Genomic DNA, 60,209 nt, shown 5'->3' on the forward strand with positions numbered 1-60,209 from the left:
TTTATTCAAGCCCATTTTTATTCTAAAAGATCTCTTCAGTTCCAAAAAAAAAAAAGGACTGCATGCGTCCTCTGCAAAAAACCCAGTGTTAGGGGCCAAAATTGTTAAGAACATTTAATTAAGCCTGATACAAAGCACATATTTTCCATTCAGGGAAAGAAAATGTCAGCAGACAGTCGTCAGCTTCTTTTATAATGCTTCTCATCACCGGATTCTCCAAAACTCGATTGACTCAGCCATGACTAATTCTTTAGGAAGCCTGGCGTAATTATGTTTTATTTCATGCATTTTCTGCCCTTTCAGTAGAATATATAAAGACATTGTCTGAAAGGGTCAATGAGAAAGACTGTTGTCACAGTCAGTGACCTCAACTTGGCCTTTTATTGTAGCCTATTAGCAGATTTTGCATGCCACTAACCATGCTTTGTGGATATTTATGAATGTTGGGGGTTTAAAAAAAAACAACTGAAGGACATGGAAGAGATACGAGCCCACATCCTCACTGCTCTGACAACATTAAACTTTAGCCTCTCCGGTCTGAGTTTAGCCTGTGGCGAAGAGGCTTGATTGAGGCCTTTGATGGGCATTAATACACCGTGGAGAGAAGGCTTTGTTCGAGAGTGGAAACAAACATAAAACTGAAGGCGGAACAGGAAAGAGAGAGGCCCACAAGCTCATCTTATTTAATTTCACATAAAAGAGTCATTCCATCTCCATGGGGTCTGTTTACGCACCTCTGAGAATGAAAACACAGACTTTCTCGATACACTGGGGATCACAACACACTGTGTGTAAGCGCAAGCAAAGTAGCTCAGATGGCGTCATTGTGAACAGGCTGCATCTTCCCCTAATCTAACAAACTCCCTATTCACATCTAGGAACATTACAATCGTCCTTGAAAGTTATCAGAGTTTTATTTGGTAAACTAAAGTAAAGTAGTGCATAAATGCAAAAGGAAAGAAAATACTAGTTTTGAAAAAAATCTGAAAAATCAGTTTCCAATTTTATGGATTATATTCAGCCTCCCTGAGTCAACACTTTGGAGAGCCACCTTTCCGTGCAATTACTGCTGTAAGTCTTTCAGGATGTTTCTCTACCAGCTTTGCATTGGAGCAAAAATTTCTTAAATTGCCACGGATTCCTAGAAACTAGATTTAGGTCTAACATATGAAAATACTTTGATCTGAATCACTCCATTGTAGCTGTAGGTGGATATGTTGGTTTGTTGCTTGCTGGGATATAAACCATTCTCCCAGTTTTAAGGTTTTTGAAATCTTTTTTCCATGAATGAGCAACGTTCAACTCAGCCTATCTTTCTTCCAACTCTGATCAGTTTTTCGGTCTCTGCTAAAAAACGACAGCACGATGCTACCACTTTCAATTTCTTTAAATCAAGATTTGTGGGCAAATGTAGCAGAGTTTCATCAACATAACAAATGAAATTTACAAATTGCAAAATGCAAATGAAATATTTTACCAAGTGGAAGAATATAGAAATAGTAAAGAGAACTGAGCCAAGCACTGGATCCTGTGGCGCTCCATAAGTAAACATAAAGACTGATCATTTACACTTACCGTGATTGATTAAGACTTCCTGATCTGATGCATTTTTCTTAAATAAAGGTCTCACTATGTTTAAACCAGTATTAATTTATTATTTGATATTTCTATTATATATAAAAATGTCCCTGGAGGTCATACCAATACTCATTGCTGTATTCTATAATTACTAACGATGAAGCTAGGCAGAATGAAGCTTTACTGAGCAGACCCTGGCTCACTCAGACACATCTGAATCCAAACCAGAGTCAGAAACCCGAAGCAGCATCCCGAGACGTTTGACCATTAAGGCTTTAGGAGGATGTGGCATAATGTTTACACTGATTCTTTGTGAAAAAACCAGACTTAAATGCAACCAAGTGGCAGATGTTTCTTCACATTGTGGCCGGGATGTATGAATCATAATATAACTTCTGAGACTTCAGCAGACAGACTAGTATGACCTCCTGCACAACTGCTGTATTTAGATGAGCTTAAGTTTTTTCCGCTGCACTTTTCTCCATGTAATGCAGCCGTCCTGTTAAAAACCTTGTCCAGTCTGTGACAGTGTTTGTCGGTGCACAGTCATATCTCTCAAAAGTGAGGCATCGGCATGCACAATGCTCCTGAAGCGCTTTGGCTGCAGAAGCAGGAATGTTGTCTTAGACACTGATTAATGCACCGAATCACTCAGCAAGACTGTTGGAGCGATGTTGAAGTTGAACCTGATGAGCGCAAGACTGGTTGTGATGATCAGTAGGGTAAATCACAGTTAACCATGAATGCTTTTATTTTTTCTAATATTTGTATGTTTCTGAATAACTATCTTGAAAGTCATTAATAACTATTTCAAAACTACTAACTACTTTAAAGAAATAAAGCAAAACATAAATAGAAATTTCAGAGAGATGTTACAAATGATGGTACTTAATAAAATTGGGAAACAGCACACTGTGTCATTCTTAACATTGCAGTAACTTGAAAAAGGGAGCTAAATAAAGCTGAAGATTAGCTCAAGGTTTGGTGAGGGAATATCTTTGTTTCCCATTTACGGCTTTGTGTTCTTTTTCATATTTCTGTGGTGATCTTTGTGGGAATTAAACAAGGCGAGGGCTTGTTAAAATCTTCAGAAATACGAAGGCAATTATTTTTCCCAGTCAGCACAGCCTCATATTACTTGTTTTGTTTTTACAGCCTGATGTGTGAAAACGTGTACAGTGACATTATAAACATCAGGCAATTTAAAACAATAAATTTTTTTTATACAAACTAAACACTTTCTATATCGAGTCTTTGCTTTGCTGAATGTTTCTTCCTGCTAAAAGGAAACTGCTTCTCTCCACTATTCCCAACTGCTTAGGGAACAGCAGCTAATCATCTTCCTTTAATATAACCTTTTCCATTTGGTGTTAAATTAGCAACTTAACTTTACAACCTTGCACTGTAATCAGAATTGAAATCATATGTACCTTGATTTTCATCTGATCATGTGATTTGTTTGTAGCAGAGGGAACTGTGTTGGTTTACAGGTTGGTTAGTTTTTGTCCTCAGTTAAGATACCTCATGGACGTCTCCCTAGTGAGGTGTTCTGGACACGTCCCACTGGGAGGAGGCATAAATGAAGACCCAGGACACGCTGGAGGAACTATGCAAATGCCTCGTGATTCCTTTGGAGGAGCTGGCCCCAGTAGCTGGGGAGAGGGACGTGTGTGTCTCTTTGTTTAGCTGCTGTCTCTGCGGCCCCTTCCCCGGATAAGCAGAAGATGGATGATGGATGAGTGGATTGATTTAAACTGAATTGGATACTAGATATGATTTACAAAACTGGTTTGTTTTGTAAATTACTTTAAGGTGACTTATAGTTAAAAAGACATCCTTTTTCATTGTGATGTCTTCTAACGTATATTCTACCTCACCGTGACCCACATGGCCACTTGAACGGTTTCTCTGAAGATAACCTGATCCTCCCTAGACTCTTATGCGCTTCTTTAAATTGGTTTCACATGAGCAACGCACTGTTCTGCATCAAAAGATTTTCTGATTAGATTAGACAATAAAAGTTTAAAACTTAGATTCATTTAAAATAAATGCCTCAGGAGATTGAGACAGAGAACATAGCTTGGGTAGGTATGCGTGTGTGTGTGTGTGTGCGTGTGTGTGCGTGTGTGTGTGTGTGTGTGTGTGTGTGTGTGTGTGTGTGTGTGTGTGTGTGTGTGTGCGTGCGTGTGTGTGTGTGTGTGTTTCCTGTGGTGGTGCTTTACACATCTGGCACCTTACATTAGATTCAAAGATAACAGTTGCGAGCATTGTAAATATGCTTCTACTTTTAAGGAATTCATTAAAATTTCAGCGACGTCTCATTCAACATGTAGTTTAGACTCATACTCTCATACTGGCTCTGCCAGAGTTATTTTCAATGCTTGAACGGGTCAGAGACATGTGGTGAGATTATAACGTAGAGTTGTGCGTCATCTACATAGTTATGGTAGATAATTTTATTACTTGTTATAACCTGAGCTAGCAGGAGCATGTAGATTTTGCATAGGAGGATTCCCAGGATCTAAACTTGGGGTACTCCACAAATGACTCAGTACTAATGAGAAGTTACCTAAAGACACAAAGAAGTGCCTGTTCATTGGGTAAGATTCGAACCAGTCCGGTACTTTACCAGAATCCGAAAGCAAGAAAATCCTCCCTTGGTTTTCTTGTATGTTACCTCATCATATGTTCCAGGTGGGCATAGTAACTGTAACAGTACATATATATGCAAATATAACATTCAGTTTGTCTGTCACGAAATGAACGCTGAAGTCATAAGAGTTGTGCTTATATTTGCCGATAATTTATAAGTTCAGCTAAATTCCAACTACTGTCTTTGGTGGTGAAACTGCAAATCTACTTTCCACAAAAAAAAAATAAAATAGTGTTTTTCCAAATTTTTTAAGCAATACTTCTTGGCAATACATCTTATACTGTTGAAAATGCTGTTTATTTATCTTTAAATGATGCCACTTTGGTAAGAAAGATGCATTTGTGGGTTGAGCAAAAGCGTATAATGGACTTGGCTCATGAAAAACTTGCAACATCCTCCCTACCAAATTCAAAAAAGTTTATTTTGCTTTTGATTCTGCTGCTCAAACCACAAATGCATTTTACTTTAGATTTGGAAACATTTATAAACAGCCATTCTGTAAAAGATTTATTGCCAAGAAGCATTGTTACAAGAAAGAAATATCTAACCAAATATGATTATTCTTACTTTTTGTGGTAAATTTCCATGTAACCAAGTCTCAAAGACGCAGAGAACTGGATTGCAGATTAGGGTGAGAAGCTTAGTCATTTAGGAAGGTCTCAGAAACAGAGTTTCTCCATTTTAAAGGAGTTTGTTGATCCAGTTTGGGTTTCTGATTGGGATATGTTTCAATAAAGTACCTTTGAGGGCAAGATGTTTTGTCCTGAAGGAGATTGGTTTTTTGACACTAAATAGATTTCTCTTGACCTGTTTGGGGAATGCTCAGTCTCTCCTGGAAGAGTTGGAGAAGAGAGTTGCAAGAAGGGAGATACAAGGGATCTTTGTTCAGGGTGACGCTTATTTAATCAGGATCAAAGTTAGAGGAAGAAGATTGATTTATTTTTTTTTTCCAGTTTTTCTTGAGCATTCTCCATCTGTTTATTGAGATGTCAGATGTTTTAATATACATCTACAATATACTAGGGAACTGATATGTCCTAAATCAGAGCAGCAAGATTAATATTCACCGTAATGTTTTGTTACGTACCTCTACTTTAAAAGCACCCTGACTTTGGGCTTTTGAGAGGATGTCCAGCCCCTCGAGTCCCACAACGTACAGACAGCCCACAGATGAAAGTATATTAAGGTCTGGAAAAATGTCTGCCATATGTGACTACCTCTATGGTCTGCTGTTGATCTTGGGAATCCTCCCTCACTGATATGATCAGTTGGAGAGAATTAACCCGCCTCATCAAATTCAGAGCACACCCAGCTTCAACGCAAAGGACTCTCCACAGAAAGATGTGTCTCATCAAGTATTTTTGTCAAGAAGTGTTAAAAATAGAGTTGGCAATTTCTTTCAACTAAATAGCCTCTGGAAGAGATTATTATGTCCTCTGAAAAGTTTTTTTTGTTTTAACTTGGTTGTCTTTAAATCGTGCGGTGTTATTCCTAGCATCCATCTGTGCTGCCCCCTTTGTGGGTGGCTTCATGTTTTATGAAAGATGTAGGTAAAAATCCTTCAGGTGGCTTAATACATTAAAGCAAGGAATAAGCAACAAGGTTATCAAAGTATAACCTGAAATGGGTTATACTGAAATTGGCTGAGGTTTGTCAATTGCAGTCTAAAATAAGTAAAACTAGTATTTGAAAAATTACAAATATAGCTCACGGCTTTTCGAAAACAATTATTGAGTCTTTAGGAGGAAACTAAAGACAAAATAATCCAAATTTTATGACAGAATTATCAAACATTCAAGAAATGCTTTTTGAAGCTGGACATTGCTGTGCTCTTCTGTTATTGTTTTTTTCCTTTTGTCAAACTTGATTGTTTCAGACCATTTAGCAAAATTATTAAATAATATTAAATCTACACAAAATTTATAGATGGTTTCTTTCATTTTTGAAAATGCTATTCAAACCAATCCTCACCCCTTTTTAATCTTGCTTTTTAAATCATCAATTAACTGTTTTTAATCCAAGTTTCATGGGAAGGTGAGTTCAATTTTACATCTAAGCTGTGATTACTGGTGGAGAAGGAGAATCAAGAAACAACTTCTTACGTAGGACCTGTCTGATGAGAATTATCATGTCATGAACTACAGACATTTCAGAAGAGGTGAGAAAGAAAGTAATTTATCTTTCTAATGACTTTCCAGAGTGATAGGTGAAATTTCCATTGATTTTAATGACCCAAAACACACCAGTAAATCCACCACAGAATAAAAACATAATAAAAATTTTGGTTGGAATTAAATCCAACTGTGATGCAGTGGCTGGACCTTAAACAGGCTCAAAAGCCATCCAATATGTTTCATTTGAAACAATTTAATGGAGCCAAAATTCTTCCACAGTGATGTAAAAGACTTTGTGGTAGCTGTGACGGTCAGTAGTTTAGGGGACAATTACATTTCATGCCAGGGCCAGGTTGACTTAGAATTAAATAACACGGCATTTGTTTTTATTCAGATTACTATCATCCTATGTGCATATACTTTTCAAATTCGAAACATTTAAATGTGGTTCATCCGTAAAAGAGTCCGGTAAAAGGAGTAATACTTTTAACCGCCCTTTACTTTTTTTTTTTCCCCCAATAAAATCTTCAGATACATTTGAATTAAAAACAACTCCCTCATGCTCATGAGTCAACATGTAAGAATGCTCCAGACACAGAAAAGAAAAGATGCAACCATACATTAGTTATCTTGACTGTGGAGCGGTCATCATCTGGTATTTAAATGGCTGATGCTTGACATATTTGGTAACCTCTCTTGCCTAGTTTGTGCCCTACCTCTAATTTATTCCCAAAGAGAAAATGTACTGGCTCTGATGGGCAGAAAGTTGAAAGCGAGGTCTTCTTTTGGCCTTAAAACCACAGCCACAAATATGTCCACATACTGTAGCTACACAGAGGATAATGACAGCTGGATGTGGTAATTGCTCTGATGACAGCAACTTATCCTCTGCGGATTCTTTCAGCGTACTTTTATTTATCTAAAAGGGTTGATAAAGGCAGCAAGGCCCTTCAATCATTGGTGCAGTTTTGAAAGAACTTGGAGACACAGAGGCGGTCACTTGAGATGCTCTTATTTTTTTTCTCAATCTAGAACCACTGTGAGGAAAGCTGTCAAAAACAGTCCATCAATGTTATTTGTGTGGCAATTTTTAAGCGTAATGGAACCCAACGTGCTGTAAAAAAATAAAATAAAATAAAAACAATCCCAGGCAGGAAAAAGATGATACTATATATTCATAGGTCAAACAGTGATCATGACAAAAGGCATAATTCACAAGCTAACTTATTATGCAATAAGTGAGACTTTAAATTCAACTCAAAACTTTAAAGAAACCCCTCTGAGGGAGTACAAGATCAAGTTGAAAAGAAGCAAAGTTAATATGAAGACACTTCAGAAACTCATTCTGGGCCCTCATTCAGCTGCACCACTTCTAAAGACATGCTGTGCAAATAGGTTGCAGGCCGTAATCTGGAGCGTATTCTGAATAAATTACACAAATGTCCAGTAATTTGTTGTCTCCCTCCTATACCATCCCTTTGTTAATGGCCAGATGCTGCAGTGCTGGTTGATGTGGCCTGTTCTCTGTCTTTTTGATATCTATTTTTCTATTGTAAAATTTGATTTTCATTCTCTTTATGCTGTGTTTCATTGTTCCAGACACATTTTAAAAAGTAATAAAAAATAATAATTCCACTCTGAATTAAGATCTCCAGAAAGTTAATGTTCAAGTTCAGCCCAGTCATTTCTATTCAAATTTATAAAAGTGCTAAGAACTGAATTATTGTTGAATTAAGTACACTCATGTTCTTCATCAAAGAGATGGCCACAGTGTCAGCCAGTGACTGCTGTTTTCATGAAATTAAACACATGAAGTGACAGATATTTGCAAAGTAGTTAACTGTAGTTTGTCATCTGAATATTTACCACTTAGCCAATGAATTGTGGCATAAAACCAAAATAACAAATGCCGTATTGTAACAGAAAAATAAACGTAAATGAAAAATAGTCACATTTACTTAAATAGCACATTTCAGCAATAAGGCAATTCTAGGTGCTTTACATGATAAAAGCAAGACACAACAACCAAAATCTGAAACAAACAACAAACATAAAAAAATTTTCAAACAACATCATCAAGAATAATTGTCTTCAAATACATTGGTGGTGACAGTGGCAGGAGTCTGGCTCACCACTGGAGTTTGGGCTGCAGGTTTGATTCCCGATCCGCCTGCCGTCTGTGTCCCCACCAGTTGGGTCTGCATGGTGGAGAGCCCAGATAAACGCTACTCTAGGTAAAAGCACATGGCAATCTGGCTGGAGTTCATCAAAAGACACAGGGGAAATGAAAATATTTCATCTTGAGGAGACAAAAATTGGTCTCTTTGGGATGAATTCAAGTAGTCAGGTTTAGAAAAAACAGAGATAGCTCATCCCATAGTCAATAATATTCCTATGGTGAAGCACAGTAGCTACTCTTTTCATTTTTACTTTGTTTTGTCTATTTGTATATAAAACAACATATATAAATTTTCTTTTGTTTTTTTTTACCTTTAAAGATCTTAAAGCATACCCAAAAAAAATGAGGAGTGTAAGAATTGGGCAAATAATATTGTTGTTCACTTTGTTTTAAATCTAGAGTTTTGTGAAAGAAGTATTTTTTTAGAGAACATATGTGCATTTTGTTTCACTAGGTCACACTTGATGGTGTGTAATCAGAAAGAAAGAGAGAGGTAAACCAGTGTTTGTGAGTAGCTCCTGAAACAGCAAAGAAAATAGCCATGTTCTCCTCCCACTGCTGTCGCAAAGCCACATCCTCTGAAACAATGTCACTAGGATGGAGACTGGCTGTGATCTGCCACCTCGACCTTTTGACCCTGACAGTATTTTGATTAGAGAAGACAGGATTCTGTTCATTCTTAGCGTTTAATCTCAGACCCTCAGTCAGAGTCGGACCGGGTGTGTTGTCAGAGGGTTGGAGCAGACTCTCCAGTGTTTATTTTAGTGGGTAGATAGAAGTCTCGCAGCAAGGTGCTTGCTGTCATCGCCGTGACCTGTGAACTCAGAGGGCTGGACGTCACTTTGACTCCAGAGACCAGGGCTGCAGCAGCATGTGGGATGCCCAGTGAAGAGGTCAAAGGGCAAGGCAGCTTCTCAGGAGGCATGCAGATGTCAAGAAGCGGTCTGACTGAGTGTTCTTTGACAAAAACGATCTGAGCATGTAGACACAACCAGATATCAGAGTACATCCTCATTGCTTCTATTACTGAATGGTGCTGGATGGTGCTGTACATACAATTGCATGGTTAATTGATCCTCAGCAAGTCAGATCACAGACATCATAACAGGTGTCCTGGGAGTTTGCTTGTATAAGTCATGCAGGCATGTGTTAACAGGAGGACAGACTTTAGCAATGACTTTAGGGAATCGGTTGTTGTTGCTCATCAATCTGGGAAGGATTGCAAACTCCATCTGGCTAAAGTAAGAAGGATTAGGTGCCAGTATTACCACAAGTGTTTATATCTCAAGAAATCCACCTCCAGATCAAACATGCAATGCCATAAGTAGCTGCCATGAGCTCAACAAGTTGTCTCAGATGCTACCAGCCTTGGTTAGCACGCAAAACAAGGCCGTATAGTTAGAAACAGAGGTGGGGACTCAAGTCACATGACTTGGACTCGAGTCAGACTCGAGTCGTTAAAATCACAACTTGAGACTTGACTTGAAAAAATGCTCAAAGACTCGGACTTGACTTTGACTTTCATGCCATTGACTTGAGACTTGACTCGACTTGAAGCTGTTTACTTGAAAAGACTTGATATTTTTTACTCAAAGTCTTAAAATTTAAAACACATTACTTATAATGTGTTTTAATGCTAATGGCTGTTGTGCACAGAATCAGAGTACACCGTCTTCTCCCCAACTGGTTTGGACCTGGAAGCATCTGTAATTGACCTTCAATCGATGAAAACATGTATTCAGTTCACGCCAATCAGTATTCCAGATTTCTGACGGGAAATGCAGTGTGCTGCAAAACAAAAGACAAAATAGTTTTTAGCCAAACCCAAAAGTGTGTTTATTTGATGGAAACAGTTAGGGATATCCTTGTCTGTCTAAATTTCCTCTGCTGATTCGACTGGAGTGAAGCTAAGACACACGTTAAGATGTTAAGTCAAATATTTCTGCTCAAAAAAACAGTCTAACTCCGCATATATTCTGTTTGCAACAGAAATATCCAAGTTTTTTCATAAGAAGAAAGTGTTATGAAAAAAAATGAACTCAGATGTAACAAAGGAAGTACCCTGGACATTTGTGTTCTTTGCAGAAGTTATCTGTCAAAATAAGCTTTGCTACTTATTTTGAGTATACAGGATAAGGATGGTACTCGCATGTTGCTGCAATTTAATATCTGCGAGCTTTTGCAGACAGTGAACTCCATTTGCACCTCTGCTTCGTACATTACCTACATCACACTCCATGTGCCATATATCAGATGTACACTTCTAATCCAGCGATCTGTTTAGACTGCAAGTTTCAACCGTATCTTCTTAATATCTCTGCTCTGTGTGCCGTCAGCTTTTCTTCTCTTCCACCCTTCTGCCCCTGCAGGAAAAGATACTATAATCTACTCTGAGAAAACATTCAGCATAAGAATGTCAAAGCTTTAAAGTTCACTGGAACTCTTTTACCAAGTAGAAAGCTGTCATCTAAATGTGTATTGCATGATTTAGTCTGTCACCTGTATTGACAGGTTCTCCGTTTACTAATAAAATTCAACAAATAAGGGTCAAAATAAATTTTGAAACATGAACACCATAGAATGAAATAAAAATGCAATAAGAGAAGTAAATTAACTAAGCACACACACATTTTTATGTTTACTGTTTATTTTGTTAGTTTTTTTTATTTTGAACATGATAGAAGTATAAAATCACACACACGAAGAAGGAATGCAAAAGACCCATATGTTTGTGCTACAATAATTTTAACATGCTCGAAAAGATTATGCTACCTTAGATTGTATTATCTTGCTGATGCTGTATATTTTGAGGTTTTAGCATTTTAAAATTCACTGGACAAAACAAGAAACATAAAAAAAACACCTCAAGAGATGTTTTAAGCACCACAGCATTGTATAAAGCTGACTTACTGCAGCTGAGAAAATAAGTAATGAACAAGGCAACCTTTTCATCAGCAAATGTGTCTCTAATTACTCTGCTGACATGAAATTTACACCATCTTTCATGATAACCCAAGTTCTCCACTACGACAAAAAATATGTTACAAATCAGTCAGTAAATTAGATGCAATAAAATGGGGGAATAAGTATTTAAAGCAGAAGAGAAGGTGGAGCAAAGACTGTCAGTATTTTGAAAGTGCTCTCACTCCCAAAATCACAACTGTGCAACGCAAGAGACTTGTTTCTCCATACAGGAGACACTTTGAAGCCATCATCATCGAAACACCTTTTCCACTAAATACTTAATAGATTTCAGCATGTGTGTTCAATACCTACTCTCTGTTCTATTCAACTCCGTTAGTGGCCAGATGGGGTGGCTAATGTTGCCTCTGACATCTGATGTGAATTTCAGTACGTAAATATGTTTACTCAAAACAAAACAAAACAAAAAAAAAAGAAATGATATTTTAAATAAGCATTTGTCATACTGTAGCTAAACCATTTGATTCTCTGACCATTTTCTCCATAAGCTAATCCCTATGAACCAAAACGCATGTGGTTTTTTAAAAAGGTGAAACCAATTATAAAACATTTAACAATATATCAGAGGGTGTGTGCATATATTTGAGTGTGTATGTATAACTGAGTCCCAGATTAAAGAAAAACCCAGCTTCTCCACTCAGTTTTTGTTTATGAATCTTAAAGCATAAAAATGAATGTGATATTCACGTCCACAACAAGTGCATGCAAACTTCTGACATTCATTTTTTTTGGCATAACAGAGTGGAGTTTCATGTAAAATAAGTAAATAAATAAATCTCTTACTGTTCCGACAGTCAATTTTGGTGTTATTCAACAGAGACAACTCTGTGCTTTAAGATTTAATACCAGTAAAATCATTTGAGAAGGACATGAAGGATAGGGTTTTAATAAAGGTACTCAGTTCTTATCAGTAAGGGTTTGAAGTTGGTATCTGAAAATACTTATGAAGAGCATGTTTCGTCATAAAAACGTCAGTTCAAAAACTTTGCTTCTGCTGACAGCTGCCTCAGGAAATCCTTCATTTGGTTCCCGTATGTGTATCCTCACCATCTGTCCTGTCAAATAAAATAAAAAAAAACTACTTTAGCAGTGCTTAGAACCTTACTTAGGTTTGTTTTAATGATGATTTAAATTAAACTGCACATAAAAAAAAAGTTACACACAACCAATGGGACCAAAGTTGTGCACCGATATCAAACAACGCAGTTCAACAAAAAGAGACATCTTGGACACTGGCCGAGTCGACTGTCATAAGAGAGCAGAGAGTTAAGTAATCACAAGATAATTCATCATTTAAAGATCCTAATAACTTACAAACATAGGAGATAACCAATTACTAAACTTTAGAAGCCGACTAGGATTAAAGACTTTGGTTCATGCTTTTGGGTTTTGACGTCAGCCTAAAATCAACTGAATCCATCTTTTTGATATAAAAGGATATATGACGATGATGGATCATTATCCATTGTTTAGCTTTGAAAAGGTTAACTAGAGCTGTCCAGCTCTAAAAGCAGACTGACCTTTTTAGCAAAGGTCATTACCAAGAGGGAACAGAGAGCTCAGTCACTGGTTTAATATCCTGGAATGTCCTTTCAAAGAAGAATCTTAATACGAGTCATGTTTTTCTCTTAATTTGGGAAGACATTCTCTTCAACTTTTCAATTACTCGAGGAAGTTTGAAGAGCTATGCCGAAATTAATAGTCATTAATTATGGTTGGTAATTACTGTCATTATTAAACAAATGAAACATGTGTTCCAATGTACTTTAATTTGTCAGATTAAAGACTCGTTTTGAAATTAAGACCTCTAAGCAAGTAATAAATATGCTTTTTTACTAAGTCCATATTTCTGTATAAAAATAGATATCTTGTTCTGATGTAATATTCTAGACTCAAATGCAGCGCTTTCTTAATTTACAAAAAAAGGTTTTAAAACATCAGTCTATATGATTTGTTTAATGTATTGAACTGAGTTATGCTGAAATAAATAGACCGTTCAGTAATATTCTTATTTATTTAATGTATCTGTATACATAAGCTTAATTTATTTGAAAAGAAATTGATGCATCAACATGCTAAGCTCTCCTAAATTCATAGACAGAAACCTCAGCACACTTTATCCATTCAATTCATGGTAAAAAAAAAAAAAAAAAAGTAAGAATATTTTTTTCCTTTTTTACAAATTGAAATTTTCAACAAAAACAGATTTTGAGTCAATAACATCATCTACTTATACCTTGTTCTCAAGAAACTATTCAGCTCATTATTTCTTTGCCAGCCTCCATCCAATCTCAACAAATTGTTTTTATCAAAGCTTCACCTGGCAATAGTTCAAGCATGTGGCCAAGATAAAAAACTACTTTCTTCTTCATCTTGGTTTGTTGTATTTCTGAGTAACGAATCATATTTCATATATATATATATATATATATATATATATATATATATATGTATATTCTCTTGATAAAACTCCAAAAATCTTTAATATACATAAATTACATTAAACCAAAAATAACAGGTGGCAGTCTCTGATACTGCATGAGCAAATAAATAAATAAATATGTTTGTGAATAAATATGTCATGTCTGCTGTCCAGTGTTGGAGGTATTTCAGGTTGTGGGAGTTGCCATGCTGCCAACAAAGCTCTGTTCATCCAGCTTCAGGGTGACCAAGTGATTCCAATTAAAGCTGCATGTGTTGTTTACCGAGGCTGGGGTCGCACAAGTCAAGCACAAAGGAGACTGCTCTCAGAAGCAAAGAGGAGAACATTGAATCACTGTGACCCGCGTCTGTTCAGGGAGAAAAGGGATCTTTTGTCTTCCTTGTATTTTTTATTCTATTTTTTTTAAACAGGTGATTGAAGCATTCTGTCCACATCCTGAGTCCGGTCACGTCTAATGTTTTTTGTCCTTAAGTTCACGTCTCTATTCATATTCAGTAAAAAAGAATATTCTTTCTGAAGAGGCCCGTTTGTTTTTCACAAAATAAAAACAAACTTTCAAGCACGTATTAAACATACTTTTTATTTATTCTCTTCAAATTTGTCTTAAATTTTGTGTTTAATGCATTTCACTCTGTGAGCCGAGTTACAAAAATAAATTGCAATATCGTAATTTACTTGATATCAATGCATCAGCACAGCTACGGTTTCTGGTAACGGTTCGCGTTGCTTTCAAAACACTTCAAAGAAATCCGAACAGTAAACTTAGTTGAGTGGATAAATTCATCCGACCAAACCGAGGGCATGCAAAATAAAGCAAGACAAATCAATTTGTTATAAAGTATAAAATGACATCCGCTGACTGACAGAGAGGCCGACCAGCGTTAGAGGGGAGAGGAAGGAAAAGATGAATGAGGAAGCTGAAGAGCCTGAGGACAAAAACATGCACAGCATCAAAGAATGGAGCTCACAGAGACTCTGAGGGAAACTTGTGATGAAGCCTTTCTTATCTTTCATAAAAGATCCACCACGTTGGATCACTTTTTGCTTCTCGGATAAAATAAAATTATGACGATGACAATCTATTACGATTCATTTGTCATTAACAACAACAACCGGAAGCAAAAAAAAACCAAACAAACAAAAAACATCCAATGCTAATGTGGTGTACTGGAACATTTGAACTTTTTGTTCTTTTTTTACAGTGTATAATTAATTTAATAAAATAAAGTGGAATCTGTCTCTAGATGGAAGGAGATGTTATATTGAATACAAATAAGTAGATTCAAAAATCTCAAAGCAGGAGACTAACTGGCATATTTACAGAAATGTTGTCAATACACACTGACCCATTGCTTGTGAAGCATTTTGTGAATTTATTTGTGAAGAGTGCAATAAAAATGCATTTTATTGAGTGTATTTTAATGAAAGGAAAGTTTTGTATATTTAGTTATTTTTTTCTGACCTATTTCCAGGTTTTGATATTCATTTTATAACTTTTTGAATCACCTACGATCATGAAATGAGTAGGAAACTACTTGCTGAAAATTAGATACAAATTATTTTTTCTTGTTTCACAATGAAAATTTACTTGAGCTGTTAAAAGAGTGTTTTAGTATTAATGGCACTCTCAAAGCTGATCTTACATATTCCAGAGTAAAATGGTTTTCAAACGTGTGCGACTGGGCCCTCAGGGCTGAAGTAAAGATGGAAACCCGGGTTTGAACCCAAACCAGGCCAGGATGGTCAGTTTACTACAATGCAAAAAACCCTGAGACGAAGCAGAAACGTTGGCCAATTCTTCTTACAACATGTTGTTACCTCAGTTATCATCACTGAAGAGCTATTTTCACGACTTTCTTCAGAGTTTCAATTTAATTAGATCTACACTTTTACTTGGAGATTCACACGGCTGATGAAACTACTTTGGTCTGAATCATTTCAACTTAGATCAGATTAATTGCATTCGAGTAATTTTGCTGCCACCCCAGACATTTGAAGCCGATGGTGTGGAAATGGCGTGTTTGGACCGATGAGCAATATATGTTTTTACAGGATTTTGTTTCATTTGTTTGTGACCCTCTTTGTTTATTATTGTTCTCTAAAAAGCCATCGAGGCCTCTATGGAGCAGCGATGTTTTTCCTCTAAAGTATAATATACATGAGGATACAACATGAGGTTTGTCTTGCTTGTAAACCAAAATACGCCTTCAGCTGCACCACGTTCTATAGCCTATTCCACCTAAGTTAAAGCAGGTTGGACAGAAAAAAATACATGAGTTATTTAAAATTCTTCACTTTGGCTGGGTCCGACTTCATTTGGCACAGAAAAGCAGACTTCAGCGGTGCAAGGACACATGTTTGTGACTTTAAAACTTCAGGGCTGCCGAGAACAAGGGCTCCCTGAACAAAATGTCCTTTTCATTTCACGCTTTACATCGCTCGGCTCCTCCGCCTCTGATTCAATTTCAGCTAATCGTTCAATTAAAATCACATGTATGAGATTGAAAATGGCCTTTTCAAAAGCCTGAACACAAAGGCAATTATTGCTTTTACTTACTTTCCTGGAAAAAAGAAGTAGATTGTTTTGCATCTAATGTGGAGGATTTTTATTTTATTTTTTTAAGAAAGCTGATTTGCAGTTAGTAATCTGTGTAAATTATGCGTCAACTAAACTTATGTGAAGTTTTTTTTTTTTTTTTCGTTTGAGGGAGCTTGTGCCAAAACAGTAAAGGTGAACAATTGGAAATAGTATTTGGCATGTTGACTTGAAACAAAATTTTCCAAGGGCTCAAAATGGACAGCTTTTACATTTAAATCACCCTTCACCTGGAATGATAGTAAGGAGAACATATTAGGGTACATTTAGAAGTTAAAGTAGCTGACTCTCATCTGTCATTTGAAAAAATGTTACTTTATGCCTTGTTCCATAATTTTAAGTCAGTGTTTCTAATATAAAGGAGTAAAAATATGAAGTACACCAGAACGTAGAAGATGAATGTAAGAGTTTATGTTTCTAAACATCACTACAATGTCTCTATCGTCCTAGAGAAAAGAACAGGGGTGCGGGGGGGGGAGCATCTGAGCTTTGTTTCTCATGTATTTGCATAATGCACTGTGATGGGTAAATGCTTGTCTCAATCCTCGGCTCTTTTGTATCTGCAGATTACAAAAGGGCCTGTTTCCAGCACTGTGCAGGCTACCAAGAAGAGACTATCAAAGGGAAGAAACGGGCTTTCAAGTCAGGACCCTTCGATTGTGTTACAGATTGGTTCCAGGTGAGGCAGCTTTGGGAAGTTCAGCCGGAGGAAAATTGCCCCTCAACAGAGAGTCAGGGAGGCTTCACGGTTGGCATGGCGCTCCGGAATTCCACTACAGCTCACGTTTGGTGGGATTTCTGAAAGATGGATGCTGGGCCTCAAAAATCTTGTTGTGGTTGATTGCAGTTACATTAAAAGCTAAGCTCAGAGAAAAAGAAAAGAGAGAGAGAGGATTCAGAGTGTCTGGCTGTTTAAAAAAAAGAGCTTGCAGAATAACTGGATAGGCCTGTAGATAATAATTGGAGCACAATGTTCAAAACATCCCTTTGATTCACTCACAAGATAAGCCCTGGATTTATGTTTCAAAACAGACATTTTCCAGTTCCACTCTGGTGTTAACGTGATTTCTAAAATGAGTGGCTCATGTTCTTCTTTTTTCGCACATGCTATCTCAGGCAGGAAGCTATCTCAAGGATTCCTGTCAGACAAATGTAGCTTTTCAGCAAACAAAGCCTCAAGAACATATTGTGGCAAAAAAACATTATTTGATACCCCTGAAACATTGCTTTGATTACGTGCCTTTCTAAAAACCAAGCTAGCTTGTGACTTAAATTGAGACATATCTTTGTAGATTTGACAGGCAGTCTGCTTTGCTTAACCCCTTTTTATTGGAACATAATAATCTAATGTAAGGAGATCAGCCACATGGCTCAAACTAGACTTCACAAACTCTTAAAAAATGTGCAGCTCCTTAGATATATTATTGATTTTTTACACAATTAAAAATGAACAAAATTTTGCCATATAAAAGGTTTTTAATAACTAACATTACCACTTTCCAGTTACAGTAAATTTTCACATCCACAGAAATGCCAATGATAAATAAAATTGATGATTATTCTTATAATTAAGTTGTACAAAACAGAATATGTATATGTATATATATATAAGCAAAATGTGCAAAGGATAATTTAATGTACTATACAAATAACCAAAATAATGAAACTAATAAAAACCAAATTCATGTTTTATAACAGTAACATAACATCATCCTAAGTAATGTTGAAAAATCACACTTTAATTTTAACTGCATTGATCAAACAAGCTAAACAATGTCTCATCCACTTCTAATAATTATTCATTTTTATTGTGTTTTATTTTTGCACAACCACGAGTACCACAGTTATTAGTATACAACACAACTGTTGTAAAATAAATGAAAGGAATTACTTTTATATAATTGTTTCTTTAATTTTATCATTTCCATATCAAATGGTTTTAAGTAATGTTATCCTTGCTGCTTTTTTATTAGTTATCCATGCCGCCCTGTGAAGATGGGATGGTCTCACTAAGGCATGATTTTCTCTTAGTAGCCATCCTTCAAAATGCAAAAGAAAACACATATTTCAAGTAAGCCATATTTGAGTTGATCAGGCAACATGTGAATGACTGAAACCTGCTCATAACTACAGACTTTGGGCCTGATGGGGATCCAGTATTATTTTGTCATCATGGCCTGGTAGGGAGGAAAAAGAAATGTTTCCTTTGGTTTTTTCCACATCTTTACCAGGTGTACCGTCAAACCTGACTGTAAAGTTGGGTTTTGTGCTTAATTTGGAACAAAAACAAATAGGAGCAAAACGTAACTTACAATAAACAATGTTACTCACTCTTCATAGAAACATCTCTTGATGGAGGTTTTACAAATTTCCATGATTTCAGCCAACAAACCCTTTGCTCTAACGTTGTTTAGATATAATACTAAAAGCTATCCTCACGTTTGTCAGGTGATTTTTTTTTGTGTTACTTTGGCAACATCAACCAAATATTTCAACAGCAACATTTGCTTTTCCACCAACAATCATCACTTCTTCTTTTGATTTGTCAGCATGCAGTCCCAACCGGCTTGAACTGTGGTCCATCTGCACAGCTAATCAGATCTTAAACACGTCAGGAGAAACTCTAAGCAGGCCAGGAAGGGTTTCACGCGTACACACAGAAAGTAATTCTGAATGTCAGCCGCACACATGCTGTCAGATCTGATCTGAACCAGGCTACTTGTGGGAAAGACAATTAGGCAGAGAAGGCCAAAGCATTATGCATTACTCACCTGTCTTCCCAAATAAACCTAGAAGCACAAACATCTGCTCATGCTTTCAAATTGGGCAAAAATGTCAGTCAGTTTTCTGTCTTTGGACTTTTAAGGCATAGTTTTAAAACTGTTTACAAGCACCAGGTAAAAAAAAAATTCTTTCTTTGTCCCAGTTTGCTCATTCAAATATTTGGCTGATTATTTTCTTAAATGTGGCTGTTTATTGGCGGCACTACACATGCATGCGAATAGTTGTTGTAGGTCTCTCACTGGGGGAAAAAAAAAAAGTTGGTCCTATGGGCGTCCATATCAGCTACAAACACTGATCAGAGGCCACACAGAACAAACAAGCTGTTATTCCACTGTTGTTTGAAAGGATTGAGGAGAGATTGGTCTTGTAATGAAAAGAAAATAGAAGTGATGTTCCCATGACGGGTATGGTAAACTAAATTGAGAGAGGCTGCTCTGTCGGCTCGGAGTTCGCACCTCTGGTCCTTCGGCTGCCCTCAGCCTCCCTCCCCTCCTCACATGCACCCTTCGTCCTCCCAACACTGACTCACCCTTTCCAAATATCCTCATCCAGCCCGGGGGCCCATGTGTTCATGTCCTGTTGGGGATTTGTTGATTTCTCTAATCATTGCTCCAGCTCTGCCTCTGTCTTTGTTTATTTTGAACAACAAGCAGTGAGCACAAGCGATTGTTGGGTTGTTCTTTTTTTTTAGACCAGAATGAAATCCCTTCCCTTGATTGCGTCTTAAAGATCACAATTACTTTGTCTTTCATACTTTAGCCCTACAGCAAATGGTAGCAGCTTTATGTTATTTGCACTTAAATGGCTTATTTTCCTTTGCATTAGTTTCCATTCTCAGACTAAACAATTCAAATTTTTTTTCTACATTATATTTCTTTCCTCGGTGTTCTGTCTTGGTGCATTTTGTAAGAGATGCACAGGATGGAGGAAACTTCTGATGAGAATGAGAACCATGAGGAGGCGGAGGTGGAGGAAGTGCTGTATTTATGCTTTTCATGGTCTTCTCTCTGCACTGACAGGGAGGAAACAAACCCTGCTGGCTATCTTCTTAGCTGGGGCCTTATTTCACTGACAGGAGAGTCTGCATTCTCTGAGCCCTTCTCTGTTCCTCTTGTGACTGTTACAGAGTGTTTAAAACCAGAACCAGCTCTGTTCCTATCCCCAGGGAACCACACAAGTACCCCCTGACCTCCAAAGATGTTTATTGATGTGAACTGAAAGAATATAACAAAAAAAGTTTTAGTTTTTTTTTTCATTATTATTATTTTGCCAAAGTTAAGGAAGAACTTTTTTTCCCCCAAAAAGAAAGGAAGGGAAAGCTAATTTCTTTTCTTTTATATAAAGTGGTCATATAAACTACAATAAGGAATGTTTCTAAATAAACATGCATTCAGTCCTACAAGAATAACTGAAGATCTTAATTGTTTAAACTACAGGTCTTCGTTTTTTAACATTTTATGTCATTTTTGATGGACACAGACTATCAGGAGGAATCAAGAAATACTTGTTTCTAAAGTTGTTGATGTTTATATTGGATGACTACTTGTACTCATTCTACCGAATTAAATATATCAAGACTAAGATGTGCACTGCTTCTTTCAACAAGCTATCAAATTGCTATTTATGCATTCAGATGTAAATAACATCTGTTATGCCAACATGAATCATGTGTCAGCATGGCAGAAATTCCTTGGTTTTATTACCATCTTTAAAAAGAAATTTAGAATTTGCATATATTAAAATATCAGTCTCCACACACTCCACACACACTGATATATTAATAATGTTTATATTCAAAGGCTTCTTTGGACAATGTCTCAATTTCAGCAATACAAAAAGCAGAGTTTGGGCATTTTTAACATAAGAGTTAAAGCAAACTGAAAAGTCCCTTTCTACAATGCAGCTGAGATCTAGACGTGGTCTTGCACTTTAAGTTATTTTGTGAATATGACGGATGATTTTTGAAGGAAGATTTTAAAGTCTTTGTAGTTGTTTTATCTACCCATACTTGAAATTAATTTAATGACTGAAGAATGGAAAGTGGCCACACTCAACTTTTTTTGTGGCCAGCTTTTCTCTACCTAATGTTGCAGAATACACCTTCACAATGTATGCATGGTCACACCAGCACAAATAACACTTGATCTGCTGCTTTAACTACATAATGACATGTTGCTCCTCAGATGTCAGTCAGATGCCGTCTCGGTCTCTCTGCCTACTCCCCTTCCCAGGACATGTTTCTAGGGCTCAAAACATTTCATATATGTCATATCCCGTGGAATTAAAGCAGTTGTTTTATTTTTACTTTCAGTAACGCAACTATCTTCACACAGAGGGTCTGACGCAGAAGGAGCTAAATGTCTCTTCAAGCCTTCAAGCAAAACACAATTCTGACCCCCGTGCAATTTTACGAACAGCACATGTTCGCTTTAGTTTTTTCAGCTAATTTCACCCTTTAAAGCAATCGACACAACCAACATTGTAAACTGGTGCTAAAAACATTTCATGTATTTTTGCTGGTTTCGTTCAGATTTAATTTACTATCTATTATATCTGCTCCAGCTGGATGCAAACTTCATTCCTGAATATTTTAAATGTGTAAAAAAATAACATAAAAAAAACAGTAGTATTTAGCTGGCATGAATAGCCACAATGGATTGTGATTATTCATTACGTTTATATCATGATGCATTGTTGAAATAAAGTTAGTTTTTCAGTGCATACATTGTGTCAAAATGTGCCCAGATGATGTATTTGGTGGTTCCAGATGGATATATCTATGTTGAAACATCTGTAGCGCTGCTTGGGTTCACTTTTTGGAACACATTTGTAAAGTTTCTTATCAGATATTAATCTACTAATTCTTCGCTCACAACATTGTTTTAAAGTTATTCAGGCAAAGACAAATTTTTTTTATTCCTCTTGTGAATTTACCCCGACACAGTAACTAACTTGATACTTTGACGCTAGTGGAGTAATATCACATGTCCTGGGTTTCCTTGGAGACCAACATTACACATTGTTCTTACTCCACTTGGGTAAGTCATTTTGGACAAGAACCAGAAAAATAGGATTTGTGTTTCAACAACAATACCACTAAGGTTAAAAACATATCCATAAACTTGTCAAGTGTGTGGCGTTTCCTCTATCACATACTGAAATATCAATACCCATTCGCAAAAATAAAGGCATACATTAAAGATGTGGATGATTGGACCCGGTCCTTCATACTTTCCTCGTTTCTTAGTGAAACTGTCACCAAGAAAAGGAAAGTTTCTTGGTGAAAGAAACTTTCACTCAGTCTCAAAGAGTGAGACTGGCACGCATTCTCACTCATTGCATGCCAGTGGGTGTTTGCATGAGATACATTTGGAAGTTGGTTACCCTGCATAAACCCATGTATTCTGACAGACGCCCGATGGACAATGTCAAAAGTCTGCCTTCCCCTCAGAGCTCTTCAGGCTCAATCTAGAGTCTGACCCGAGATCATCAGCAGAGCACCTGCTACGTCAGCGGCTCAACAACACCACAACGCCCACTTGGTCGGCGGCTCCAGACGTCACAGACGCAGAGCAACAACGGGCTGCACACAACATGAGATGGGTGGGAATAACAAATACATAAGTTCATGTTATTCTCATCACTTGAAATAGCAATCAAAGCTGATTTAATTAAGCCATTCTGTGTAATTATGGTCTGCAGGGAAGCACTGACAGGGTCCAGATACTTTTTCGTTTTGGACAGGGCATTCTGGGATACTGGGCAGTCATGACAGAGACTTCTGTGGAGGATCCAAACCAGAAATGGGCCGCCTGTGTGTGTCCTGATGTACTTTGAGCACTTATCGGAAACCTTCATGCATATATGAGTAAGGCGTACTCACTTAAAATAGTCATGTCTTTGTCATTGTCCAGGTCTGCGCTTGTTTGTTTAAGCTCTGGGTTGGCACATGAAGCTTGCATATTATATTTCTATTTAGAAAATCAGACTACTTTTAAGTTTGTTTTTGGGGGCCTTTTCGGCACGAGTTCTGCTCATGCCAATTCCCTTTCATGCTTTACAAATGCTGAAAAGATGCAGAGATCGGTTTCTTTGAAGATCTAACTTTCATTTGGATAATATCAGAATGAAGGATTTTATTAAATTTACAAAACTGGTTTAAAACCAACCAAATTTTGCAAAACATTCAACAACATCAGACAATTTGTGTGGTCATTCACAGGTGGCATCTGACACCATCTTCACGGTCGGGCTGAATCCAAATGTGTTTCCAGTTTCCCTTCACTTCGATGAAATGTGACCTTTTGTTTTGTTTGTTTTTCAGAAATATTTCACCCTAAATTCCAAGTCCAGGATTCTTTTCTAACTTTTAGATAAACAGACCTACACTGTGGTTCGTGGTCACAGAGTTTAGGTTTAGATGTTTATCTCAGTATCAACAAAGAGTAAACAACATACACCAAAGTGGACTGAGGGGTTGAGTTTTTGCAGAAATAACCCCCAAAAAAACCAAATCCGTGTCTGTCAGATTACCTCATCTTTTTGTCTAGTAGTAAAGAACAGTGAAATCTGGTACAACTATTGCTTCTACTTGTCTATTTATGTTCTAAATGTTCCTTTGCTCTGTCGAACAAGTAAAAAAAAAATTAAACAGAATGCAAAGTGTGAAATACATCATTAGAGTTTAGCGTTCGCTTGTGGGTGTCAACTCGGTCCAAGAAAAAAAGAAAAATTCCTTCGCCGCCCCTGTTTAGAGTGCTAATCAGGGACTTTCTGAGTATCTCTGCTGAGTAAGCATCTGGAACTGTGGAGCTACGCAAACTTTGTCTGTGACTGACAGATGTTATTCCAAAGTTAGTTTCCGAGAGAATCCTCAGCTGGTGTTTTAACCCGGAGCTTGCTCCCAAAGACCCCCTCTGGGCCAGACTCTGTAGGACAGGTCTGCTTGGGTTGTATGGCGGTGGATAAGATCGGCTTTTGTCACTGAGCACACCGACCCCATATGATTGATTTCCCAGCACTTAACATGCAATACAAAATAGAGACTGAAATTATATAGTTCTTCTCCTTTTACACTGTGGTTCTTTTATTATTTAGTAACAGCAATTAGTAAATAAATAAACGGAGAAGTATCGCAATTTCAGTAAAATATGGGTCTGGACATTTAATGGAGGGCTTCAAATACTTTCTTGAATAAGAACCTGGTTTTGATAGATCAGGCACTTTTTCAGAAGGGATGAGGTGACTGCAATTTAGTAGTTAAGATGTATAAAAACCTACTAAGACTAGTTTACAGCTAAATTTAGAGGTGCAAATTAACGTAGTCTTGTAAAAAAAACTTTTTTGTTGTTTATTAATCTTAGTTTTTCATTGCTTTCTTTTATCTGGAGTATTAGTAAGACACAGAGGTCCATTTCTCTTAGTCACTCTCCAAAATAGGAAACATCAGAGAACATGCATTTCTTGCAGCAGGTGTGTGTTGATCTTCATTAAAATAACGCAGCAATTTTTCACACAACTTTAAAGATGTATATGTAATACATAGAATGAGGTGAAATTAAAGAACTGAATATTTATGTGCAGGTTGGAGAAATTAAGTGTTACTTTTTCAAGTTCCATGCAGTGATTGCATCATGCTGATCATTTCTCCCTTAAAACTGACTAATCATTATAAATTATCAAGCTGACCTTTAAACTATTATTATTTTTTATCAACATTATTTAACCTTTTGGATTATACCAAACATGCAAGCTTTTCTCAAATTTTACAAAGACTAAAGCACATGTGCTAATCTGAAGGATCCCCCTTTTTTTTTATTGTTTCAATTTACACAACAGCTGCAAAAATTGCAAGTTGAAATTTCTTTTAGATGTGAAATAAAATAAATTAAATAACTCATGTGTGACTTTCGAATGCAAAATGAGGCCTGAATGGAAACCCGAGCGTGCAAAGAAGAGGAAACCTGGAACACGTGTGGCTGCACACAGAGACACTTTTTGCATTTCACAGAAAAACTGGAAACAAACAGACTTTTGTGAATATATAACATCAGTAAATATAGTTGCACTTGTCTTAGATTAGTACTAAATGGCCAGCATATGGTCACTTGCTGTATGCTAACATAAATTTACATTTATAATGTGTATATTTCTGTTTATTTATTTGGAGGGTTATCATATGCAGAAAAGGACATATACACAGATGCACTGTTCCTTATGTTGGAAAACTGGAATGTTTGCAGGACAAAGGAGCACCTTCATCTATGTCACCTGATGAGCACCTGAATGAGTCACATGTTTTTAGATGTGTGCATTAATGGGTTCCACATGAAACAGGTCAGGGCATGTTTGGTTCTGAGAGAAAATTAGTGATTCTTTGACGGAAATTTTTGATGCTTTTTAAAAATGTTAACATTTACAAGCATTTAAAGATCTATATTTTTTCCATGCAAATCACCTTTCCATTTTCGAAGTATGCCCAATAACCAAAATAACCTAAAGAACAGTGGAAAGTTGATATCTATTTACATCTGAATGATGACGGTCATTGCCAAAAGGATTTTTCTGCTCCTGCCTTTTGAGTTACTGCTGTAAGCTTTAAAAAGACAACGTTCTAAGCCACGACATCTCATAGAAGAAGATTTGCGAAAAGATTCAGTGTTTTCCTCTGTGGCTTTGCCATATTGCATCCACTGGCATGAGCTTACAGCAAGGCCTTTGGTGCAACATTTACCTCTGAACCACACTCCAAGTTCAAGCCCAAGTTAATCACTGTTGCATGATGGAGAATACAAATTCTCCTGCTTCAGTGACGATAATAGTTGCAATTAAGTGAAGATGCTTGCTGTCTGTCTCTAACACATGTGGGTCATGAATTATTCATGCTGCCCTACTAAGAGAAGAAAAGCTGAGTGGAAAAACAAAAAATCTGTTGTTTTCTTTTAAACCTCTTTAAAAACCATCTGAAAAGGGAGTGTGGAAAAAAGACCCGGAGGAGCCAGAAGAACTGCAGATAAATCCATGCGCTTGCCTGGATTGCACTACAAGTGGTGTGGGGCCAAAGTGTTTGTGGGGCTCCGGTGGTTTTTCAGCCAATAAATCCTCTACACAGATTTAATCCAGTCAGATGTGGAGCAGGAGAGGCGCAGTGAAGGATGTACGGCCATTACTCAGCAGCCCACATCAGACACAGAAGCCAAGGATCCGTTTGTCCTTACCTCGATGGTTTTAGAAAGACTTAGACAGGACAAGGAGAGAAGGGAGAAAATCATGCTGTGAGAATATTTGGTTGAAATCTCTAAGGTAGTCATTCCATAATGGGCTGTTATTTTTGGAAGTGTTTACATTTTTTGGAAACTTAATTTGTCTCCTACAACTCAAATGCTGACCTGAACAGATCTCTATGCTTTTTATTACTTAACATTTCATAGTAATTTCAACAAAGAAACATTATTTGAATTAGGTTTAGATTTAATTGGTAAGGTCATTGATCACATAGTTTAAAATAACTTAAGATAACTCATCTGCTATTCAGACCCATGTTTGAGCGGTTTTAGTAAGGCCTCTTTCTTTTCGCCAGTATGTCTTTTGCTACTCCCTCACAACAGAGAAAAAAAACAAAAACAAATAGAAGAACGTCGCAAAAGTTGTTTGCAGGATCTTATTCAAGATCTTCATCAAATTTGAAGTTCAAAACCCTGTTATCCAAGACACATGCGCCCTCTGCTGTCCAACCTTTGTAATTGCCACGGTGTGGTTACCTTCATCCATCCATCCATCCATCCATCCATCCATCCATCCATCCATCCATCCATCCATCCATCCATCCATCCATCCATCCATCCATCCATCTTCTTACNCATCCATCCATCCATCCATCCATCCATCCATCCATCCATCCATCCATCCATCCATCCATCCATCCATCCATCCATCCATCCATCCATCTTCTTACACCCTGGTCCCTTATTGGGGTTGGGAGGGTTGCTGGTGCCTATCTCCAGCTAACGTTCCGGGCGAGAGGCAGGGTTCACCCTGGACAAGTCGCCAGTCTGTCGTAGGGCAACACAGAGACACACAGAACAAACAACCATGCACACACACACTCACACCTAGGGGCAATTTAGACAGACCAATTAATCTAACAGTCATGTTTTTGGACTGTGGGAGGAAACCGGAGTACCTGGAGAAAACCCACGCATGCACAGGGAGAACATGCAAACTCCATTCAGAAACATTAGTTCACAGTATCTTTGTTTTGTTTAGTTTTTTCAATGGTGGTCAAACTTCAGCTGATGTACACTCTAATATATACACACACACAGTTAATGATATTCATTCTCTGCAACACCATACCTCTGTTTTCTTTTTTTTGTTTGCTCAGCGATTTTATTATCCTTTCATTATGTAATGTATCACACCATATGTTTTTGTTATTATTTTGATATTGAATAAAATTTAAAAAATAATAAAAATAATAAATTCAGCTGATGTTCTTGTCAGTGAAGTAATTCAGACCTAGGACCAGAACACAGTTTGTTCTTTCTGTCTTTAGTTGGTTTGTTTCTGTATGAATGACAACATGCATATGAACCCACTGCCTCCATATGTATCTAACATTTGTATCAAAACAAAGAGCATGCATGTCTTTCAAATTTAAGGTAGACTTTTACAAACATGCTAGAGCTCCTGAGTAAATCTAAAAGCAGGTTCTCTAAAATGAAACATAAAAACATTTATTAAATAAATCAACAGTGCAAAAGCGGGCTTGTCCATGTGTAAATATGCATAAAACAGCTGAAGCAGCTGGGGTAAAATTCTCACTTTGTAAATCATGACTGTCTCTTTAAGCCAGGAGAAAAATAATACATATATATAAACATGCAAGAAATCCTGGAGAGGACAAACTAACAGAATTTGCTATAATAGTGACTGCAGTATCCACTAAAATACAGTTAAATGTGAGAACTATTTCTTTGCTGTTGAACGTAAAGATTTTAATTGATCACCAAACCTACTTTTAAGTTTTATTTTACATCAAAATATTAATGTATTCCAAAAAACATATATTACTTACTTGCATATGAATACTTTTATTGGATCGATCAAGGATGCATTTGCCACGGTATCTGATCAGAATTTTTAACATCACAATGATCAGGGTGTGCAAATACATTTACGCTGTTGAATTTTGGACATAGTTTTAAAATACCTCAGATAGAAAACAGGCTTTAAAGATTAAGTTACATGAACATGGTCTTCAGTTACATGAACAAGAAGACCTGTCTCTAGATTTAAAAAAAAAAAAATCTGAACTCTCAATATAAATTTTCTTTTTTGGTTCTCTTCCAAATTTCTTTTAATCAAAAAAATTTAAGCAGACTTCAAATATACATTAACAGAGGAATTTATCTTCACTCTAGAAGCAATTCTACATATTATCTCTAGGGGGCAGTAGGGCATTTTTGTCTTGTGTTGTTCCTCATCAGAGGAAGATAACGTTAGCACAGGGGTCCTTGTTAGCTTAGGAGCTAGCTAGCGTCAGCCGGTTTGAGCCTGAGCATCCTTCTAGAAAAGCTCCACTTAAAGTAAAAAAAAAAAAAAAAAAAAAAAAAAAAAAAAAGACACGGACTGTACTGATCGTTTCGCTGTTAACGTAAACCCCGGCAAAGAAAATCTCTTTGAAGACAAAGAGAATAAAGGTATGGAATGGTTGCTATTTACACCAAATAGCTATTTCATCTGAATTTCGAGAAATAAGTCTTTTGTCATGTTTTACTCGAGACGGCTGCAAAAAAATCCGAGTGGGTCGATGCGTCCCGACTGGGTCTTTGTTTTCATGGGTAAAACTTAACGTCATGGGGCAACAATTTTCTTCACAAGAACCACTCAAACACTTTAGAATTCGCGTGAAAGGCAGTTTTATATGACATTAGCTGGGCTTCGGGCTTTGCCTGCATATCGTTAAGGAACATGCTAGTATAGGCTAACAATGGGACCATGGTCGAAGCTAGGTTAAACTGAATTAGACGACGTTGTCTCAGAACCAGAAAGTCCGCATTTTCAAATAAAAACTGTGGAAGTAGAATTTGTAACATTCTAATAAAACGCTGCTTGGATATGTCTGTAAAATGTTTACAAGTTAAGTTGAAGAACGCAACTTTAAATCGCAGGCCTTCATTTTAATTTTGTTCAGTTGCTCGGGTTTTGTTTCTATTTGCATGTGCTCTTATAGAACCAGATTTATGGGGGAAAAAATCGCGTTAGCATTCTGAGAATAACGGCTTCAACTGCTGCTTTCCTCGCGTAGGACATAATATTTAGAGAGATGGGTTTAGGTCGAGGTAAAATGTTCTTATTTTGAGACTAGACATGTAGAAGCCCCCCCCATTATCCCAGATTATCTTTAGACATTAATAATTGCTATGAAAGTTAAATTAAGATGATCTGTTTGGAAAATTACTCGGTTATACTCCTCGAGTGTTAGTCAGCCCTGCAGCAGGTTGAGCTAACATCTGTCTGCAGTGTCTTCTACGTTAAAATAAAATGCATAACCGCTGTTGCTTTCTGTAAGGGTTCGTATCTGTAGACTTTATTTCCTCAGAAAATGGTGCATATCAAAACATTTTTATTTAAAGGCGAAATAAAGTACAGTTTTAATTATACCAAGATCATTTATGTAGGTTAAAATAAATCAGTTACAGCATTTAAAAGCCCGATTCTGAGGTAACTTACGTCCGCCTTTGTCATTTAAAAATATGATCCCACATTTTTTCTAAACCTAGACCTTTCTTAGCCTTGATAAGCATGTCCATAAAAACATTAGTTGATTTCTTCATTATAGGTGCTTGAATTCATTAACTAACAAACTATCTGGTTGATTTATATTGTGCATCTTCACAGACTGTTCAGCAATCGTACCCAGACATTTCATTAGCATGATAGAAAATGCAGTGACATGTTAACATTATTTAATATCTTCTAAACAGCAACTAGTAATAAGACTGTCGGTCGGTGAGAGTTGATAATTCTGACGTCTACATTCGTTTAAAAAAATAAATAAAATAAATCTCTGCTGTTATTCTGGGAACATGGAGCCACATGGAAATCGTTTCAGACAACAGTGGCTGCATTAGGAAAAATTCAAATGCTAATTAACTTCCAACAAAAATGTTTTCTAAAAGTACTTTAGTCTTCTTGAAGATGTATGCAATATTTTTTACAGTGACATCATAACACTGACTAATTCACTTTAACACAATTGTTCACATTCATTAAATGGTCGATCAATGTTTTGAGAACTATAAGTCTAAGCCATTCACTTTATGGAGACATTAAAAGCCATAAATCACACAGCAATAGAGACATTAAATAACACCCGCCCCATTTTTGTTTTCCGGTTAAATCTTTCCCTTAAGATGCCTTCAGCAGCGGTTGGCAACAATGCTGTCCAGTGTGCCATTCCAGACTTGGGAAATGGAAGTCATTCTGAGACCATGAAGCAGTTTCTTGGTGTTATCGACAAAAAGGTCCGGAATATGGAAAAGAAAAAGGTACATGGGCAAAATGTTTACATCGAGGTTTTTGAATCTTTCTCTGTTTTGGCACTGATTTTTGTCTCTGTGTGTGTGTGTGTGTGTGTGTGTATGCGTGTGTGTGTGTGTGTGTGTGTGTGTGTGTGTGTGTGTGTGTGTGTGTGNGTGTGTGTGTGTGTGTGTGTGTGTGTGTGTGTGTGTGTGTGTGTGTGTGTGTGCGTGCGCGCGTGTGTGTGTGTTTCCCTAGATGTCACGAGTTACTGCTTGAGATCATTAAGTGGATGAATATTTTTATGATTCAATTTCAGAAAGAATGTTGTTATTTAAAGTTGTTTTTATGGCAAGAAAAAAATAAGCTATTTTATAAAGCTAAAAAACAAAGCAGTGAAATGTTTTTAAATGAACAAGAAAACCAGTTACATGAACAAGAAGACCAGTTCTTCTATCTATACTTTTGAATCCATGCTTTGGATTTTATTTTGACATTTTTGTTTAATGATTGCAATATTATTTATTTTTTTTCAGTCCAAACTGGATGACTATCAGGCCAGAAAGAATAAGGAAGAAAGACTGAATCAGGATCAGCTGGTGAGATGGGAAACTGGCAGCTACTTCATATGCAGCATTGTATTAATACAAGCAATGTAACAATTTTAAATTTTCTTTCCTGGATGTTTCCAAAGGAAGCCTTGTCGAAGTATCAAGAGATCATCAATAACCTTGATTTTGCTCGAGAACTGCAGAAGAGCTTCCTGGCTTTGGGCCAAGAGGTTAGTCAGACCTTTTCTGGAAAGTTTGTGACCAAACCTCAACAATTGTTTATTTTAAAGGAGTTTGATGCTATAAGACGTCTCCATTAAGAAGCTGTTTTGTAAAACTACTAATTTATTAAACCGTGAAGAGAGAAAAGAATGTCTGCGGTTGGCTTAAACTTTCTGCGTGATGGCTCCTAAACCAGCCGCAGTGGAAATTTTCCCCTTTTACAATTTCCGTGTCACATAACATGCACCAAAACATCTCTGTGTATGTTTAGGTCCAGAAGGCAGTGAAAAAGTCTGCACGGCGAGAGCAGCTTCAGCGGGAGGAAATGGAACAACGGCGGTTGAAGACGGTGTTGGAGCTCCAGTATTTGTTGGACCAGCTAGGGGAGGACGGCGTGCGACAGGACCTTAAAAGACCAGATTCCTCTGGCTCCCCTCTGCTCACAGATGCTGACCTTGCATCTTTTGATGAGTTTTATAAACTGGTGGGTCCTGACAGGAACTGTGATATCAGGTATGTGGATGTGGGCAAATAATTTTCTTCATCAGGTCGTGCAAGTGTGTCTCAAAAACCAGAATAGTATTGGAGAGTTAACTTATTTCTGCTACTGAAGAAGAAAAATGAAAACGAGAGTAAGCAGATTCATTAGACGCTAATTGATATATTTTGAATGTTTTTCTGGTAATTTTGATGATTATGACTTGCAGTTAATAGAAATCCAATCTTTTCATGCTGCCCTTTAGCTCGTCTATGCTGTTAGGAGTTTACATCAGGACAGTTTGTAGGCCAGTCAAACACAGTGACAGTATAGTTTTTTACGCAGGTATTGATACTACTGGCAGGTGTCAAGTTCTGCTAGAAAAAAAAAATCACAATCTCCACAATGCTCATCATCATCATCATCGGAGGGAACCAGGAAATGTTTCCTTTGTGTGATGGCTCTTGAAGCTCATACATCACATCTCCTAAAACTCTTCTATTCTCTTTGCTTCTCAAGACTTTCTTGTTCATCCTTTTTTGCTACTTTTCTTTCCACTCGACTTTGGATCAATATGCTTGGTTTGATTCCCGTTGATCGGCGTAAAATCCCATTTTGTTGTAAAGAATTAGGGTTTTTTTTATTGGTCAGTAATGTTTGTATTTTAAAAAAAGCCAAGTTTGGGGATTTCATTAGATGTAATCATTAAAATGAACGGAAATAAACAATTCAAATATGTCACTGTGTGTATAATGTATCTTTAAAATGCGACCTTCAACTGACATGATGAAATACTTGCATCTTTAAAGATACTCTAATTCTTTGAGGTGCCTCTATATGCAGATATGTTTCTTATTTGTGTTTTCATAATTTTAAAATTAAATGTCAAATATCCTTCACTTCACGCTGAATCGTTATTTCCAGATTGATTGACCAGTATGAAGAGGCCTCACAGCACTTGTGGTCTCTCCTTGAGGGTCGAGACAAGTCTGTGGCAGGAACCACATGTAAGTAGGTTTTTAAAGTGTTGGAACAAATATCATAAGTTATTGTACATTTACAGCACAAACATTTGGCCACTCCCTCCACTGGCTTTATTTCTTAAAGCAGTAACCTGGTTTAGTGTTGAGAACTCGGTGAAAAATAATTTTGTCAGTCAGGCTGTGTTCGACATTTACGTCACTTCACAATGAAAAAAAAACAAACTTTATTACTAAGATCAATCCTTCTCGTCTTTGTTCCAGACAAGTCACTGAGGGAGACTCTGGACAAACTACTGGTCAGTGGTTACTTTGACAGAGCAGAATCTAAACAGAACGGGGCTTGTGAGACAGAAGAGAAGCCAGAAGAGCAGGCTGTGGTGGATGAAACAGCGGTTACTGGGGAGCAGCCACCTGAACCTGGTAAAAACGTACTCATTTGCGTATTAAATTATTAGTGTGTGTTTACTTGGGTGTAGTCACGCTTCAAATTTGTTCCTTTCCAGAAGGACCAAATAATGAAAACTACACAGAGCCTGTCCAAGTGGAAACCACAGAGGTTGTCAGACTTTTTTATGTAGTGCATTAAAAACTGTGGATCATTGGTTATTAATGTGTGTATATATATACTTTTATTATGCGTTTAAATTAAATAGTCGTCCTTTGTTTCAGTTTTTTAACAGACAGTTTGTTCCAGAAACTACATACAGTAACACTGACAAAGACCAAGTGGAGGAGTGGACTGTGGAGGCTCAGGTATCCTCACTGCACCCATCAGTGGCACCAAATACTCTGTATTGTCAAACGTACTGAGATGGTTAAACTTAAGCCACATCCCATTATTGATATATAGGCTTTAGTCTTCTAGAAATGAACTCAGTAAGGTTTAAGATTGAGTTTGTAGGAGTATTTCAAATTTTCTTCTAAGACATCATTTGTGAGGTCAGACAGTGATGTTGGTCTGGTTTTCAGTTCCCAATCTGGTTTATCATGAAGTTGCCATTATCATGGTTTCACTCAAGGCCCGCCTTCAAAAACATTCTCCTCCATGTCCCTCACTGCTGCTCAGTCATCTCGTAAATGGGAGGAACCGTGTTCCCCACGTATCCTCAAGCATGAATATGTTTTTAATATGTAGCATTAGCCGAGACAATGGATCCGAGCCCCGGCAAGCAAACCCACACACAATACTTGGCAACATAGTGTACTTGACTGTATTCTTTAATATCACTGTTTCTGCTGATAGATGAATTCCCTGCAGCACCACCCACCTGCACAGCTGGCTTCTGAGCCCACCATGGCTGTGAACCAAGCTGCTCCTTCTCCTGCCACTGACCCTGTGGTCAGAAAGCAGGCGGTGCAAGATCTCATGGCTCAAATGCAAGGGACTTACAACTTCATGCAGGTTAGAACAGTCTCACATAGCCTTCTGCAGATGTCAGGACTCAGCTAGGTCTGAATAATGTTGCGAAATACTAATTTTAATGCAGTACCTTGAAGTATTTCTGCTTCCGGTGTCAACAAGTTTATAAACAGATCATTATTTCAAAATTTTACCAGCTGTAAAATTGGGTAAATTGAATAGTAGAATCAGGGGCAAACGGGGAAAAAAGTTATTTCTGTCAGAATTGGTTCCAGATTCCAACCTTATTTAAAATTACAATGGCGTTGATATAAATCGTATTGTTGTAGCTCTAAGTCTGATTAAAGCGTGATTGTATTGACAGGACTCCATGTTGGAGTTTGACGGCCAGGCTCTGGACCCAGCCATCGTGTCTGCCCAGCCAATGAAAGCTCTGCAGACGGTTGACCTGCAGCAGATGGGTGGCCCTTCAAGTGAGTGATCTTATAGGTGTAATAAGACAGTGGGTTATGAATACTTTTAAAAAATTTACCCTTTTTATTTTCTTTTTTGTAGTCCACTCAGAACCCAGGCTCCCTCAGACAAGTACTGTATCTGCACCACAGGAATCCTCCCAAGTAAGTGCAAGAAAAGCACAGCTGAAGGTTAAACACTTAGTTCTTTTTAGCTGCCTGAAAGCATCAGTCAGTAAGTATTGAGATATATTTTAGGGATCATGAAGATGGTATTTCTTATCAGTTGTGTTGTACAGAGTCATTTGAATATTATGTGGAAATAGCTGGAAGCTTTTAGTGTATTGATCGCAGCTCCCATCGCATCCGCTGACCTTTTTCATATTCCTTGTTTCCTTGCCTTTCAAATTTCCTCCTCCCTGCCTTCCCAGACCTCTATGTCTCTGTCATCTGAACAGTCTTCTGCCCCATGTTCCTTGTCTACCGCCTTCCCACCTGTCTCCAAACATATCCACTCCGGAGGCATCAATGTGAACGCAGCACCTTTCCAGTCAGTGCAAGCGGTATGCTTTGGGTTCATTTAAGCAGTCTAGCAGCAAAATACGTTTGGACTTCAATAAATTCTAGTGAAAACGTCGGATCGTGTCCAATTTAATTTTTAGTCAGGGCCAGTGAAGAACATTTCAGGCCAGTAAACAAGTTTCACTTCCTAAAACAAACCCAAAATGCTTAATTATCGTGTGCCATCCTGACGGGGGGGGGACTGTTTTAACCCTTTCTGGATTCACAGATCTTCAGCGAGAATTATGCCGTGCGTTTGAAAGTGAACACATTTGAGATTTTTAATTTGTCATTTCAGGTATTTAATATAAATGCACCCGTACCTCCATCCACTGACGGCCAAGCAGACTCCCTGAAGCAGTCCAGCCAATTTCCTGGTGGCTATGGCCAGGGCTTTACCAGCCAGTCAGAGAACACTGTAGAGCAGCCGGAAATGCCACAGGAAAGATTACAGTCAGGTGAGAGAGCACACAGCACATTAAAGAGCCTTTTACTGCAGCAGTCATAAGATGGAGAAGATAGCTTTGCTGTTTTAAAGTACCGTATTTTCCGCAATATAAGGCGCACCTAAAAACCTTCAATTTCCTCAAAAGCCGACAGTGCGCCTTATAATCCGGTGCGCCTTATATATATGGACCAATATTGAGCCACAACAGGTCTAGCAACTACGGTAAGCAGCCGCCAACTTCATTTTTGCCCGTAGAAGAAGCGCTCGGTGCATGCTGGGATAGTTGTCAGAACGCTGGTTTGTAATCCATTAATAAAGTTTGACTGACCTATCTATCTTCTGACCGTCTAGAATCAGGTCGTCTGCAGGTCATCTAGCACCACGAACATGCTGTGTGCGAACGGAGAAGGGTGACCATCGTCCGACTGGGCCCCGGCCCAGTCGTGGAAGGCTCTCCTCGCCGACCAGAGTCGGACTGTTTTGTTGACATTCACTTTAGTGCAGCTCCATCTTGTGGATGCATAACGTAACTCCAGTCTCTACTGTAGCGTCTATTCTATGTGCCTTATAAGCCGGTTCGCCTTTTAGTGTGGAAAATACGGTATGTAAGCTAGCCTGCTTTAGTGACCACCTATTAGCGCATCACAGACTTCTGAGATGTTCTCAACTCTCTTTTATCAGTTGTTGGTGGATTCCAGCCTCCAGATCAGGTCATGCCATCAACAGGAAGTCACGATGATCCCTCTGCGGGGTCAGGGTTTGGGCCGTCCAGCCAGTCGTTTTACAGCAGCAGAGGTGCGCCCAGGGGTGGACCCAGAAACACCCGTGGCATTATGAATGGATACCGGGGCTCCTCAAATGGATTTAGAGGTACCACAGTCAAACTGTGTCAAAGTTGGAACAAATTGTGGTTTTAATTACAGCACTCGTTGCGTCTGATCACATTAACTTCTGTAATCAGGTGGTTATGAAGGATACCGTGCTCCGTTTTCAAACGCTCCTTCCAGCAGCGGTTATGGCCAAACCCAGTTTAACACATCTCGGGACTATTCCAACAGCAGCTACCAGCGTGTAAGACATGACTTCACTTCCAAACCTAATCAGTGTTTTTCTGTTGCATGAGCTGGCTAACCTCTGTTTACCTACGTTCGTCCTTCCAGGAGGGATATCAGCAAGGCTACAAGCGGGGAACTGCCCAAGGATCAAGAGGCCTGTCCCGGGCCAACGCTCAAGCAATGCGATCCTAAAGGATCAAAAGAACCGTCCTGTTGCGCCACGTTAAAACATTCAGGATTTTTGAATGTGTTTGCCCAAGCTCACTTTTCTAACATTTAAGTTCCGATGGTTAATTTTATTTCAGGTTTTTTTTAACCCCCGCCCTACTTATTAATCAGCCTGCTGACATTTAGATCTTCTAAATGTTCTAACTCAACATGCTCAAGTTCACCACATGTAGGATTCTCAGAGAGTCTGTGTCATGTAAAACTACAAATAGATGTTCCTGTAAACTTGAAAGAGTTCATTAATTTATTTTTTTTACAAAGTAAATGCAAAAAATTACCCTGCCACTGTCGATCTGAGTTCATGGGAATGGTTTTCTTGTACCTTGCTGTCGACGCTTCTCCCGTTTGATCCAATAATTTTCATAAACATTTCCCCCCCGCCCCCTTTTTTTTTTTTTTTTTAACCCACTGTTCTGTTGCGCCGTAACCCATTTGTACACTGATGTTATTGGTTAAGACTGTTTCAATAAAGCTGTATCCTATAAACCTGTGCTTAGTATTTTTAACTCACTAAGTTATGTAGCCCTGAACTATCGAAGGACAGATAAATACATCGCTGGATGAAAAAAGAAATACAATGAGAGGGAATAAATTCTGAAAATAATATTTTAGTTTTTCCTTATCATACTTTGTTTAGACCTTGAGAATACTTGCGTTCTCTTCCTTTCCACAGCAATAAGTCCCATATTTTACAATAAGAGTCACTATCAAGCAAGTATGATAAAAGGTAAACAGTTTTATTATCTTGAGCTGAATCTGTAGTATTGCCAAATGACTTGTATGGAGCAACAGGCATTCTGAAACCCGACCTGTATATTCTGTGCAGTATTCGAAAGAACATGACAAAAAAAAAAAATCGTGAGCAAGGATGGAGTATGAAGTAACAAATGTCTTTATCTCAATAAGATGTCTCATTGCTAAATTGAACATTCTCCAAAAAAAAAAAAAAAAAAAAGCAAATGGGAAAAATCAAGGGAAAACAGCAGACTGGGTATCGCACCAACTTAACCAAACAAGCAGCCTTTAATTTAAAAAAAAATTGTTTATATATGTAGTTTTAAACCAAATAAAATTCCACTTCCAGACAAAACTAATTCCTTCTGTTTGTAATGTCATTAAAATTAACACATAAAAATGGTAAACAACCTGTACACCTAAACTTCTTAAAATCTTTCTTAAATTAACAATTGTTCAATTTTACAAACATGGTACATACACATGTACTGTAAGTATAACCAGCTGTATTCAAAATAGTCACTATTCTTATTCTACGCGACTAATAAATTTCTAATACAAAATCCTTCCAGGAGCATGCAGTAACTGTTTCCCTCCATGATGCTCAAGGGCACTTTGCCTGGAAAGTCTTCCATGCTTTCAACACACCTGAACTGAGTTAGTGGATAATTGAAAGGCCTCTGCAGAACCTGGTGAGAGCTCCTCTAGATCATCGAATGAGGTGGACTGATCGAAGCAGCGACGCAGGTAGTGCACCAGATCAAGTAACAAAAACATAACTTGGCAATAAATCAAATTGAGATTTTGTGAGATTTTAAAGTTGTAATGAAATCTCCCCCCTTTTTAAAAATTTCTCTCACTCTTAAATGTATTTCTAGCACTGAACAAAAAAATTACAAAAAAAAAAAAATCAGGCAGCAGCTGCAGGGTGACTTGAAAGATGACCAGCACTATGTGACATTGCTTAGGGCAGTAGATTTTAGGTAAACTTTTAACGACAACCTTCCCATCACAGCAATATATATTTTTTAGATGGATCTGTCACAAATCAAATCGATGCATCAAACCGTACTTACTTTTGAAACGAGTATATTCAGATTCCAGCACTTTCTCTTGTTTTTCTTGAATTTTCCTGGTCCCACTTACCTGTAGAAAATCTTTAAAAAGTTTCCTTTATCTAAAGAAGTTGGGAGGGTAGCTTAAAAGGTAATGCAAGAACAGAGAGAAGCTAAGAATTTTTACATCTTAAAGCTCTTTAAAACCGTACTGCACAAATCCAAGAAACTCTGCATGCCAAAGCCACAGAAGAGACTTAACACTGCTCTATATGGATGGTAAATATTCTTCTCATTTCTTTGCACTTCTCTAAAATAATTATCAATACAGGTCAGTGGTGGGTCATTTTCAGTTCTGTTCATATAATCTGAAGATTACCGCTATAAAAGTTGTATCGGGGATAACAGATCTGATATGTGCCAATCTTGATTTGTATTTAAAAACCTTAAATGCTGGTTGTACCTGTTACAAGTGGTCTTAGGATCGAGGGACATCGCCCCTCTCTAAGTACAAGTTTAAGTACAGCGAAAGTCCGGTGTTGATTTTTTTTTTGTTTTGTTTTGACGTCGTTATGCCAGGTTATGCTGGCCTTGTGCAACATCTTGCTGGTTTGACAGTTCGTCATGATGAGCCTGGGGTTGTCCTTGCTGAGGTAAGTCTGGATTGTGTTGCTCGTGATGCTCTTGTGGCGTATCCTGATGGTGTTGGGGTATCTCCTGATGTCCTGGCGGGTGGGCTTCTTGATCAGGATGCAGCTGGTTGTCAGCTGCGTGGACCTCAGGGACGGCGTTTCCTTCGATTGCGACGTGAAAAACAGTTTTATATTCGCTGCCACGGCAGGATATTTCAACAACAACAACAAAAATGTGCAATCAACACTTACCGTGAACCTCTGGAGGAGGCTCTACTTTATCTGACTTCAGTCGTTCCATATGTTCAACAGCCTGGAAAGAGTTCTGATTAGACTCTCTAATATTAGTAACAATAATGTTAAAAATAGATGAAGATATGATGATAAAAATTGGCATAGGGAAGATTATTTACATTGTACAAACTTTTCCCGTAATGATTGTACTCCAGAAATGTCCAATTTGGAATGCTCTTCTGAACAAAACATAGCTAATCATATCTTTAACATAACTTGATGGAGGTTTTTACTTTTTTATTATTTAGATTCAAAAATGATTTTGATAGCAACGTTGGAGTATGTTAGCAAGCAAGTAAAAGGCTAAAACTGGTAGCAATTGCCAACTATGACAAATCCCACCATCCTCCTTGCAACTAATTTTTTTCAACAAAATGAAACATGGAACCCAGGTGTAGGTGATTCTTTCAGACTCCTTACCTGCTGGAGTTCAACTTTCTGTGCATTCAGCTGCTCCTGCTGTCGCTCCAGCTCCTCTCTCTGCTTTTGAAGATCAACGGTCCTCTGACTGAGGTCCTGTTCTTGCTGAGTCAGATGCTCCTCGAACTCTCTCATCTCCTCATCTGTATAGGCCTGATTCTGCTCCAGAGTCTGACCAAAAATACAGTAGGAAATCATTTCAACATGTATGCATGTATGTTTATGCTACTCGTTTTAGCATAAACGCTTAATATTGCGACAGCCTCGTGCCGTTTCTTACCTCCCAGCTATCTGGCTCCAGGAATTCCTTTTTCTTTGTAGCAACCAGAAACTCATCTAAAGACACCAACCTGTCTTTGTTGGAATCCACCTAGACCAGAAAGTTTAGAGTGAGCATTTCAGATCAGACTCGTCTCAAACGACAAGCTCATGGCATTGAGCTGAACGTCGACACGCAGACATCAAACAAGAGGTAGACATAATCAACTTTCCCCTTTAACATAAGCAGCCCAAACTTTATCACAGGGTTCCATAATGTTATGCTGCCACTTTATTAGGTACAGACATTCAATTGATTGTTGCCACAAACGGTGAATCAGCCAATGCACAGGGCAGCAACTCGATGAAAAAAGACATGTTTGGTCTTAAAGCAGATGGGATACAACAGCAGAGGATCACGTAGTGTCATTCATCTCCACCAGAAACGACACTATACCTAACAAAGACTTGCTAATGTTTTAGCAAGACTTGCTAAAAAAAAGAAAAAAGAAAAAAAAAGAAGCCGTGTTACAGGCATTGTTTGGCTTAAAGAAATAGCTTAAAGAAATGTCGAGTCTGGTGAGTCAGTTTCAGCCTAACTTTTATATAGTAGACGGGTTTCTGTCCTAGCCCTGTCTAATGGACATAGGGCATTGTTACTTGGCAAACTTTGGTACTCAAGTAAGAAATGATATGCGATTTGTACCAACCGCATATCATGAAACATGAAAGCTCACCACATCCCTTTGTGACCTCCGTGTACTCATGTGCTGATGGTTTTTCTCAGCAGGATGATGCATCATGTCATACTTTTTAATTTTAAATGACAAATTTTTTTTTTAATAGCTTGCAGAATCTGTGCCACAAAGAATTAAAGCCGTTTGGAAAGAAAGAGGGTCCAACCCAGTATGAGCGTAGAAAAAACAAAAACTTTTAAAATAAATTCTGAATGATAATGATGAAGGTTGTAACCCTCAGTTTACCTCGTTCATAACATGCTCTCTCATCCGCAGCCTCTCCTCTTCCATCTCCACCATATCATCCTCTTCATTGGTGGGGTCATAGATTTTTTCCAGCTGAAATGATACAGCGAGACAGATTGTATTAAATCAGTCGCTGAATTTTTAGATGCTGTGGCTTTACCTCCTTGGTGAACAATGCTTCAAGCTCTTGTTCATCGAAGAAACCATCTCCATTAGTATCTGCATTGAAAGGGAATAAAATGAATGGAAGAAATGTATGCAAATTCTTATATTTGATTAAAACAAAAAAAGAAATGGCATTAAATGAAAGGCTGATAATCCTATTTTACGAAGCGATTCCTGGTGAAAGGTTACCATGCAGGTTGAAAAAGGTCTTTGGATCAAAGTCCTCTGGGTCTAATCCATCACCTTCCTCCCAAACCTCTTTTAGTTGATTTTGGCTGCCCTACGTCATGACATTAAAACATAACTCAGTTTATTTATAACCATGCTGGAGACAGAGAAATAATTAATCGACTGTGTGAACATCACATTTTAATTGTAAACCATAAATCTTAAAAGTAGAATATTGCAACGTGCTATCAGTTTGTTTTATGCTTCTCCGGTCAATGCCACTCACTGGGTGGTTGACTTTAGGGTGATCCGCATGCTTCTTCTTCATCTCCTCGTAGTGCTCCTCCTCTTTCTTTCTCTGCTCCTCATCCAGAGTTTTCAGGTGCTCCTGCCTGTCGTGCTCCTTCATCATCTCATACCTCTTGAACTCCTCGTGCCTCTCTTTGTCGAAGTTTTCCAGATCATTCGTTGCCTGTAAGCAGGTGAAAACATTTAGAGGCAACTTTTAAAATTCAGCATAGGCTCCTTTAGCAGTTAAAGACAGTGATGTATAATGTGTGGTTTAGCCGTCTAGTCTACAAAGATTACTTGTATTCCTATTTTGCATTTCTTGTTGAGATTTCCTGAACAATTTATTATATTTCTTTGTATGCATGTTGACTTCTGAAAATAAACCTTGAAAATGAGATGTATCTGATTGCAAAACAAAAGATATTATTAAAAGCAGAATGCTTTTGTGCAACAACTTACTCTGAAGATATCTACTCTAAAGCGGAGCTTTAGATAAGGTAAATAAGGTAAAGGTGAGTTATGTGACACAGGCAGTAGGGCAAATTGTAACAAGCAGTAGGTATGCACAGATAAGCGAGTTGTTTTTCACAATTTCAGTAATTTGACTCAAGAGTGACAACGAAAGTGTGTGTGAGGCTATTCAATTCTGACTCGGAAGATGAAGATTTTAGTGGTTTTAGTGCACAAAAGGAAGATGAAGATAGCAATTTATGACTTTTCCTGGTAGTCATAGATTGCTATGACTACTAGCAATCTATGACTGGTAGGCTACTGTATTTTTTCAATGTTTTTAAGAAGCCGTATTACAAGGGTGTGCTGTGGTGGTGCAGGGGTTAAGCACAACCCATGTATGGAGGCCTTAGTCCTCGACGTGGCCGTCGCAGGTTCTATTCCTGGCCTGGTGACCTTTGCCGCATGTCTTTCCCCATCTCTCATTACCAACTTTTCTGTTAATTAACTATGAAATAAAGGCCACTAGAGCCAATAAAACCTTGAAAAAAAAAAAAAAAAAAAAGAAGCCGTGTTACAGGTACTGTTTGGAAAAATAATTTACTTTATGTATTTGTGTATGTAAATTTACGCATTTCATTAAAAGGTAAAAAAAATAATTTCCATGTAAATATCTCATGTTACCAACTAGACACCTGCTGCAGCGGACAGACTAGTGCAGGCCACATATGTACTTTTTTATTTTTTTCGAAACGCTGGAAGTTCATAATGTTAGTGGATGTATTTAGTCATTTTATTTTGTTTTCCAGGTCAACTCTATAATTCAAATATTATGGTACTGTATGATTTATGTTCTGTTTATGTTCTATATACGTGACAAAATATTATAGAAGCAGATATTACCGATTTAATGAGCCGATCTAGATCCTCAACTTCAAAGGTGTGTGGGTTCATGTGGTTCAGGTGCTCAAACTGCTTTAGGAGAGCCTGGTGGTCCACAGCTATATCTGTTCAAAAAGTAAATGTCTTAATATTTAAAATTGACACAAAATATAAACACATTTCCCAACAATAGGAATAAATATTTTAAGGATGTAGCATTCAATTTAAAAAGTAAAAGCATAGAAGTGATATACAGTTTTGCTGAACCTCCTACCATTTCCTCCTTCCAGATCATGCTTGGCTTTAATCAGAGTCCGCAGTCGGTTTACTTCCTGCCTTTTCAATTCGTCTAGTTTTGTTCTGACATGATGGCTGACAAAGTCCAGTTCTTGAGCCAGCTTGCCTTGCTAAACAAAACAAGGAAAACAAGGAGGGGCAGATGTTTCTCTGAGGAAGCATGTCTTAACACATTATGCATAATTTTGCTTCTAAACATGAGATTAACAAAGTGGTTGGGTGGTGTTACATAGCATTTTCAAAGCATTATAACAGTGTTACAACCAAGCAAGAGATACACAGCCTACCTTAATGTCTTCCATGTCCGTATTGTGCAGCTTTTCTCTGAAATGCTGATCTTTCTCAAGAAAATCAATGACTTCCCTGAGATAGCGGTCATAGTGAAGTCCAGTGTCCTGTAAAATGTAACAAAGTTGTCCGTTAAACCTCTAACCAAGCCAATACCGATTATTTACACTTCATAGGAGCCATTACTTTTAATATGTAATATGACAGATTATAAAATAACAGATTATTAAAAAAAAAAACTGGGTGAACTAACTACTGTTAACTGTGTTTTGCTTACATTTACAAGAAAAGAGGGCTCTGGCATGGCTTCAACATAATTACACAGTAATTAACGTCTATGTTTTCATGGTGGTGCTGGTTGTGTATGAGTCATGTGCATTTTTTACCACACTGGCTGGTGGCTCATCAGGTTTCTTCTCTGTCTCTGTTACTTTTGTCTTGTCGATGCCGATGGGAACAGCCTGTAGGTACTGAAGCTGCACCAGCAGCAGAACCCAGCCGGTGAGAAGAGCCCGGCTCCAGCACATCTGGGCATAAACATAAACACACACATTAAAATACTAGCCTGAATTAATTCACAGATTTAATCTTTGCACTAGATAATTCAAATTAAAGTCCGCCTGTCCCTGTGCATACATTTTAGTAAATATGTTTCGAAGCTTGCCTTTACATTGGTAGCTAATTATAAACTAAAGGAAGCTGTTGGTGGTAGCTTTAGCTACCCCTGTCAAATTTGGCATAAAAAAAACCCAAATCAGGAACTAGTTTAACGTTGCCTTGATGGTCCGAGCCTCACAGTTTACAATAACAAACGTGTCAAAGAGGTTTCAGAGTAATGCTATCGGATTAACTAACAAGAACCACCGTCATGTCATTAAATACTCACTTTAATGTGAACCCTGTCCCCCATCTGCTCTGCTGCCCTGTCGTTACTCCCTCTCAGCTGGACCTTCGTCCGCAGCTAACTGGCTAGTCAGCATGGTAGGTTGTGCGGGAGTTAGCGTTACCCTGATTGGCTACTTTTGTGAAAATGAACAGCAGGTTGCGTTGCATGGAATAGTACGTGGCGACATGACGGCAGAACAGGTGGGCGTTCCGGCTTCTTTATCAAGTGGGGGGGAAAAAATTCAGGAAGCAAAATTAACTTTTTATGTGTTACTATGGTTTGACAAAATGATGGTGCTTCTAATTCCAATAATTATGTACAGTAACGTTTTATACTTAGTTTAAACACGTATTTTTCCACGTCAGTCATTCATAGTTTTTCCATTTCCAAGATGACTGGCAAATTGTTTTTGCTGGTTTGATTGCAAGTCCTTATGGTTGAGTCACTGAACTGGTGCACTTCATAAAATAGATTGCGTCATGAGGAAAGAACATTATGTAGAAATATTGAAGCAACATAGATATCAGCCAGGAAGTTAAAGCTTGTGGTCAAATGAACAACTACCTCCATACAGCCAAAATAGTTCTAGCGGCTCAAGGACAACAAGCTTAATATTTTGGAGTGGTCACCTCAAAGTCTTGATCCCAGTCCTCTTGGGATTTTTTTTAATAGCTCTGAAAAGGCGCGTGCAAGAGAGGCGGCCTACAAACTTGACCCAGTTTCACCAGTTCTGTCAGAAGGAATGGGCCAGAATTCCAGCAAATTACTGTGAATCTTATAGAAGGAAACCTAAAATGTTTGCCCCAAGTCAGATAGTTCAAAGGCAGTGCTGCCAAATCCGGAGGAAAGGTATGTTTTCGTACCTTCTGATTTCGAAGGTAATCAGAAGGTACACAAATCTCTGACAGGTTCTCTCTTTCATTATTGTGGCACTTAGCAATTAGAAATAATTTTGCTAATTTTAACCGTCTTAAAACAGGAGGTATTTGTTTTTCTGACAGTGAGAAAAAAAACATAAGATCTATAAATTATGATGCATATGTTTTTTTTTTAAATGATCAGCACAATTTTCAAATTTCACACTATCATCCTGATTAAATTATTTTAGTAAAATCTTTGATAGTAGCGTTTTAACTGACAGGATTTGTATAGAACATAATAACAGTGCAGGTGGCTTTAAATTATTATTATCATTATTTTTGTTGTTGTTTTCTAATCAGGTTTTAGTGTCACCAGGACATTCACAAGGTGTGAGTGTTGAAAACGGCATTATTTGCTTTGCTTATTCCAAAAATAACTTCTGTGTGCAGAATCCCACAAACTGCATTGCGGTCCAAGCGTTCACTCAGCTGAAGAATCAGCTCTCTGTGATTAATGGGTCCAAGTCCACCTCTGTAGTTCTGCTCAGTGGCCTCTTGGGGAAACCTGACATGAGACCTTGTGGCTCTGCTTACAGATGAGCAGACTTCTCACAGCTGAATTATCATCCTCTGACCAATGAAAGTAAAGATCTGAAGTTATACATTGATTGTTTTTTTTACACTGACTTGAATTTGTATACTTTTAACTTGGCAATCAATTGGGTAAAGTTTGTAATCATGTTTTATTTTAAGAAACCCTGTCTTTAATTGTCTGTAAAAGATTTTCCTACAGTTGATCACATCCCAAGTTAATATCTAAGAATTAAGCAAGGCTTTGCATGTAAGTACGCTGTATCTCCAGAAGAGGGCGGAATTGTGCTTAATTTATCCTACGCTATAATTCTAATGCTTCAAACTGTTCTGAAGATATAGCATAAAAGTGATATCTAATCTCTGCTATGCTAGAAATAGGAATAACTTTTTCTTCAAAACAAAATTTGTTAATTTTTCTGATACTTTGTTTAATTGAGAGTCTTACTACAACTATTTAAAGCCATGTTTTGTTGATTTTGTGGCAAATAAAAAATACGGTTTCCTCTTCCCCTACAGTTTCTAGCAGCATGTGACTGGCACAGCTCAGATAAAGCTTTGCACTTAGTTTTATAGATACTATCTTTCTACTAAAATTGTGACTGCTGACGTAAAAAAGAATAAAATCCAAATTTACTATTTATGAGCCTTGGCGGGCACAGCAAGGTAATAAATCTAGTTTCTCTCTGGATGAGTGAGCTTATGACTAAATGTAACATTCCTGCCCTGTAGATGTCAGTGTAATAGTTCAGTGAGCTGGGAGATAATTAATCAATGTCTTAAGATCATAACGAAATTGGAAATGAGAGAAAGCTCTATAGAGTATGACGCTGATCAGCACTTCTTTTTTTCATCAACAGCTATATGTTGATTAAATGTGCTGCAGATCAAAAAAAAGGAAGATTACTGTTAAAATATTACACTTGTGTTGGTAATTTACATGCTCTTTAAAACTCTCATTTGGAGAGCATTTCTTACACTGTTGGCATTGAGGGACACTTTAAACGTGAGCATCTCAGAGAAGACGGTAATGATTTTCGATAAGAGGTTGTGCCAGATAAATTAGAGACCAAACAAGCTGCAGATCATTACAAAGTGAGATTAAAGAAATCTTTGTTTCGTTTTCTGCTCAGCACCTCCACAAACCGTGATTCAGCGGGAAGAGACTCTCTGAGGAGAAGACGATAACATTGAGTCACCTTGCTGCATTGTGAACCTCTGGCAGCCCAGAGGCAGGATTCAGCAGCAGAGAATCCACTGCAGATCTGCGCTGGACTGCGCAGCAACTGCATGTGTGTATGTGTGTGTGCGTGTGTGTGTATTTCTTTTCTGTGAGTAGATTAGTATGTACAAATGAAGGTCTGTATGGTGAAACAATGATAAATCATAACAAGGTCAAATGACAGCAACTGAGTACAGCAACGACATGATTACGCTGCAGTATACAGTGCAACAGTCCTGCTGCTACCCTTCATGTCGCAAACAACTTGAGGGATGGGCATCTATTTTTGCAAATGCAAAAATGTAATGCTGATTGGTTCAGCTTCAGACTATTTAAAAAAGTTTTTAGTTTATGCAGATCTTTTCTGTTCTTAAGTTGACCCACTGTAACAATGCAGAGCACTGCATGCAGAGCACTAAGATGCAGTAAATGTTCTCATCCAATCTGCTGCACTTATGCGGTGCTGCTTTGATGTGTCATATTAGAAACACAATGTATAATTTACCCGCTTTCTTATAAGATATGATTGAGAAGTAGATTATACAATTATATTGCAAATACATGTGTATCCTGTCATCTATGGCATGATCTGGGATTATAGCTGGTAAATAAATTGAAATGAAGAATATATCAGAATTACAATATCATAAAAAAATGATATACGTATTCTGTAGGTTAACAGCATAATGTGATATTTTGTGGGGGGCGGAGGGGAGTTTCAGGTTCATTTGATTATAGTTTTCAGCTAATGGTAAGTCCAAATTCAATTAATCTAAAAACCTAGAATATTATAATAGACCAATGCAAAAAAGTATATTTCATGATTAAACAGAAATCTTGTGTTATGACCCAATTATAGGGAGGACTCTGACTTTTCAGCCACAAAATATATTTGCTAAAGAAGCTGGCTATTCAATTTAATGAAAAGTTGGGGGGGTAAGGTTAAAAAAAATGTCAGAGCCACAAACTGATCACCTCCATGCCACGCTGCATTATTGCATGTAAAAGGAGCACAGACCAAGTATTGATTGCATCAGTAAAGCTTCCCCTGTCCCCCCACTCGGCTCCTCCAGACTAGTGGCGGCAGCCATTAATTAGCAAACACCTGGTGGAACTGCATGTCTGCTGAACTTACCATACAGACTACTTCTCAGTCTAGCGTTACTAAAAGTACGATTGTAAATGGCATAATAGAGAAGTATAGTTGTGATGACATGCTGAAATAGGATTGTTGAAAAGGGTAGCAGCTTCTTAAAGTGACAGAAGCCAATTTCAAGTCATCAGATACAGCTATGATACAAAGCCAATTTTTGTACATTTTTTTATTATTTTTTTACATGGTATTTTCAAAGCAAATGGCAGTAACAGTTACTAGGATTTGCTATAAAATAGCACTATGTGCCTGGAAAATACATAACGCCTCCCAACCTCTCTAGTGAGTTGGTTTCTCATGCACACAAAGAAATGTTTAATCTCCCGTTATCTTTGAGGAACAGAGCCATAAACCAGTCTGTAGCATTTCAGCAAAGCCAACGTAGAAGTGAATCATAAATCAAATATTTATTGTGTTGTTGTTCTCTTTTCTGACCCCATTTTCCCATCAAAAGATGCTCAAAGTTGAATGGAATCAACATTCTACAGAAAACTCATGACACCCAGAGATGAGGCATTGTTTCAACTCTTTCTATGACTGACAAATCAATGGGATGCAATGAAAAGATATTACCCAGAGGGAACTATTATTTATTAATTTCAAATACATGATTTATTCCCAGTAAAAGAGCTTTTTTATGATGATGTAACACTTTGCCACCTGTCTCTCGAAGCTCAGTAAAATAACTCTTGTGACAACACTATACCCTGACATTGAACACTGCCTTCCCAGTCCTGAAGTGCAATTTATTGACAGAAGCGCTAAATTGAGCAGGCCTGTTTGATGCAGTGTAAGCAGTTTTTTAATGTGTCATGGTCAGACAAGTCCGCTGTCCTTACGGCATGACTGCAGCAAAGGCAGTTTGAAGCAGGCAAACTATAAGTCCTCCATACAACTGCTGCAAGAACACACACTTGAGAAAGTAGTTTCACCGAACATAGATATGCTTCAGACTCCACACAACTTTGGTAGACATCAAGGCCATATGCTACATCTGGACTTGTTGGCTTTCTTACTAGGGTATTCTGAACGTGCACATAAAATATTTAGGTGGTATGTTACACTGGGTCCATAGTTTCATTTTGATGATTATGGCTTACAGGTAGCAAAAGCCTAAAAGTAAAGTATCTCAGAAAACAATAATATTGGGAAAAAGTTAAATACTGGAAATGTATGAGTCCTTATCAACCACTTAACTCGCCTGATTTTCTGAACCTGTAAATGGTCTCTTGGTCTGGGTTAGCAGCCTGCACAGTCACAGGGAAGACAGCTGACTTGACAGATGTTTAGAACAAGTCAATGACAGTCATTATTGGAGGGGAAGCCACAAAAGGCCATTACCAAAGAAACAGAATTTTTCAGAGTGCTAATGTTTCTTCTAAAGATAAATAAAGCATTAATCAGAGAAGCAGGAGAAGGGGAAGCATTTGTCATTGGCAAGACAACTATTAGTTGTGCGTATAAATTTGGTCTTGATATAAAAGTGCCAAGATTGTTGAAAGTCATAAAAAGCCCGTTTTGCTGTGTTCTACATACCATGAGGGGACACGCCAAACTCACTTTTGGCTTAGATGCAATGTGTGCTGGAAAATGAACAACCTTTAATGCAGCATGCATGCGATGAAACATGGCAGTGGTACCACCATAATGTGGAAATGATTTTATTAAGCAAATACAGAGAAGATGGAGAGTTGAGTTGAATGCAATGTGTTAAAAGTACAGCCATACAGTAAATCCAACTGAGAATCTTTGGAAAAACTTTAAAATACATATTCTTTCCATCCAATGTGACTGATCAATTTTGCAAAGAAGAACTGATTAAAAAAAAGTAATTGTTGTATAGATGTGCAATGGTAGAGACACAAAAACACATCTGTAATTGCAGTTAACAGTGGTTGAATCAAGTTTGATTCGGGGGGCATGAATATATTTGGTTGATACGCCTTTCAGATTTTTGTTTGCAAAAAAAAAAATGTTTCCTTTTCCTCCCACTTCCCAACTACTCTGTGTGTTGGGTTTGTCACATCACAAATAAAATACACCGCTGTTCGTGGTTGTAATGTAACAAAATCCAACAGCAGCACAAAGAGTTTCACTACTTTAGCAATATGGAACAATCGTTCTCCGGTTGGACTTTTTAAATATTTTTTTTTTCTGGATGAACTTAATCTTCTTCTAGACCTCTGCTTTGTGAACGAACAGCTGGGAGGATTTTGGTGGTGTTTGTGTTGCTCACTTCTTCTTTTTTTTTTTTTTTGGTATTCTTCCCCTTTAAAAAACCCCGCTGCCCTGGAGGTGGTATTATCTGGACTCCATGGAAAAAAGTCTTCGGAGTGGGGAGAAACGGGGAGGGGGGCACTAGCCGAGCCGGAGAAGAGGGATCATGGCGGCACCTCTCGGACGGGACACTCTACCTGACCACTGGTCGTACGGAGTTTGCAGAGATGGACGGGTCTTCTTTATTAAGTGAGCGGCTCTGGGTCTTTAAGCCTACTTTGCGGGGCATTTTTAACCCTCCCTGTGGAAGTCTGTTTTGGCTCTTTTTTTTAAATTTTTTATTACCCTTCAGTAACAGGTGTCTTTCTTGCAGCGATAAAACTCGTAGCACTACTTGGCTACATCCACGCACCGGCGAGCCTGTTAACTCTGGACACATGATACGATCAGGTAGGCTGCAGATAAATGATCTGAATTGCGGGATCCCCGGCGGGACACTGTTGCTGCAGCGTGCTTTCCTTCTGTGGTGGGTCCGCTCAGTATGCTCTTTTTTTGTGTGTTTTTTCGTCTTGCAGATTTGCCGAGAGGATGGGAAGAGGGCTTCACGGAAGAAGGAGCCAGTTACTTCATCAAGTGAGTGTGTATTGTTATTTTATTTCTGCCGTGCATTTTCCTCTAAATCGCTTGTTTCACGTGGACTGGGGGCTTCTGCTGCTATGCAACACGCTTGGTCTGTTGCAGGTTTGTGAACACTAATTTATCTAAGGAGCTGCATGTAACCTACAGGGCATATGACACAAAAAAAAACACAAAGACACATGGATTAACACAGGGATCTCATTTGATAGGTGAAGCCAATTATCTCGGTCTGCACTGGGAGAGGGAAGTAGCAAAGCCTTTGCAGGACAGACTGAAAGCTATTAAAATTCTCCTCACATCCTCCATGCAGGACCTCTACTCTCCCTCTCTTTCTCTCTCTCTCTCTCCATTAGATAGGTGGGCAATCTATGTGTGTGTATGTGGCAGTGAGTGAGAGACTGTAAAGGTTGCAGGAGAGGGGTGTGACCATGTGGTGACAGAGATGTATGGCAGGGTTGCTGAAGGGAGGGAGGACTGAATTTTCAAAGTCACACACACGCAGAACGATGGAGTTTCCTTTTTGTCAGATGTTCACACACTTCTCACTTTAACTTCATTATTCATGTTCAATCTGCACTTTGAATTGCTGGCTAGTGTTTTCCTGGAGCAGAAAGGTCATAGGTTCAAATCTTGATTAGAAAGCGGCCTTTGTGTATGAAGTTTGCCTGTTTTGTAGGTGTAAATGTAAATATGGTTTTAAGTCACGTGCGTCTCTGTAATTGACTGACTCTGAAGAGGACAGTTTGTTTTAATGAAGACTAAATAAGTATTGGCAAATGTTTTCTCTAGAATGCTGGATTCTGGTTCCAATATTAGAAAAAGGAGCAAATACAGAATAATTTTAAACTATTTAGACCCTTTTCACCAATTCTTTTCACATTACAACCACAAATGTTAATATGTTTTATTTGATTTTAAATGATGGCAAAATATAAAATAGCACTTCATTTTGAAGCTCTGAGAAATCATAAATCTTTTTTTGTTGTTGTTTTGTTTTATCAATAAAAACTTACTGGTAAAATTAAGCTTTTCCCAATTATCTCTGTCTGCACTGGAGGACACAGGTGTTTTCAGCCAATACTTTCTAGCTTTTGTGTTTTATTGTATGTCTCGTCCAGGTTTGCACATCAATTTTCAAGACTTGCCACATATTCACCTGGAATTTGAATAGGCCATTCGAAAACACTGACTGTGCTTTGACCAAAACTATTTCATTGTAGCCCTGGATGATTGTTTTGGCTTGTTGTCATGTTGGAAAAAAGACTATTTTCAAAACTTTGTTTTGGAATTTCTAGTAGTCCTTTTATTTGGGATTGCCTGTCTTTAACTCAGTTAATATTGCCATAATTTCTTACGTCTTTCCTGCAACTCTTTTAGAGGAAAAGAATCATCTTGGCGTATTGCTGCCACCATCATGTGTTACTGTTGTCAGCATTGCAACCCGTATGATTATCCATCACAATGATTCATCACCATAGCACCATAGCTTATTTAATTTTACTATCCTCTTAGTTTTTCCCAGTTGTTCTAGACAGAGAACCTGTATTTGTGGCTTTACATCAATAGAGTGGATAATATCTAAGGACTGGTTTTGTGACACAGCATGCACCAGTTTGTAAATTTGAGAGAATAATGAAGAACAATCTGTAGTAATCTAAGACGGCTAAAGATGTTTCTAATCCCTACACTAAAAAACCACATAAAATAGTGTAGGACAATAAATTTGTTGCTCCTACCCTGCATTGTGGGAAGAATAAGCTCTTTGTACTTCTTTATTTGCCTACTTTTTCACAAACGATATGCTTGTGAAGTTGTGGGATATATGGCATCGCAACACTCACGGCTTTGAACGCAGCCTTGTGTTGCCCATTTAGCTTTTGAGAAACATCATAGTTTGAAAACTTATGGACTGCTCTTTTGTGACTGTGTTTGGATCACAGTCAAATTATTATTTCCATGTCTGCTTTTTGAGTGTAAAGGAGCAATTCTTCTGCAAATATGTCTTTCTTTCTTGTTAATTTTTCTCTGTTTTTCTAATTTCTAATCAAATGTATTATACATTCCTTCCCTTAAGCATTAGCCACTTAACCAGTCAATTGAGAAAACCGAGCTATGATTTTGGAGAGTTTTATGTAGGAATAAATAACTTATTTTAAATTTTTTTTTAGAATGATAAATAAAAAAATGGTTGCAGACTTTGCCTTTTTTTGCACACCTCTCTCCTAGTTTGTTATTCCAGCAGTTTGCTGACCACAGAATCCTAGTTAATTTATTACTGCCCCTTGCTGAAAACATGACTTAGGTTGACAGAATAGATTAAAAACAGTCAACAAAGCAGGAACATCTTAACTGCTTTGGAGCAAGGGAAGCTTTGGGTTGTGCTGTCAGGTCAAGATACTTGGCAAAACGGATAGAGTACAGTGAAGATGGTTTGAGCTGAACAGCTTTTCAAACCCAGATTTGTATTATTAAGACTTGGAAAGGATAGGGACAACTTAAATTTTGGTCCCGTTTAGGCACTTACAATGATTTCAAGTTTCATTTGCCAGTAGAAATTCAGCTTTTTGAAATGTTTTTTTTTTTTTACTCAGTCTATGAGGATAAGCATCTGTTGTTAATATACTTACATTTCTATTTGTGACTATGATGCTTTGTTTTGTCTCGTAATTTTATCCCACTGACAAATTGTTCTTATTTGGAAGTTATTTTTGTAATAAATTGCTCAAAACAAGTAAACTGCACAATATTAGCAGGATGCCCATCCTAATTTTCTTTCTACTACTTGAACGGTCCAGGGGGTACACAACAACAAACTCAAGAGCTCAAGTCCACATGCTGCTGCCGTGACAACAGTCTGGTGTGTTGATGGTGGAGTTTAGTTGAGCGGAGGCACAAAGGAAGCATTGTTCGTGCAGCTTGACGGTGGCAGGACTCACGTTTACTCAGCAGGCTGCGGGTCAGCTCGCTGCCTGCAGGCCATCGCTGCTTGATTAATGCTTAACGGTGTGGTGGTGAATTGTGGGCTTAGGTCATCCCAGAAATATTCCACCGGTGTTTAGCTTGAGGTGCTTTTGATCCAGTGATATTGGAGAACCTATGCACTTAAAAATGATAAAGGAAAAGAAAAGAAGCATTACATGTGTGGCAGTAGATTGAAATAGTCTGTGTGTTGCTGTCTTCCTTTGGGAGAACCTCAGAGGAACTGACCCATTTTGAAATTCATCTTCCAAAAATCAGAGAGGAAAGAGGCTTTCGGTGCAGGTCTGTCCATGGAGATCTTTTAGCCTGACTAGCACAGATCAACAGAAATGGGAGGGAGGAATTAAAAAAGGCTGACTATTTAAAAGATACAATGGATGCATTTAATTTACTATATAGGGGGCTAAAGAGTCATAATACTTAAAATCTTATATAGGAGAATAGCTGTCAGGAGCAATGTTTGGACCACAGAGGGAAAGCCTTTTAATTAACTTATGAAAAGGAATAAATCACTGTCTTAAGATAATTTCCAGGTGAAAGCTGGGGAAGGTGGGGTTTCACATCACCCACACTCACCAAGAATAGGAAATGTGCAATTCTATATCTCCCTGAGGGGGGGAGGAAAATGACCCCGCTGAGGTACAACGATGTCCTGTTGAGGACTCGGTTCACATTGTTGAACGAGCTCACAATGATGTTGGACAATCCAGCAAAGTGTTTGATATCCACATCAAATTTTACTGTTTCCAAACTTCAAAAAAGAAGAACTAAGTAATCCTCTCTTTTTTAACTTTGTTTACTCATCACAGATATAAACCTCAGTCAATATTTCATTGTTGCCCAAGATTTTTAATGACTATTTATCTTCCTGTTGTCCCACAGCTTATTATGTATTCAGGTTGCGCTTGCGTTTTTGAAATAGCTGACTGTTTTGACCAGGACAGCAGGAGTTAATTAGCCATCAGATGTTTTGGGACTTTTGAAGCAGAGCTTTTTAAATCCAGTGAAAATAAAGCCAAGTATCCCTACAGGCCAGTTATCCCCAAACTGCCTTAATGAAGCTTTCTTTTTCTGCAAACACATCAAATTTATGCCTCATTGCTATGGTCAAAACAACCCTGGAAAACCTGACGTGGGAAACTACAGCCCGAACATTGTCTTATGCAGTTTAGAATTAAAAGTTTTCTGCATTAAATGTTGGAGTATACGTTTTTGTTGTATTATTTGGAGAGATGCATTCAACTATGGGGTGAACTGCTCAGTCAAGAAAAATGTGTTTTCTACTGTGTCTGCTGCTTTATGTTGTTCAAATTGTATCTTTAACAGTTGGTTTAAAGTGTATACTTTCATAATGAGCAAAAACATCTGTTGTATTTATGCTGTGTCATTCTAGAGAAGGTACTTGTACCATAGATGCAAGATTTACAGGCATTGCTTAATATGCCAAATATCCTTCTGTTCTTTGTAAAAAAAAAAAAAAAAAAGGCAATACGAGCATACTTGGCTTTTTTTTATATAGAACAAGATGCAGGAGAAATCTTCTGGAGGTCACATACGTAGTAGTCATTTAAAATGTCAGGATTTGACTTTGAACTTAATCTACAAACCACAGCAATGTGCTTTACTGGAAACTGATAAGTTAAAAGTAGCAAAAGTGTATCAAATGTGGATAATGAACACATTTGGATAATGAAACATGTGACATCATGTTTGTGTGAAGGTCTTTGGTTTAGGGAAATAGTTTGGAAATATTTGCGAACTGCAATATGGGCAGTAATGAAGCATGATGGAAGACAAATCATTGAATACCAATGATGGAAAGCAAACTTGCCAAAAGCAGACAAACAAAGGATCAGGGCAAACAGAGTATTAGGTGAAAGCTGATAATTATAAGGTCATTGTGCTCTGAGACCCACTCACTTGTTACCTACTATGCTGGTAGTGGTTATGCCTCCTTGTTTATGGTGTTCCTTGTAACAGATGTTTCACCTAATAAGGCTCTGTAACACAACAGCGTTTCTATCTAGGGCATTCCAGTCAAAAGAACTATTGATTGAAGAAGAAAGAAGGGGACTCCTCTTGTATAGTATTTTTTATTTTTATTTTTTTAGATTTTCAGGTCCAAATATTTATCTTGGACACAAAATAATTGCTTCTCGTAGTATTGATGGTGCCTGTCACTTGATGTGTACTGCATGGCACCAAAAGAAAAAAATAGTATGTGAGCTAGACATCAACTTTCTACTTAAATTTCCATTTGAACCATCTGTTATGAGGATAGTGATTTATCCTGTGATTAGCAGACAGTACTATCATAACCTAAAACATCTTCAACAACATGTTGAGTATCTTTGTCATATGAACAAACATCAAGTTAATATCCAGTATGGTAGTAGGAGATTATCAGCTTGAAATGCTAACACTTGCACTTCCAAGTTTTCAAAAACGGTTTAGGGCTTTTTTTTTTTTACATTATTTCCTTTTTTACCTTTGCAAACAGTAATAATGTATACTCCTAGATGAATATATACATTATGTAGTTTGTAGTCAATGTGCTAAAATCAGGACATCCATTCTGTACAGCTGCAATCTGCAAAGTGTTCACAGGCTGTTTGTGGTTTGGTTTACAAACCACGAACAGCCTAAACATAAATTATGTGTTTAATAAATTGAACATATAATTTATTTAATTTTATTCATTATTATTATTGTTTCTGCAATTCCGATACGGTCTCCTTCAGGTATACTTTATGTAGCTCAACCTTTTTTCCACAAGTGCAGTTTTGTATGTTGATAGTTTGATCTCGCTGCTTTTCGAGCATTTTTCTTCTTCATCTTCTTCCTTTTTTTTTTTTGCTGATGCTGACTATCAGCAAAACATTCAAGATATTGATGGTTCAGTCAGAATATCCTTGCCTTGTCTGCAAAAGTAAAGGTGCATTTCATTTCAGTAAGCACAGAAGAGCTGCAAGGCTTTTTTTGTACATTTGACATGTTTGGTGATAGCAAGTAGCAGACCTCGTGAGGCTAGATATCATCCTGAGTTTATGCAATGTGAAACTTCTGAATAGTTCCAACAGATAAGTTTGCTTTCACATTTTGAACTCTTCAAAATCCCCCAGTCTTTACTTTCTCATCGCATGTAGTGTAGTCTGTTATAATATTGTGTATTGTGAAAAAAGAGTGACAGCCTGTCTGGCTGTTAAAAAATAAAATAAAATAAAGAAAATGATCATTATCTTTTTATATCATACATCAAATCCCAATAATGTTTCACATTTGAAGATCTCTCTCTGTATTCCTTTTGTTTTCTGAGGCAATATGAACCCTCCCTTGGTGTCACGATGTTAATAAGCAGCGCTGTGTTGTCACTGTCATGTCCAGAGTGAGTTATTATGAAGCTTAAATAATGCACTGTCCTGTTCAGGCCTTCAAAGAGAGAAAACAAAGAGCAAATTTAGTGTCTGGTACAGCACACGTTTGTTCTGCAGGATAGGCGGGAAGCTTTCCATCAGGCCTTGTCATGACTTGCAGTATTTAGTCCAGGAAATGGCAATGAATGACTTAGTGTTTACATTAAGAGCTGTGGGCCTGATGTGCGCTCTGTGTGATGACATGCGTTCTTTGTGATGAGTCAGTCGCTGTCTGTATGGCCCAGGCAGGTTAAGAAAGTCAGAGCTGGAGCTGCAGGAGTCAGAGTGGAGACAGAGCAGGGGAGATGCCCGAGCTAGGATGGGGACCTGCTGCTTCAGTTGCATGCCTCTGGGTTTGGGGATCAAGTCGGTTCATCACGAGACAGAGGTGCAGCCCCACAGTTTGGAGGAGAAGAAGAGGCAGGCTGAGGAAAGGTAACTGGATTGCAGACATTTTTCTAAGTAATATTTAGGTTCAAGCTTAGTGTTTGCATGGAAATAATTTGATGCAGCAATGTACAACAAATCTGAATTAATCTGTAGACAAATCATAAAAAAAATATATGCAACTTATATATTGTAGGAAGCTATTTATTTAGCTTTAGTTGGCATTTCTCACAGTCTTGTTGTTTATGAGTCAATCTTTGTACTTAAAATGATTCAGTTATCTTTCAGAAAGACAGAGTTTGTTGACTCATTCTTTTATAGATTTTTGACAGAAGTTGTTTCTGCCGCATTCTGTCAGAATCTTAGTGGGACGGGAGCCACTGCAGAATGAAGCCGGTTTTACTCCTCTCTCATCTGCCCTTAAGGATGGAAATAAAATTAGTTTGTTCCCACAAAAGTGCTAGATGGATGGCATTAAAAAATGGCATAGGCAACGTATCATTACCTTTTGTGGCGTGTTTATTATTGTGACTAAAAATGTTTCATTGTTGTATTAACAAATGACATGCAATAGAAATCATTATCTGGAGTGAAATACTGCACCTTCCTTTTCTTTTTCCTGTATAACCAGTGCTGAAATTTTCAGTAACAATAAATCAAGATATGCTGCCTCTCTTTCTCTCTCTTTCTGGATGAAATTTGCATACTGTCCATGTGTGGCTCAGAAATCAGACTCCTTGCCCCAAATTAATGGAGGAGGGAAGGGTATTATGGAAAATTGACAATGTTGAGCTTTATATCATGTTATATTGTTATTCCCTCGTCAAAAACATACCTGGAGTGTCGATTTGATGTCAAGCATGTTTGAGAAATACTTGAATCTCCCATGACAGTCATTTGGGCAGCCTAAATTCCCACATGACTGTCACAAAGTGGTACCTAATTCCACAAATATCCTTTTTGGAGCTCTTGAGTTTAGTAAAAAAAAAAAAAAATCTAAAAATCACATAAAGCTAAAAAACAAACATTTACTATAGTGAGAAATTGGGATAATGTTTCTGTTGGTATCAAAACTACTACCCACACAAAGGAATCTGCACCACTTTTTGCCACTTTTATGCCATTTTTTGTACTTATAAAGCAGCATTGTAATCGATCAAAGTCAGATCTGTTAGGTGAGAAAACTAGAATTCAATTTGGACCAGAAAAAAACCTGGTTGTTGCATTTACCTCAATAACTATAAATATGTTTATACTGCACTCTTTTTTTTTTTTTTTTAAAGGGTCACAGAGATCGACCTTGGGCTAGACTCTAAATAGAGAGCCATCCGTCACTGAGAAATACATTTTCATGCATCAAAAGTAGCACAGTCACATTCCTTTGGTGTTTCTGGACTGTGGGAATGTCTGTGAAGAATTAGGAAGACCATTTGATCAGTGGAGGTGAACCCAGGGTCTGTTGACAGTGATTAGTACAGAAACACATTTTTGAATTAATGTTGAGTAGCTGTGACAGCTTCAAGAAGGTGTAAAGAAGAAAAAAAGTCATGCATAGCACATTGTGCAAATTATGGTGAAAGTCCAATCTGAAAAAGCAAGTGATGATGATATCATATTTCCGAAGAGTGACATCAACACTGTCACTGTTTTTTACTGTTTTTTTTTTTTTTTTTGGCAATGTAACAGAGTGACAAATACCTAACTCTGTGAACAGAGTGAAAGATACCTAACTCTGTAAAAAAAAAAAAAAAAAA

General features: G+C 37.7%; 3 protein-coding genes across 12 annotated transcripts in view; 2 read left to right on the top strand and 1 right to left on the bottom strand.

Moving 5' to 3' along the window:
* The first annotated feature begins 28,829 nt into the window (after positions 1-28,829).
* On the top strand, positions 28,830-37,680 carry caprin1a (cell cycle associated protein 1a). 3 transcript variants are annotated; one of them, XM_017304117.1, is made up of 17 exons: positions 28,830-29,030; positions 30,747-30,881; positions 31,389-31,451; positions 31,547-31,633; positions 31,897-32,138; positions 33,028-33,110; positions 33,348-33,506; positions 33,590-33,645; positions 33,756-33,839; positions 34,330-34,488; positions 34,811-34,919; positions 35,002-35,063; positions 35,330-35,461; positions 35,758-35,917; positions 36,589-36,777; positions 36,869-36,978; positions 37,068-37,680. In XM_017304117.1, the coding sequence occupies exons 2-17, from the start codon at positions 30,747-30,749 to the stop codon at positions 37,152-37,154; spliced, it is 1,917 nt and encodes a 638-aa protein (XP_017159606.1). In that variant the 5' UTR covers positions 28,830-29,030; the 3' UTR covers positions 37,155-37,680. The 3 variants fall into 3 exon arrangements, with proteins under 3 accessions (XP_017159606.1, XP_008403445.1, XP_017159607.1); XM_008405223.2 differs by having other exon boundaries at positions 33,590-33,642; XM_017304118.1 differs by lacking the exon at positions 35,330-35,461 and having other exon boundaries at positions 28,831-29,030.
* Positions 37,681-38,795: 1,115 nt separating this feature from the next.
* On the bottom strand, positions 38,796-45,105 carry nucb2a (nucleobindin 2a). Its single transcript, XM_008405225.2, has 13 exons — positions 44,995-45,105; positions 44,495-44,635; positions 44,108-44,215; positions 43,798-43,930; positions 43,545-43,648; positions 42,187-42,372; positions 41,922-42,012; positions 41,728-41,786; positions 41,568-41,660; positions 40,607-40,696; positions 40,327-40,497; positions 39,865-39,925; positions 38,796-39,774 (listed from the first exon to the last, which is right to left on the bottom strand). Exons 1-13 carry the CDS (start codon positions 45,016-45,018, stop codon positions 39,551-39,553), a joined length of 1,485 nt encoding a protein of 494 aa, XP_008403447.1. The 5' UTR covers positions 45,019-45,105; the 3' UTR covers positions 38,796-39,550.
* Positions 45,106-47,616: 2,511 nt separating this feature from the next.
* Positions 47,617-60,209, top strand: part of plekha7b (pleckstrin homology domain containing, family A member 7b) — a 78,831-nt gene continuing 66,238 nt past the window's right edge. For 5 of the 8 annotated variants that reach the window (XM_017304085.1, XM_017304082.1, XM_017304086.1 and 2 more), the window contains exons 1-3: positions 51,116-51,286; positions 51,411-51,487; positions 51,613-51,670. In XM_017304085.1, the coding sequence (XP_017159574.1) occupies positions 51,204-51,286; positions 51,411-51,487; positions 51,613-51,670 (218 nt within the window). In that variant the 5' untranslated portion in view covers positions 51,116-51,203. Of the gene's footprint in view, positions 47,742-51,107; positions 51,287-51,410; positions 51,488-51,612; positions 51,671-58,315; positions 58,504-60,209 lie in introns of those variants that run through there. The other 3 variants (XM_017304083.1, XM_017304081.1, XM_017304084.1) reach the window with 3 other exon arrangements.

The sequence above is a fragment of the Poecilia reticulata genome, linkage group LG3 (assembly GCF_000633615.1).
Source record: "Poecilia reticulata strain Guanapo linkage group LG3, Guppy_female_1.0+MT, whole genome shotgun sequence".
Classification (NCBI taxonomy): Eukaryota; Metazoa; Chordata; class Actinopteri; order Cyprinodontiformes; family Poeciliidae; genus Poecilia; species Poecilia reticulata.

Excerpts from the sequence above, each read along its gene's own strand:
- caprin1a (XM_017304117.1), top strand. The coding sequence starts at position 30,747 with ATGCCTTCAGCAGCGGTTGGCAACAATGCTGTCCAGTGTGCCATTCCA. Across the intron at positions 32,139-33,027 it reads GACAGGAACTGTGATATCAG|ATTGATTGACCAGTATGAAG; the intron begins GTATGTGGATGT and ends CGTTATTTCCAG. Across the intron at positions 33,111-33,347 it reads GTCTGTGGCAGGAACCACAT|ACAAGTCACTGAGGGAGACT; the intron begins GTAAGTAGGTTT and ends TCTTTGTTCCAG.
- nucb2a (XM_008405225.2), bottom strand. The coding sequence starts at position 45,018 with ATGGGGGACAGGGTTCACATTAAA. Across the intron at positions 44,216-44,494 it reads ATGAGCCACCAGCCAGTGTG|GACACTGGACTTCACTATGA; the intron begins GTAAAAAATGCA and ends TACATTTTACAG. Across the intron at positions 43,931-44,107 it reads CGGACATGGAAGACATTAAG|CAAGGCAAGCTGGCTCAAGA; the intron begins GTAGGCTGTGTA and ends TGTTTTGTTTAG.